The following is a 71,882-nucleotide window of genomic DNA, read 5'->3' as shown; positions in this document are numbered from 1 at the left end:
CTGAAACTGAAAACATTAAAAAAGATACATCATTGTTCTTACACATAAGACAAAACATCACTGCAGATGCATATCAGTTGGAATTAAGTTATTTCAACATCAAACAACTCATTTTTTTCCTTCTTTTCACATCCCTGCCTTGAAATGTATTTGATGTCTCATGTTGCCTCTTTGGTGTAGGGGTGTATGTGGATGTATGCCTGTGTGTATATTTCTTTCACATTTGCAGGCTAAAGTACAATCTTTGCAAGGACCTGTAACCTCAGAGTCTCTTACGCCCTGAGAGCCGCTGATCCATCACTCTTAATGGAGGAGGATAAGTTTCAGCCAGTGAAAGAGAGAACAGACAAAGGCGGGACGATTTATGGCAGACGTAGAAGTGGAACTCCTGGCTGTGGGCCTTGATCTGAGCTGGGCTGTGGCTAGGCTAGGCTAGGCTATGCTCCAGGCCAGGGTCATTCACACACGCACAAGCACACACACACACACACACACACACACACACACATACACACACACACACACACACACACACACACACACAAACAAATGTACACAAATGCACACACATTACTCCTCAACCAGAGAGCTCCAGTCTCCAAACCACATCCCAAAACCTTTTTTATCAAGCTTTTGAAGTTCCCCTCGCCCCCTTTCTTCTGGACTAACTTTTGCATGTCTATCCTTTCCAGTGAGTGGTGAGCTCAGGGTGGTGAAATATGGAGTGGAGACCTGTTACATGTTAGCTTAGGAGATAGCCAAGGTGTAAATTATGTGGAAGTCTATGGCCAGCCTTATTTATGAGAGACCTGTCAGGTGTTTAGGTGGTGGAGTGAGATGTGCAGCTTAAACCGTTTACTTCGCTGTAAATCAGGTCATACAGGCCACGTCTGTTTGGACGATGTGTGTTTACATGTTCGAGTCTGTGTTTGAGGCCTTGTTTTTACTGGGAGACTATGCAAGGCCGGGTTTTGTTAATGTCAAGGCATAGGTGTTAATGTTTTGTTGTGAATGTGAGGGCGCATGCATGTGTTTGTTGGTCTGTTTTGTCTGGAGGCCATCATGGCCGATACAGATGGTTTGAAACACTAGCTACAGCTATTATGTTGTCTGACTAACAAAGATGCTTTTTATAGATCCCCTCAATACCAACACATGCTGTCACCATTGTACATTATGAGCAAACATGAAACCTACTCAAGACTTTTCCCATTTCTTTTGTGATGTCCCTGTCTGTCTTTATCCCAGACATATCATGTGGTGGTGGATGGCTGTTAACGTAGCCCATCGGAGGACATCAGGTATCACTCAGCAGGTAGTTAGACTTGTCACTGGATGATGGATACTGGCTCTCAGACAGAGGAACTGCAGCAAACAGGTTGCATAGTCCCTGTATTTGTTACCATTATTTCCCCACAAGGTGCCGCCTATAGAGTGAACCATGTCTCCCTTTCTGTTCACCCTATTGTCCGTCCTCAGCCTTGTCTAGGCACAACAATACCATTGGACTCCATGGGAGCGTTTTGTTCCCTCTAAGTGGGAAAGCGTCAGTCCTTAAAGTGAGACCAAAAAGCAAAAGGGAGTGGAGTAGAGAGATGAACTGAGTTAAGGTTGAAAGGGGTTAAGAACATGAGACAGAAAACTCTAGAGAGAGATCGAAAGGATAAAATGAAGGGGCGGAGAGGAGAAGGAGGATGAGGAAGAGGGACAGAGGATGATGTGCTGGAGGCAGGTACATCTGCATTCTCTCCAAACACAGCATAGGCCTGTCTTGGGTGTCTCTATCCAGCAGCACTCACTGGCAGATTTATGGCCTCCCTTTGTGCATGTGTGTCTATGCGTGTGTGTGTATGTGTGTAGGAGCAGGAAGGATAAATTGAGAGCGAGAGACACAAGGTACAGGAGAAAGAGAGTATGTGAGTGGAGGCGAAGGACGGCAAGCAAATAGCAGCCATGTTGCATTCCATCGATATCACAATCCCCCTCCTCCCAGTCTCTGCCATATTTCATCTTTCCTCTCTCCCTTTATCCTTTCCTCTCCTCTCTCCCCCTCTCTTTCTCTCTCTCTGTCTCATCATCCTGTTCTTCACTTGGTGCTCTTGGCCCTTCCACTGCTCTGCTGGGTCCCAGGCTGTAAAGCCCTCTCAGGAGGAAGGGTGTAAATCTGTCTCCCCTTCTCAGGAGATTTCCTGGAGCTCAGCAGACTCAACAAAGCCTAGCTGGGGTGGAGGACCAAATGTTTCATACGCACGCACAGGATTGTATAGACCCAGAAAAAAAGAATACATACATATAGAAAAAATCAGCATGTGTGCATACATCTACTCACACATGCTTGATGCTTGGCCTTGTTCAGAAGCTCCTGCAAAAACAAACAGGTATGCCTCTTCCTGTTCTACCAGACTGTATGGGAAACCAATGTTTGTGTGTTTGTGTGTGTGTGTGTGTGTGTGTGTGTGTGTGTGTGTGTGTGTGTCAACAGGAGACCCTGCCCCCAAACCTTTTGTCCAGAGGGGCTGTCCAGACAAGCTTGTTGTCTTTCTTTATTTTCTCTTTTTCCCCCCTTCTTTTCTCTCCACTTCCCTCTCTGCTTTATTGCACTTGATTCTAAGCGCGTCCATTCCTGAGATGGCTCAGATAGCAGCTGAAGCTAAATTGCCCGTCATAAAGCATCTGCAATAGCAATGGAGCTCTCAGGGTGGGACTGCTGCTAGGGGGTACGAGGTGGTTAGGGCTCACTATGAAAATACAAGGTCCTCTTTTTAATCTTTAAATGTGGAATATGAACTCTGTTTCAGCATCCACAAATCATATAGCCCTTCCTTAAACATTAAACGATTCTGTTGCATGATCGATTTCCTGAGTGCCTCCTAAATCAGTTTTATGCATATAATTTTCAGTAACATTTGGCTATTTGAGTGTGTGGGTTTTGGAGAAAAGTGACTGAAAATCAAAAGTAAAATGATCTAATGGTATTTCAGGACACTGAAATGCTTCTGCATGATACTACTAATTACTCACACAAGACAGGCTAGTTAGAGTGAGATGCTGTGATTTATGTGGGAGTCATATATTTGGCTGTGCTATGTTCCTGTCAAATGGTTGACAGATAGATGACTGCTGGGCTGTAATTGGCCTTCCTGTTTGTATCTTTTCTCATGTACCAACAAAGGCAACAAAGACTGTGCCAGTATGACAACAGCAGATTCTATACAGGAAGAAGAAACAAAGGAGAGAGGAAGTAATGGTTCGGTGGGAAAGACACAAGAGAGGTTACTGGAGTGCAAGACGGGTAAGGCAAACTCACAGGGAGAGTGAGGGAAAGCAGGTCAGATCAGTTATGTTCTTGCAGGGCTCTGTATTGACTCATCTCTGAACAGATGTGTGTGGCATTTGTAGCAAGAAATATCTTATCATCTAGCCAAAATAATCCCCTGAGCTGCCAAATTAATCTCAACAAAGATTCGGTGCAGTCAACACAACACCCTCGCCAAAAGATGGAGAGATAGAGACACAGTGCTGTAGTGTCTTCAAGTGGGAAAATCCCTCGCTGCTTCATATGGCTGTCTACAGTGTATTCTATCAAAGCTGTAATATTATTGCTCTGGCTGACTGTGAGGGAGAAGAATTCCAAGGGACCACAGGAGCAAGACAGGGCCAGCAGCCTGCTTGGCAGGAGCCCTGGTGTGATCATCATCTATGGAAGGAGTGACGCCCCTCACTCCTGCCTCCCAGCTAGCCTTGCCCCATGACAGATGAGCCCAATGACAGCAGGACGCAACAACCTGCAATTGAACATTCCCCTGCGATCTGTCAATGTCTGTAGTAGCGTTTCACTCTCAGGAAAATACACAGGGACACACGCACCTTCACACACACCTTCACATTAAGTCATTCCCCAAGTATTGGAAGAATCAGGGCCTGAAACGCCCTCCCATAGTTGTGAAATACCTCAGATACCTGTTGCAGGTGTCTTTTGAGGTCAGCGGGGTGGTGCGTGTGCTTTGCTCTCGTTCTGTGTGGGGCTAATTTTCTAAAGTTCAATATCACGGGCTAGCTCCCTAGTGGGAACAAATTGAAGTGTACAGTATGTCAGCTGATGCCCCCATTTGTGTGAGCAGCATTTAAGCTGGTGGCGCTGTTCTACACTTCAGCCACAAGGTGTCACCTTGCTCACAAAGACCATATGGCTTCAAGCCTGACAGGGGCTTTATTTTCCGCTTTGGTGGCAGTGCTGTGGTGTATCACGGCAAAATGAAATAGGAAAAATGAAAATTGGACATAAATGTGTTTGCCGCATACAGAGCTTAATGAAGTCAGCCTTGCCAGTACATTAGGAACAAAGGCAGCAGAGAGAAAGGCATTGAAGGACAACTCACAAACACTTCCAAAATAAAAAGGGAGATAAAGTATGAATGGTGAGCTTCCTCAATGAAAAGCAGTTCACCGGTTGTCAAAGTGGAGATTTATTTTCTGAGCAACTGGCTTTTTATGGTCAAGCTCTTCCACACTGGCGAACAGCAGTGCGTTGTAATATGGCATGTAAAGAATGGGATTCAATAGAAGCAGTCCTCAATTTGTCATATTTAAGGGGGTAGAATAATGACCATTGGCTGCCTTGTGCTTGAATCGCTTAAGTTGGCTTATTTTTGTGTGCAAAAGGAGGATGAAGACGGATGGACTTCATATATGACTTTGCACAGTCCAAGCTATCATATCATGTCATAACTTAAACCAATAGCCGGTAGCTCATCATTACCCTAAGCCTGGAGCAGTAGCTAACTCTTTGATATGTTTCAATAGAAATTATAAAACAATCCAGCTGTTCTTACTTGCTTGTTGCAAACTAATGATTGCTTGGCTTCTCAGCCATAAAAGCATGGTGCAAAATTAATTGTTTCAATCAATCAATTGGTCAATTTCATAGCCATCAAGCTTTGCTCAAGATCATGTGTATTCTCTACCCTTCTCCTTCAGGATGGGCCTCGAGAATGCCAGATGATTTATGGCCCCAGTGTGTGCAGCATGCATATACAAATGCTATACACACATGCTGACAAGCATATACACTCAAGAGGCAAATACACAGACACTGACACAGCCACAAACACACACAAGAACACACACTCATGCCAATAAAAATGCACGTTAGCACATACATGTACACATTCCAAGTGGATGACACACAGCAAGGAGTGGATCACGTGAGGAAGCAGGATGAGGACAGAGAGAGCTCCAAAATGTATGCTAAGCATGCTGATGACACATGCAGCTAAACATAGCACATGAAACACTACTAGCAGTGATAGACTCACACCATTCTCTGCGACTCATGTATTATATGTGGCTCACGTGTGTAGGAACAAACATACAAACCATCTCCCGAATCAAGTTAAACAGTCATGCACACCACCTCCTCCTTATACATACATGCAAGTGTGAAAATGTAAGTTCTCGCTTGCACATATACATTCACATACTCATGCACACACACATGCATGCTCGCGTATGCACATACATACATACACTGAGAGCCAAGTGCAGAGGCTTGTTGTTAGCGTGTTGTTCCTGTGCTGTGGCTTGTGGGCCTGTCTGCAGGGCTGATCGATGGTCTTTTACTGCTTCCCCAGGATTATCGGTCGAGTTCACCGGGAGGGGAAGGCAATTCATCAGAGCACAGCGGAGAGAGAGAGAGAGAGGGAGAGGAGAGGGGACAGAGAGAAAGGGAGAGAGGGATAGAGGGAGAGAGGGGCGTGGGGGGCGTCAGTATGAAAATGGAAGGAAAGATAGGAGAAGGCAGAGGTAAAGGTGGGAGGAAAACAGAAGGAGAGGGGAGAGGGAATGAGAGTGAGAGAATAAGGAGAACAAGATGGAGACAGGGGAAAAGGAGGGGATGTACAGATGTGCACATGATACTGCATCACCTAGAAATGTATGGAAAAGATAGAGGAGCAGACATAGATGAATATCCCAAGATAAGACGATGGAGTATTGGGGCAACCTCAGATTGAACCCTCCTTAAACTGTATATTAACCATCACACAAATATATGACAGTACATTGTCTGTAGCTATAAGAAGCAATACCACAAGTAGGAATGATAGGAACAGTATTGTTTTTATTGCAGTAGGATGCTGTGTTTTGCATTTAGATTTATTCATTCGTCAGTTGAAACCACACTCTTACAGATGACACCGTAGCATCTTAAGAATTATTGCTCTCATAAAGCTTGACATTAGAGATTGTTGAAATCCTTAACACTCTAATCCAATATAATACCAATCAGATTCAATATTTCCAAACAACATCATTACAGTTGAAGAGCTCACATACAAAACATGGTTGGAGCCAACATGGCAAATGTAAAGTCTGACCCAAATATCACACAGATCATCACTCCGTGCAGAATCTGATTTACTTGATCAACATGGTCTGCAACAGGGAATGATCTTACTTTGTATAGAAGCAAGTGTTAGCTCAGCTCCGAGTGGTTTCAACCATGAGTGCCCATGTTGTTACATATCTTACAGGGGCCATAACACACATGTTCCAGCTCATTCAGCTCACAGGATGGAAGGGGGGAACGTGGAGAGGTGATTCAGCATCAACAGCTAAACCCTCAGTGAAAGATGGATGATGACGAACGGAAACAAACAGATGAAGTCTGAAACTGTCACTTTTCAGGGAAGCTTGTAAACAGCTTTCAACGGCAGCACAGATGTGCCAGGTCTGCCAACGAGTACACTTTTCCCATAGATGTACAGCATCACTAATCACATTTCTGACCAATAACGGCCGTAAGGAACAACGATCCAAGCATCAGTTTAGAGTAGAACATATTTTTATGTAAGCCTTGTCATGAGCTTGGGACACACACATGCATGTTCCTATGTGTTGTGCAAAAATATAATTTTATTGTTTCTGTGTCTGAACATGTTTTGTCTGCCACGTGCTGTTTATGCTTGCAAATGATATTTTGCCTCACTTTGTCTCTTTCTCCTCACATCTCTCTCTCTCACTCTTCACAGATACCATTTATCTGTCCCTCCCTCTCCCCATTGATGGATGGACAGACCATGTATATCCAATCTAGCAGTGCTCCTGATGCGGTTAGGGGCTGTGACAAGTCTCCAGGCGGGGGAACCGAGTGAAGCGGAGCGAAGAAACGGGGTGACGAAGAGGACACGACATCTGGAGCACACGCAGAAGAAAAAGAATGCAGCAGTGAGAGGGGACTGCATAAAGTGTCTGCATAGCGCCCTGAGCATGTTTGTGTGTCTGTGTGTGGAAAGCCAACATACACTCTCTGTCCTGCCCTCTGGGCTACTGTGTGGGTCTCTGGTTGACAGTCCTAACTGACTGGCTCCTAAAGTCCACACCAGCCAATGACAATGACAGAGATTAACGAAAATTTTATAGTTATGTCTGATAGTGCTGACATATTGCATGTATCAGATGGAACAGGCAGAGAGTTAGAGCCTCTCCTCCATAGCTACTGTATGGACCACAGAGTGTTACGGATGGAGATTGATTGTATGGGTGGCTGTTGACATTCACTCATACCCATGAGTTTCATGGTGCAGTTGCAAATATTAGCCACTAGGGGGTAATGTTATCCTCACAGTATTTAAAGAAGCCTCTGTGCAACTGTGGGTCTCATCTCAGGGAGTACTGGGTGATTTCCTGGTTCATATTGGCAGCAGGGTTGATGATAATGTATTATCACAGGTTGTAACATTGCAGGTGGTGGTGTGTGTCTGAAGGCGGGGGGGTCATTTCCTCAGCCCCTCCTTCCTGGCTCTGTACTCCCAGTGGATCCTTTTTCTCTTTTGATTGCTCTGTTAAAGATTTTACAAAACCACATGTGAAAGTGAATGCACGCTGAATTGGAATGATATTTGATTATAACTCTTCCACAAACAAGTTTAGGTAAACTCGGCTAAATGAAAGCCACATTTCATTGTTGAGCAGAAAAATGTGGAAGGATGTCAGCAAGTCTTTGCTTTGGGAAATTGCAACTGACAAACACTAATGAACAGCCGCAAATCTTTTAAGGCCCCTAGGTATGAAAGCACACAAGTCTTCAAGGTGAGGAAGTCATGTTCTGAACTAACCTAAGACTGTCTGACCTCACAGAGGCAGAGAGATCAGGGGTCAACTCACTTGACACCCCCTCCTCCCCTCGACCATATCAACCGCTTTGACTACATACAAACACACAGATAACTCCCTTCACACATACCTTTACTCTCCCCAGACGGCTTGTACACAGTCGAGGAGAGAAAACACTTTCACTTGTGACCCTGTGAACACGCATGCACAGAATAAAAAAAAAAAAAAAAAAGTGGAAGTGATTGAACCCCCCCACCCACGCACCCAGCCGTCTCAAACTGCGTGTCTTGTCCCTTACTCGTCAACCCCCCCAGCTCCCACCCATACACACAAACATACACAATAAACAAACTCTAATGCTGAATTAAAATTGGAGAACAAAAAAAGGGTCCATATTCCTCCTCCATTTTAAAGACAAAACAGCAGCCATTTTCTAAAATGTGGAATTGCCACCCATACCCCCACCTCTTGATAGTAATCAAATTTGGTCTCATCTTTTCATTTTCTCATCTCTCCTCCCCATCTGTGTGGTGCAACTCCTCTCTTTCTCATTCTCTCCCTCATCATCCCTCACTGTCACTCGGCAGCTCTAAGCCATTGACCTCCGACCCCCAGGCAGGTTCACCAGCGGGTCAGAAGCCTGGCGGGGGGAGACAGAGAGAGAGGAGGGGTGGGAGGTCTGTTATTGGGGGATGCCAGCTTCCTCCTTTGGCCATGGATACAGCCTTCACTGCTGCTGCCATAGCAACTGGACGAGACGGCAGAGAGAGCAGACTGCAAAGAGCTGCTGGGATGGAGCTCTCTCTTCTGTGATCTGGCTGTAACCTCCATAGGCACTTGCACATGTTCACGCACGCACACACACACACACACAAACACACACACACAAACACACACAAACACACACACACTCTCATACATGCTTACAGAATCTAATCAAATTTCTTATTTGGACTGCCAGGCTGTGCTGGAAAAGACTTTTTCAAGTTACAAGATTGATGGGCATTCCATGTTGGCTGCAATTAATTGCTGCATAATTAGACTTACAAGTTATTTATTGAAGCAATTTGGAGAACACAAGAGCCTGGGGATATATAAAAACCATTTGATCATGAGCTGCATAAACTTTAAAGATGTCCTCTTACAAGCATTATTTGGATATAAATTAGCAATACAATCTCCCCCCAAAATGTTTCCCATGTTAATAAAATCATAAATGATAATAAATCTGCACTGAAGTGAGTGATGTGCTGGAAGTCTCCCGGGGTCAAATAAAGGTGACAGTGAGATACAGATAATAAAAATAATACGATGGAAGAGGAGATAGTATTTTGTGCACATTTTTGGTGCATGCAGGTGTGTGAATCTCTGAACTGGCATGCTTAGCTTTGAGAGCCTCAGGGGCAAGAGCTCAGTCCAGGTGGCGTCCCACTAAAGACAGAGGTGTTAAAAAACTCTGTTGCTGCTTGTTATTAATTATCGCTCATACTACTTTTATTTATTCACCTCCTTTTCAACGCCTCTCTTTATTATTTTAGCTTTTTCCTTCTTTACTGTTCATATTTCTGTTGTTTCATGTATTCCACTCTATTTCATATCTCTATTTTCCTTTCTTTGAACATTAATTTCCTTTACTTTTCCTGGCTTTTACTCTCAGCACTCTCCTCTGTCTCTTGCTCGCTCTTTCTCGTCTTGTCTCACTCTGTCTCGCATTGCTTAAACAAATATGATAAATGAGGCTATTGGTGTCTCTCTCAAGAATGAGCTGTGATCAGAGAGCCTTTGATGTTTGACAGCTTTAATGATGTATCTTGATGAATGGATGTACAGTAATTTTCACTTCATGTGACACACTGTTTTGCTATTGAGCACATTCTTGTTCGGCGCTGTGAATGAAACTGTTATTGAAGGGTGTGTGTGGGTGTATTTTTTCCCCCATTTTTCTTGACTTGCATTCCTACGCCTTGCATGTTTGGTGACAATGTCAGTGCACTTAAGCCAGAAAGCTTATCTCAAGTGTTTCAAGAGGCTCTTATCAGTTTTCTTTGTATTAACGGGATGAACTACTTTTAGTGGCACATACACATTTGCTAACACACAAGCTAGCTGTGAACACAGGCACACACACACATACACACACACACACACACACACACACACACACACACACACACACACACACACACACACACACATTTACTCACCTCCACACACCCTAATGTGCATGTTGTGTAAGCGCATGTCTGCATGTTCACACATGCACACACACATTTACATATATCCAGAAAAACATTAGAAGAATGAAGAAATGTGTACACAAATGTATGCTGTTTGTTTGATAATGCAGCACATGACAAAAAAAACCCAAAAAACATTTTTTTAACATAATTTCCAGTTGTATTATGGAGCCTTGCCCCTGCAGAGATGACCCTGTATTATTAATTCGTTTAGGTGTGAGGTGCAGCCATAGCTTGGCTTGTTAAATATTCTTGGATTTGGTCCAGTGGCTTAATTCCAAACACAGTGTGAGTCAGGGAACTCATATGAAGGTATATTCTGATTTACGTGCTGTTCCCTGACTTCACCAATAGGTGGAGCTATGTACATGAAACAGGCGATGAGGTTGCTATGGCCAAAAGCCCTCAAGCAGCAGGAAGAGCTAATCAAATTGCCAGTGTGTCTGTGTCAATTACAGAGGGTCAACTTCATAAGAGGAATAGGCCCAAATCATATTTGCACCTGTATTCTCCCAGCAGTTCCTGTACCAGAAGCAGAATAGATACAGCGTGGCCAGAAAAGCCACTTAGTATGGCAGTCACACATCCAAGGTTGATAATGATATGGAAATGATGGTTTTCATAAGCACACATTCTTATGAGATATTAGCCCTTTTTAAAATTCTATAGATAAAGGCTCTGTGAGGCTGACTTGAGCGATGAGCTTTGCCATCTGTAGATCTTGGAGAGATGAATAGCGGAGTAAAACTGATACTCTTACAGTGCTGGGCCACTATCTTATCACTTCCTTTTATCGGACTGATAAAGTAAATGACTTTGCTATAGGTGTGCAGCTCTTCAAATTCATTATGAGCCTGCTCAGTCTGGCAACTATTGACACGGCTGGGAGTATGTGATGAATGTCTGCCGAAATGTGTGTTTTGTCCATGATTGTGACACACTCCAATGAGAGACTGATAGGAGATAGAGATGTTTTTGGTGGTGTGAAGTGGAACTGGTGGCTGGATGAACCTTGAGCCTTTTCGAAATTGAATGAAAATGCTAATTTGAATGGCTTGTTTAGGTTAATATAATGCTCAGGGAAGCTGGTAACTTAAACCAGTCATTTACATGTTTTTAATCAAGGGACTAGCAGGGAAACATGCATAAATGAGCAACAGGATTTATTTGTGCAGCATCTCAGGAGGAAGAGCATCACTTGTAGATTAAAGTTACTGGAGGAAAAGATTGGGTGTTTTTTTGTGATTCCGAACTGACTGCTAGAAGAACCATGAGTGTGTTTTACCTGTATCATGGGAGTGGGAACTGTGGTCACTGTTTGGCACAAAAATGCACACTCTAAAAAACACTCTCCAAGAACACACACACACTCACCTCAGCATTGTGTTCAAAGGTAGTTAGATCAGCAACACAAATTAGTCAATGAGGGAGGTTTGGAATCGTCCCAGGAGGAGCATCCATCTTTGTGTTGAGTGGCAGCTTTGTCAATGAGCGCCAGGGCAGTAATGCACTGGTATTTGCAGGACGGGCTGTGGGTGTGTGTGTGTGAGTGTGTGTGTGTGTGTGTGTGTGTGTGTGTGTGTGTGTGTGTGTGTGTGTGTGTGTGTGTGTGCGTTGTCAAGCATCCAGACATTTGGCTCTTCAAACTGAGGGCTGCTGTTATCGATGATGCTGTTAAGTATAGCTGAATGAGACTGTGCTGGACCCCAATCAGAGCCCTGGCTCCTGTATTAACATTATACGGAGCCTGGTCTCATTCCTCTTTCCTGCCCCTCCACTTTGCCTGTTCTGCATGTGGTGGAGAAGGTATCTCTGTCTCTGTCTCCACTTTGCTCATAATGGTGCATAATCCCTACCGAGCCAACCTGGCGGTATTGAAGAACTTACAGTAATAATGAGGACTAATAGAGGCAATATCCATCCATTTGACCACTAAATCAGAAATGTAGCTGAAGTAGGTGATGAATGTAGCGTCCCCCTTCCCCAATTTTCTGAATCATAAATGATGGAGTAAGTCTCTTAGACCCAGATTAAGCTCTACCGAGAGCTCAAAATTCATGTCCATGTGGAATCCCTTTTGAAATACAGTCTTGAGTCATTCAGTTTGCCTCAGTTTTGACATTTTGCTGATACTGTTAAGTAGTGCAACTTTTAAGTGCTAAGATCAGAATAAGCCAATGTCCTCTTTTTTAATATCAATAAAGGATAATGATAGTAATGATAATGATACAAATTTGATCATTGTTATATTGGTAAATTCTCTTTTCACAGGCAGGGCAGAGCGCATTGTCGCACTTTAGCATCCATGCAAATATAAGGATTCAGAGCCCTGCTCAAAGACACATGTTCTCATGTTCATTGACAAAAGGCAAATTATCAGTGAATGTGCTCATAATTTTCTCCATATATTCTCAATTTGGTTGATAAAATATCAGAAAATGGTAAAAACAAATGTCCATTTGTGGGGGGTTTAAGTCCAAGATGATGTATTCAAAGTTCTTGTTTTGTCAGACTAAGAGACCAAAACCAAAAGTTAAAAAAGTTTTTTAAAATGTTTACAATGATACAAACCAGAAAAAAGTAAATATTTTCCTGTGACTTAAACAATTAACTGATTATTGAAATAGTTGATCATATTTTTTTCTGATGAACTAATCAGGCAAAACTATCTTTGTGCAATTTTGAGTTGTTTGAAATATAAATACCATATTATGCTACTTTATAACCCTACATTTTTTCGAAAGCTAGTTGAAGACTTTAGACTTTACTCATGTAAGCATCTTATTAAATATGATGCAATATTACAGAATACTTTATCGGAAATCACTTAAAAGTGTTAGAGTGAGCTCCACCTCAACCAGCTACAACATTAAAATGCTGCTTACATGTTGATCCGTCATGAATATTATACCTAATATAATAATATAACACTGTGAAAAGGGCCATTCACTGTCATGACATACTTAAGCTTACTTTTAGCTGAGTAGAACTTTGAATGCAGGACTATTAGTTTTAATGGAGCATTGCTTTACACTGTGGTGATTTGTACTTTAGGAAAAGGATCTGAATACATCCTTCAAGTTTATGCCTACTCGTGTTCTTTCCACTCATTACTTCACCTTAATGCCCAAGACAGGGGCCAACAAGTCCGGCATGGTTCAGATGGAACTTGTACTCGGGTAAACATCTCTAATGTGTGTATAGGGGACTTCAGTAAAACTCTGCAGGAAAGTCTGTCTTGCTGATTATTGTCTTGGCCAGCACTCAGACAGCAGAAGCCCTCTGCCTACAGGAGAAATGCCCTGCAGAGAGGAAGTCCCAGCCAGCCTCTTGCATTAGTGATGCCCCTCTGCCCTGCATCTCCACCCTGGGAGAGGGTGGAGACGTATGGCCCTGGCTTCTTCACGGCTGTCTGCAGGCCGCAGCCACATGGTCGCACTGTAGACGCCGATACTTCCCAATGAGTGAGTGAGTAGGAGACATTAGTGTACAGGCAGACACATAAATGGCACCAAGATGAGATCAATTAGGCTGAGAGGAAGGTCGTTAGGACCCCTGTATGGCTAGTGGTCAAAGTGTGATGCCTGTACGCTGTGTCGTGTCAGCTGACAGTGTAAGTGCTTGTGTATATGTGTGTGTGGGTCTGTCTCTGAGTCTTTGTGTCCATATGCTTAAATTGATACTACTGTGATTGTATGAGTATATGTGCATTCAAATACCACAGAAAGCAGCATTTCCTGAGGTGAGTATAAGCTAGGCAGGGTCAAACCTGCAACAATACCTTGCTGTGTTTGAGCCCACCGGGTTGTCACACAGGGTGGTGAGTAATCGTGGTGTCTGTGCATGCATTGCCATTGATTTTGTCTCAGCTCCTAGCTCCCCCAATTACCTCCTACTCCAGGCTGCCAGTCCCTTTGCTGTCAGGGGGAGGCAGGAGACTGGGGCCTCAGCGAGCTGTTTGTTTACACTGCTAATTGCTCCTGTTGTTTCCTTTCATTAGCCCAGGCTGAGCTATTGGGCTGCCTCACACAACTAAGTGCTCTTAGCCTTCTGGTCCCCTAGCCTATAGTAAATATTGGCGATGTATACAGTGCGGCCTAACATATGGCTGCAGACTGAAAATGATAGGCTCTGCTGGTGCAGAAGAGTGTTTTATACAGAGCCCAATGGAGCACTGTGCTGCTCTGGTTGTGTCTGAGTTACAATATGTTCCAACTGGAGTAGCCTACCATGCAGAGTTGTCTTCATTGATACAAAGAGAAAAGGAAATCCTGCTCAGCTGCACTCTGGCTGACCCTAACACAAATTCAACTAGTCTATTTGAAGTTGCACCACAGTAAATTATGTGAAGTCCACATGTGTGTGTTGTGTGCATACATATAAACCCATGCCGCATGTGTTTTTGCAAATGTGTATGTGTGCCTGGCTGTATAATGATGTGCTTTCATGTTTGCTTGGCCTGTGAGTTATGAATCAAAGGGTTGCATGCCAGAGTGAGTCCCTGTGTCTGCAGTGCCCCCTCCCCACACACGCACACACACTTGCAAACTCACACACGCAGCCGTGGCTCCTTAATGACTGCCATCCCTCTCTGTGCCATGTTATTAATTAGCTCAATGATCCTTGCCGATGGGACCTGCACCGCGGATTAGAGCCCTCAGCACCCGCACCCCTGGCTGCCGTTGCTGCAGCCTGGCCAAGATAGGTGAAGCAGGGCTTGGGTCGGGGTGGGGAGGTGTGTATGCACATGTGTGTGTTGTATAGTATGTGAATATAAAATATTGTTGCTCACTTCTTTTTTAGAATATGTGTGTGTGCACCACACATGGTTGCCTGTAGTTGTCCCTCTGTTATTGTTGCATGTCTGTGTGCGTGAATATAAGAGGTCAGGAAAGGGACTATCATGTGACCAGGGAAGAGGGGTGGGTGCAACCTGGCCCAGCGCAGTATGCAGCATGTTCAGCTCCCTGGTGCACCACAACTCCCAGCAGCACCATACTCAGCAACATCACAAGAGTCATGGACTAGTGCAGGTTCCCAGTGTCACCAATCCTGGCTACACTCCGAGCTACCATGAGGATTGTAATCTATCTAAAAATAGTAGACACCATCGCACTTCTCAGCCTTCTTGCCATGTATAATTGCAGAGGTGTTTTTCCTCTGTGCACGTTCCCAAAATCCAACTGTTCATCAAGGGCTTAGTCAGTGTGGCATGCAAATCTGCATTAATATTTTTTTGTCAGGAGACAAAAAAGGAAAGAGGTGAGGGGAGGGAGGGAAAAAAGGGAAACAGCCTCTCCAGATGCCTCACAATTGCACAGAGCAAATGAACATAAATGTCACTGTCAAACTGAAATGAAGAAAAAATGTGTCACGGAAGCAAACTGTGTTGGAGTCGGAGGACAGCAGGACATGTTTTGCATATGAAGAGGTGAATGCCCAAGGAGAGAGAGGGAGAGGCTGCACCTGTAACAAATGACTGTAGCCCTCCCTCCTCTCCAAAACCTTCCCCTTCAACACAAGTGGTGAAAGCAAAGTGTAAATATGATGTTGTGTCTGACAGACTTACTGTGTTGAAAGAATGCACAATTCTGGAGTCATGTGGTAAATCTTTTTGACATTGCAAGACTGGAATAATCCAAATCAGTTTAATGGACTAGAGTCTTCTGAGTCCACGTTCACATATTTGCATCACTACTGGAGCAGCATCAATACTTCCTCTGCTATGCAGGCTTCCTGTGGTGCGGCTCTAACTCTGCCCATAGCTTCTGAGACCTTAACAAATGTGCATGGCGATGGGTACTAAACAGTAAAGTCAATGAGGAGCTCGGGCATGCGTGAGGATAGATATGCAGGGCATGCAGTCGCTCCAAGGTGACAGTGAGGTGTGTTGTGATTATTGACTATGTGACCTCCCAATGACCCCGGCTGTAAGGGAGTAAAGGGCAGGGAGTTAGTGTGTGCCGCACAGCCTGTCAGGCCCGTCAATACACTGATGAATGGAGCTGGCGGTTATTAAAGCAGAATTAGAGCAGGGAGGGGGGGAGCGGGATAAATGATGGCGCAAATGGTTGTGCAGTGGAGACTGTGGAGCCGGATGGCACAGCATCAGTGTCATCAGTCTTTATTACCCTCCAGGGAACAGAGGGGGAGAGACAGGGAGCGGTCAGCGCCACACACTTCTCCACCCTCTGCCTCCACTAACACCTAAGTTGCACCTCCACATCCCCCTACTGTCCAGACACCCAACTAATCCTGACACATTATAATTGGATACTTACTGTACTTACTGTCTAATATCTTCATTCCTAACATGAACACATTTTACTTAAACGTTCTACTGTATACATACCAATAGATGAAGACACAGGCGTGTTAGTATGTACACACATACTACCTCTATTTCATTTTGCCCATCATAGGCTCTCTCTCTCCAGGCTTCTCTGTTTTTCCCATTCCCCTTGCTCTCCCTCTCTCCTGTTTTCCCTCCTCCATTTTCTCTCTCACCAAGGGAGTGGAGGACCCCCACCACAATCAATCATGGTGAAGTCACAGAGCACAGCGGCACACTCAGGGCACTGTGCAGAGAAGAAGAGGAGAGGAGAGGAGAGGAGAGGAGAGGAGAGGAGAGGAGAGGAGAGGAGAGGAAAGGAGAGGAGAGGAGAGCAGAGAAGAGAAGAGAAGAGAAGAGAAGAGAAGAGAAGAGAAGAGAAGAGAAGAGAAGAAGGTGGAGAACAGGGAGTTACACTTGGACAGAGTCTTGGAGGGAGGGGGAGGGTGCGCTGGGTTCACTGCATAGTCAAAGAGTGGGCACACTCTCCGCCAGGGCGGGTCAGGACTGGATGCGTAAACCAATGCCATTGGTGAAGCCCCCGTGAGGCCCAGCCCCTCACCAGAGAGCTGTGCCTGCATACAGATTTGAGCATGCCATTGATATTCTCCCCCTGTGCCGCTGCTCTTGCTCCGCTGCGCTTCTTTTTTCCTAATTAGAGGTTTATTTATTGATACCCCAGTTAATGTCTCTCCTAATCTTGCAATAGTTCTGTCTCCATTACCCAGGAGATTCATTTGCCGCAGTGTTCGGAGCAGTGCCTTCACTAGTTTGTGGGCACCTCCCAGCTCACCTTCCTCCTAAATCTGGACCTTTGGGTCCACCTCCTGAGTTAGTTCAGTACCTGCCAGGGATGAAATTGGTGGCCTGAGGTTGCAACAGAACCATAAAAGCAAGAAGCTAAAGTCTAAGGTTACTTTTTTAAGTCAAATTTTCAAACATTAGTTAAAATTGGAGTATTGATATTTGAAAGTGTTGCTTGAATTCTGCTTTGCCTTTTAGCACCTGAAAGATTTCTATGCGACTTCTGTCAGGGTTTGCGTTCCAAAGCAAACCCTCAGGGAGCTCAAAATCAAATTAGCACAGCTTTTAATAAAGCATCACACTAAACAAATTGTTACAGAAAGTGTTTTGGTCCAGCGTTTCAAAACCTCCCAGTTCCGTTCACTCAAGCAAATATTGATAAATGGGGTCCAGAACAAGGGGTAGATGACAGTTATGCTTTTGAAGACACGCTGAGTAATGCGTTTAAGTACACCCAACATTTTATCAAATAAGTTTATTGTATTACTTTCCCAGAGTCAGACAAACTCATCTGTAATAATCCCATCTCTTTGCCTTCTGTTGAAAAATAGCTGTGGCAATGCTGCTAACGCTCAAGCATATTAAGAGGGGAGCTACACTAAGAGCAACTAGCATCTCTGTAGTGAGGAAATAGTCCTTCCAGTAACTTCAAGGTTGGTTGGTCAGTCATTAATTTGTATTACACAGCCTTACATGTTATGCATAAATTATGAAGTCATTATTTTTGCTGGGAGGATTCCATGGTCTCACTGTTGTTGCTGTTTGGCTTTGTTGTGTAGTTTTGTTAATAATACACTGATGAAAAGATATCTTGTAGCTTGATAGCAGAACGTTCCAGCGTATGTTTATTACTAGAATAAAATATATCTTTTTCCGCCTCTTCTTGGGAGGGAACTTTTTTCAGAGGTCACTGCTGTGGATTTGCTGTATGACTCCATAGTTTAAAATCTCTGGGGACTAGTCCAAGTTAATGAATAATGATATGACTCGTCTTTAAAAACTTTAGTTAGAGAAATGATAGTTTGGAACAATAAAATGTTGGGTTTGTAATGCAAGGCACTGTGAAAAATGATGAACAAAGTCATAAGACAATATGTGAATGAGTAAAAGTGAAATGTCCAAGTATAGTCCTTTTCAGTTTATTGAAAACAGCACATTTACAGTTTATTTTATCATGGAAATTAGCTGAAAGTTCATGTGTTTTAAAGTCATAGTAAAATGAAAATGATGAACCAATGTGGTTCTGGAAAGCTTAGCCATGATGAAGTGACACAGAGGTCACATTCAATAGCTCTATTGTGCTCATTTAGTGATCACCAGTGAAAGATGATGATCCCAAAAACAAATACATATTAAACTGACTTAAAAATTTCACAATGTGACAATTCAATTGCTCTATCTCATATTGGGGCTGCAACTGGCCTGACAAAATGTGTGCAGAGTATACGCCTATATTACAACCAAACACACCAACTGCACGCCACAGAATATGTCAATATAAGCTGATTGGATCATCCCTCTCATTTTGAACCCACTCTGTGTCACCCTGCCCATCTCTCCCAGCTGCTGCTCCAAGCCCAGGTGCTGCTGCACTGACTAACACATGGATCACAATCAGCCCCCTCGTTCAACCCAGCAACATCCCTGTCAGTCTCTTCTGTCTCCCCAGGGCTCAGTCTGATCCCATTCCAGCCATCTTACTGACTACAGCTGCCCCTGGCGCCACACTGGAATTGGATGGTCTGATGACTAGTGCAAATGGTCGATAACTGTCCCTGCAATGTTCACAAGACAATGAAACTTACATCCCTGGACATAATTCTGTGGTAGCAGTGTACCATTTAGCATTTACCTGTTTTGCAAATGTGTCAATAAATTAAGAAAAGATGCTAACAAGATACAAAAGCAGTTCATTTCCGAGTCACTTCAACATAATACTCTAATGCCCTTCAACTAGGGAGGATGAGCTTTTGTGCACCAGGCATCGACACCAATGGGTTAACTAATGATGGAATTAGTGTGTGTGGGGGAGTGTGAATGAGTGCCTATGTGCGCATGTGCCTCTGTGCGTTAGTGTCTGTGTGCTATCATTTGTGTGTATATGTGCGTATGTGCCTTTCACAGGTGATCAGTCAAGGCTATCCACTCAGCCCTTCTCTTGCAGCCCCCTCATTACAGCCCACTATCTCCTCTAAACACCTGCAGCCCCACAGCCCACCTTCAGCTCCCAGGCCCACACGCTGCCTCTTTTTGTCCCAGTGTGGAAAGAGCTTGCCCATCACATCAATCTACTGCACTGTTTATATTTATGTACAGGAGAGAGGCTAAAAAAGGCCCCTCTTACTGTGGGCTTTATTGACTAAGCATTAAGCGGACATTATCAGGCGATAGCCTAGTTATTTATGAGGCGGTGATAAAGGCTGCAGGACTGAGTTATGTGAGAACCAGGAGCAGGATGAAAGCTGCTCATACAGCAGCACTGATACCCGACACTTGCCTCTCTCTGTCTGGGTAGAGAGGCACGGCAAATGCGCCAAACGGAGCTGAAACACTCAAGGATTTATGGGTGGTAAATTTATGCTCTCCATAGGTCAAACGAGAGGCTGTTTATCTGGGTTTCATTGTCACTGTCCTCGTGGCACTGCACCGCAGGTACTGAGATTTTCATATTTGCCTTGGGCATGTAGCCAAAGGCGCAGGGGGAGGGGGGATCTCTAGGTGAGGTATGCCATTGACCTTCTGAACTTAGTTTTGAATTTTCAGAGCAACACAGCGCCCCTGCTTTTGAGATGTTGACATAAATTATGCATGAAATAACATAACCCTCCTTAAGTTTGTATGCAATGAACTTGCACATTGGGTTTGTGGCTGTCTTTGACCTCATGTGGGAGGGTTGTATCTCAGTGTCTTTATGGTTACATACCATAACTACATATGTACTCTGTTTTAAGATATGGATATGACACTCTCTGTCACTTGTATCTCTCCTATCTGTGTACACACAGTTATGGCACACATCTTCTTGCTCACACCTTTATAGCTAACATGGATTTCAAACACACACTGTCACCAAAATTTTGAACATACATACATCCTCACCTCTGTATACTGTACATAGCACCATCTTACCCAGCCAAAGCCATCTTTCTCCGCAATAAACCAGGTCAACAAACAAAAAGCAATTATGTTGGGCAGCTGCCGCCTGGGAGTGGGTAATTACAGTGCGGTGTGGACAGCTTCATTCTAAACAGGTACTAAAAGCATCATTAATCATCCTCCCTCTGACGCCTTGCCCTGGTCATGTGACACAGGCTGCTGATGAGCTAGGGAGGGGGGATCCGCCTTAGGGGGGAAGGAGCAAGACCTGATTGGCTCCTTCCAGAAGTCCTTTTAGAGGTCAGCCAGTCAGCAGAGATGACCTGCCAATGACCTTGTATCACTTGACCCCTGAGGGCCTGAGGGTCACTCTCTCATATCAGTTGGAGAGCAGGCAGTGGAGAGGCAGGAGGGAAGACGAATGACACAGAGAGAGGGAAGAGGAGGAGAAGAATGGTGTGAGGGTAGAGGGAAGGCACACAGAAGGTTTGTGCAGGGAAGCTCTGGGAGGGGTGAAGATGAAAAATAAAACAGTAGGCGTGAGGTTTGATTGAGCACCTGGTCTTTCTCTTTTGCATAAAATGGTTGATGAAAAAAATGTGTTTTTATAACAGCAAGGCCAATCCTGATGGCTGCTTCGCTTCACACACACACACACACACACACACACATACACACACACACCTCCCCTTTCCTCACACGCTCCCTTTTCCTCTCTCCCTTTCTCTCTTCCTCCCTTGTCCATTGTGAAGCTATCCTCAGGTTGGCTGAAAGGTTGATTACATCATCTGAATCCAATTAGCAATAAGCAAAAACATCTGTATGTTTGTATTTCTAATGTTGATTAGTCATTAGTGTAACAATAAAATGGCCAGAGATTGCAAAATGTGAGCACAGCCTTCCAAATCAATTTAATAATACACATTTCAAATGAATTATTTTCCCATGGCGCCCCTGCACTGCACATATTGTGTTGTTTGGGCTGTGAAGACGGCATGAGAATCAATCCTTTCCCCCTTGAAATACAGCCAAGATGGCGTCTGACACAGACTTGATTGAGAAAAGTTCATGAACTGTTCCCTTACTGAGCACAGACTGACACGGATGGCTGATTGACGGATGAAACACGAAAGACACATCTGAAAGACGGAGCACCAACGTCCTCAAACGGGTGCCCATCCCTTTCTCCTCTGTTCCCCCTCCACCTCACTCAAACAGCCCCACCCCTTCAACCCAGCTCCCCTTCTCCTCTCTCTCCATATGTCTACGAATCTGTCACTATGGCAACCTCACCCCAGGGGCAGGGGAGGAGGGGGTTGCCTTCGTTCAGACAAATAAGCATCGCAGGGCTCATTTATGATGGTTTGTTTAGGGATTATAATACACTGATGAGAGGTCAAAATGTGTGTACTTGCACACATGTCTGGACATCAGAGTGTGTGACTATGTTTGAGCCTGTTTACATGAGACATCTTGTGCTCTCTTGACAAGCATATGTGGTAAAGCTGCACTGTAAACATTTTGGGAGGGAAAAAAGACACAGAAAAACAAGCAAGTGTTCATTAAGCCTTTTAAAAAATGACATACTTTTGTAAGATTTATGTAAAATCTTGTTAGTCATCTTTTTGAGTAATGTTGCTATTTTCTTTCAGATACATATCGAAATGAGGACATAGGCAGCATAACACCACAACACTAGAGCCATTAAATCTGTGGATTATATCAATGGCATCATTAGCATAGCTGGTTCTATGTTATAGCTGATGTCTCAGATGCAGTATCAGCAAACTCTCTAAAGGCTCATTTCACTGTTTTCTCTTTTTCCCCCTTTACTTTATGCTTGTCTGCAACTTTCGAAAGGGCAACTAGAGAGCAGACAGAGCTGCACAGGAAAGGTGAGGCAGACCCGACACAATCAAATATGTAGCCGGGCCACCTTGGTTGATTTTATTGATGTTGCATGATGCCACAGGGAGATACTGTATGTACTGTACATAACGCTGTCCCACACTGCTCAGACACACAGCACCAGATGTCTCAGGAAACAAGGGGAATATTCCCGCGCAACAGTCTCACAACCTTGACACAGTTTCACCTCTGCGTGCACCCCTTCTCACTATTTTTCCCCCTCGCCTCCCATCCTCATGATACCTTACTTACTCAAAGGCCTCCCCTCCCCCCTCTTTCAAGAGCAAATTTCCCTTTGCAGCCAGAAGTGCTGAGTGCTGCTGTTTGCTTTGTACACAGAAATTCGCTGAGGCTGTAAGCTGTCCTCAAACATCTGCTCCCTGGAGTGGAGCAGGAGAGGAGAGGCTAGGACGGGATTGGTGTGCATGTTGTGTTCAGTGTATCTCCGTCAGAATTTATGTATGGATTTGTGTGTGTGTGTGTGTGTGTGTGTGTGTGCGCGCGCGTGTGTGTATGTATGTGTGCCAGTGTGCATGTGTGTGTGTTTGAGTGAGTGGACAATTATTCAAATAGGTGCTTTGTGTCTATTTGAGTGCTTTATAAGTAGCACCTAGGAAACAAAACATATATTTGTGTAATTGTACACAAGACATCCAAACATACATAGACCCATACATTCACACACAAACAGGTGCTCTTCATGTCAACTTTCTTGATGCACTGATTGTTTGGTAGTCAAATATGTGAATCAGACCGCTCTAAGAGACTAATAGTGCATGAAAGTCTTTGCAAATAAAGAAAAACAGTAAAATCAGACGAGCAGAAAAACTAAAAGGGAGGAGAGCATTCAAATGTTCTGCAATTACAACAACAACAGAGCGATCTGTAAGAGCTTACATAAAGTTGAAAAGAAAGAGCTGAACTTGATCAATTGATTTCAGTCTCCAGAGCACCAGTGAGGATATTACATGCATATTATGTATTAAGTTAATTTTAGGCCAACTTAGTATTAATTACAATAAGCTCAGAAGGAACCCACTTCTATGTGTTCATTTAAAATGCAATGTAAGATATTGTATAAGTCGCATATGTTCTCTCATTCTTCACACCACGCAGTGCTTCTCAGGAGAATTGTAACAGCTGCCCACATCAGCTAACTTACAATAGAAGACATAGCTGAAGAAAACAGTGACTGTCAATAGCCTCATTCATCATCAAGTAACACATCCCTGGCATTATTTTGGTATCTCAATTGGAGTAAAGTAAATGCAGCAAGTAACTTCACTTTTTACAATAGTTCAAACTAATGTTTGTGCTGTTGTACTTCATGATGAACATGTTTCCTATTGATTCAAATTAATGTGTTAAATAAAATGGTATGAATTACATTATGAGAAATTATTGCTATAAAGGCAGGCGGAAAAAAAAAATTCAAGACTATTACTACCTGTGGCAGTGATACAATTTAAATTGAGTTATTTTGGTTTTATTTTCCCTCCATTTACTTTGTGTCTGCTTGTGTATAAGCGAAGCACAGCTGTCAGTCTCCTCAGCCAACCGTACATCTTCAGGAAGGAATTACAGAAGAGCACAAATTCATCAGAGGAGAGTCACACTCAAACGCTTTCAAACTAAATGTCAGGTCTGAACAAACAATGAGGTTCGCCTTTCATCAATTGAGAGGCAAATGCTGAGGCTGCCACAGAATGAAATTAAAGTGATAGTTCACCCAAAATAAATCAACTCTTCTTTTCATCTCTACCTCATCCTTATAATTCACATTAAGTTTTTTTTCTCTCCACACGTTTTCTATACCTTGCTTGTGTTTTAAATTGCTGTGTATTTCTAAGTGAATCTATTATTCAGTGGAAACTCTGTGATGAAGTGAGTTTAGATTTTTTTTTAAGAGTGCACACCTGCTGCAAATATATTCTGCACATTACAACCTGAAACATGAAGGCCTGTGGCAAAGAGAACGTAATTTTTAAGTTCAGCCTAATACACTTCTTTATAGGAACAGTGGACACGTGACCATTTCCATATTCACTGGCTTTATCATCACATTGTTTCATCATCATTGTCCTTATCATCATCTTCATCATAACTTTTACAAGTGAACAGATATCTGCTTAAAAAAAATATGAACACATTAGATGATTTCCGCTTTGTGCTATTTGGTTTAGTGAAAGGCAGTCACATTTTTACCATTGTATGCAATTTATTCTTATCTTAGTTACATATACAACTTTTAAGTCTTTGTGCCGTCAGAAGCTACTCTGTGAACCTTTAAGTCTGAACTTTTATTCCTTTCTTGCTTTCAGTTAATATTAATGAGATGAACATTATAAGAAGGGGATTAATGTCTGGATTTTTTTTTAATTATTCAAGCAGATATGCATAGAATATATAAGCAGTGGGCATGAAATGAATAGTTGTTCTAAATTTTGTTTATACTGTCTCTGACATGGAATCATATTAAGTATTCAGTATTATCAAGTAACTTTAATTCGTCAACTTTACTATTAAAAGTAGGACTGTAGTTTATAACCAAAAACCTATTGGGCGAAAAAGACTCTTTCATCCAGTTTATAAAGTGAGCCTCTAGCATATTTTTCAGCTTATTAAAATAAGAGACAGGGCAAAAATTAGGTTAACTGTAGGTGTAGAAAAAATGCATTGTCTGGTATAGAATTATAATATGAACAATTATCATATGGCCTGGTCGCCCCTCTGTTCAGCTGGATTAAATATTATTGGGGAAGAAATAATTAAATAGAAATAAAACAGAAAGAAAGAATGAAAGAAAGAGCTCAGACTTCGAGGTCGCCCAAATGAATGGTGCATCTTTCTTTGCCTGAGCCGCTGACCGGGTCATCGTTGTCCCGAGGCAAGACAAAGGTCAAAAGGTGAGGGGTGAATTCTGGTTTAACTGCATATATTAGCTTGGCCTTGCAGCCTTCATGTCCACTTTTGCCCCCTGTAGAGGTGCAATTGTCTAATTATTATGATTATGATTCTTTTTATTTTGTTTACACGCCCAGCTCCATGAAGGACACCTGTTAAAGGTTTAAACAGACCTAATAAATATATTTTAATTCGAACCTTTCATTGGCTGCTTCAAGTATAATTCCTTTGTTATCGTTTATCAATTTTTGGACACAGTTATCCTCACATCACAGTGCAAACATCGCTAATCGAAAGCTAAACAAAAATATTTCCTTATGCAGTGTGAATGAGGTTGATGGCCCATATCCTGATATTAAAATAGGCATTAACGTGATAGAAATGCGCCGTATTCATCGCGCACATAACGGTGTTTAAGGGCTGAGTTTACAATCACTTACTTTGTACGAGATGAGATATGAATCTGGAAGGAATATTTAGTTGCCGGAGCTTCTTGGGCCACAGAATGTATTGGTTGATTCGCAAAATAGCACAGACAGCGTTTTATTGTCTGCTCTCCCGCATGAGTGTTCAAGCTAAATTATCATTTTTTTCTGATGCATGTGTAGAGGTAATAAAAGACAACTCCTGATCGTGATGTTTCTACATTCCATTAACATGCAGTTACAGATGCATGCAAAATGCTCCCTGATTTACGCCTTAAATAGATGGATCACCACGGATCAATATTCTTAATAAGTTCGGTCAATAAGTCTATCCGTCAATTATGGCATTTTAATCCTTCTGTGGACGGAGGATAATGAAAACATTAAAACAGAACTAAACATACAGTATTTAAAACAATGCGGAGGGGAAGGGGGGGGGTGTCTATTAAATTATCAGATAATTATTTACTTACATAACATGCTAAAGATGCTCTGTCTGCGGCAGGTGCATCTTGACTTTTTTTTTTTTTTTTTTTGTTAACATTAGGAGACTCTCGGAAATAGAAATCTCCATAACGCTAGAACTTAAATTTGATAAGTAAAGAAGCTTTTGTAAAACTTACAAAATACATTTCTTTCTCTCTGTGCCAAGAAATAAATATAGTCAAATGTAGAGCTTAAATAAATAAAAATAATTAATTTGTGTTACCTTAGACAAAACTAGGAAGCACGTGCTCTGTTAAATAAATATATTCAAGTAAAACCAGTTCCTCAATAAATTGTACAAAGCAAATAAACAAATAGTCTGCCACAGTTTCTATGCACAATTAATATAATTTTGTATCTTCGTTTACATTGTGTAGATAGGAGCGCAATGCGATGAGTTGAATTTTAATATTCAAATCAGAGCGCCAGTCTGAAGCCGGGGAGGATGACAAATTGTTCTGACCCGTTCTTGCGTGAAGAAACTTGCCATTGCGCTTCTCGCGAAAAGCATCCATCGTGGTAAGCAAATAAAGGTGAAGCCTGATTGAAACCGATGCAAACGGACAAACATCTGCAGGCTGGCGCCCTATAGCTGGCTGACACGTGATGCGGATCCAGCGGCTCAGGAGTTCAGACAGGTGTTTTTCTTCAGTCCACGAGAGGGTCAGGTGTCCAAAGTGTTGGCGTGTGAGTGAGCAGCCGCGGGCCCCGGGTCTGAGAGCAGCCCGTCCCTCTGTAATTTCTTCTGCTTCATGCGTCTGTTCTGAAACCAAACTTTCACCTGCGTCTCGCTGAGCTGCAGGGCGCTGGCGACCTCCACCCGCCTGGCCCGCGTCAAGTACTTGTTGAAGTGGAACTCCTTCTCCAGTTCGGTCAGCTGTTTGGTGCTGAAGCTGGTCCTCGGGGCCCCGTTCACTGTGGGATGGACATCCGCGCAGATGCTGCCGCTTCCAGCCTCCGCAGCACCGAGGCCCGCGCCAACAATACTGAACCCACAGGTCATGTGCATCCTGGCTGGGAACAGAGGACATGAAAACAGTCGTCAGCAAGATCAATGAGGTTAATCACAATAGAAGCACAAAACCCTTCTGACTAAAATTTTCCACGCCCATATCCAGGAAATAAGATGAAAAATTATTCCAGAGCACATTTTTGAAATAATAAAGTTTGATCAGTGTCATTCATATGTAGTTAATCTTCAAATCTGTAAAAATCCACAGAAATTAAATAGTAAGCTATCTATTATGTGATGGCCTGTTGAGTTGAGTGTTAATGATGAATATAAATGAATACACATTCAAGGTTTGTTTCATACTAAAGAAATAAGTTTAACAAATATTTAAGCCTTCAATAAAATAATTTCCAGAGTCCAGAGTCAGTTTCATGATTTAAAGTTTTCAGCCTGTGAGCCATTTTTCTGTCTGTGTAACAAAGATGTATTTCAACCAGCTATCAAATTTAGCAATTGTCTATAGGCACATTGCAAAAATCTTCTGGTGCTGTAAAACATCTGTGCAACACAATGCAGATCCCAAGCACAAGCACAGTCTGAAAAAACGGACAGAGACGTGGGTCGACAACTCAGACTCCGGAAGAGCCTCACATTTGTTGCACGGCTGGGCTGGACAGCAGAGGTGTTGTTGTGTCCTGCAAGTTCACTAAATTGTGGAAAAACAGAACGTGCTGCTGTGCATTGCAGATATGTAGAAAAAGTAGGACTGTTTGGCTATTCAAAACAACTTTGTAGCGTTTACAGTCCATTAACTATATTCATCAGAATCATTAATAATTTGCCTTTAGGCCTCTCTGTGTCAATGACAGTTTAACAGTTTACAGATCCTTTCAAACACTACGTTAATGACAAATGTCTCCTTTTTTCCTCTGAGGTTTCTGGGTTACACATTAAAGTATAATCTGTGCTACTTATGTGCAATGAATGACAGGAACTGCAGCTATACTTTGATTTTTCATTGCTGACATTGTGGCAGTCGTCAGTGTGTCTTTGCCTCTGAGAAAATGTGCTGCTGCTGCTGTTGTTCAATGAAGTCAGAGTGCCAGCTGTAGTGCAATGTCTCACACCACAACTCACGGAGAGGAAGGTTAACAGTCCTCTAGCCACTTGGAAAAGCATAGCAGATGGAAAGGTCAGTTATAGGATAAATGTAGACATCTGTGTTTTAAGAAAATTAATGTCAAGGTAACTGAGCCTGAGAATTAGAGGGCAGCGCACATGAACAGCCAATACAGAGGAACTGTACGTAATTAAGAACTCCAGCTATCAGGAGTGCAAATCACATGCACATTCTGATTAATGGCTCCAAAGATAATAGAATTGATGCCGACCAGAAGGCATAAAAGAATCAAACTAAATATTTGAGAAATGACTTGCATGCTTAAAAATAGCCAGCCATAGCAAAGGCAATGGAAGGGCCTTCCAAGCCAAGGAGAGGGAAGAAGAAAAGGGATAGATCGATACACATTGCCTCAGTCATCTGGGCATCCAGCCCACAGTAATTCAGGTGCTGTCAAAGCATAATTGAAGAATGACGCACTGGGAGTATATACACTAAGCCAGGAGATCAGGTTACAGCAGGTCTGCGGAGGCCTTTCAACATGGAAGAATACGGGGACTCTGTTTCGTGCCAAAACCAATACAAGCTCCAGAGGAAAGCTTACTTTCACTAATGACTCTTTTACAAGTTACACAGTAGCACTAATGAGTTACTCCTACATATGATCCCCTTCAGAGAGATACAGAAAGAGGTTACAAAGACACTAACAGTACTGAAGAGATGTCTGTGTGTGTGTCTGTGTCTGTGTGTGTGTGTGTGTGTGTGTGTGTGTGTGTGTGTGTGTGTGTGTGTGTGTGTGTGTGTGTGTGTGTGTGTGTGTGTGTGTGGGTGGCTACGAGCAAAATGGCTTTCTGAAGTGCACAGATTTGGATCCAATGAGTGAATAATGTGCTTTTTGAATGTTATGACAAATCAAAGGTGTTTGTGTCAGCTTATACTTCCTTCATCAGAGGAATGTTCATCCAGGTGTGTGAATGTACATCATTAACCACTAATCACAATTTTGAAGTTTTTTTTTGTCAGTTTGTGCTTGTTGTGTCATGTCAAATTTTAATATTTGTGACTCCATGTCAATTCAAATGTGTTGTCCCTCTCTCACACTTATATAGAACAGATCAGAAACGATGTTTCACAAGATGTTTGAATGTGCACAAATTGTATCCACCAATGTGAATTTTGAACATGCAACTAGGCAATAAAGAGCTAGCAATTGCAGTTTTGTTGCATCCAGCAAATCAAATCTGTTCATTCCACCTTTAGTGTGGGCTGGCTACGTCATGTTACTCACTAATCTGACTTTTGCATCAGTTTTGTGTTTGTTGCATCCCTTACAGAAACACTCAGGCCTTTTATCACAAACACTCAGTGATTATGACCAGCCTGCAGCTTTGGTCACTGAGCATTTGGGTCAGCAGCTCACTTACAGCAGACAGAGATTGTGCTGTGAAAAAAAAGAAGACTGGACCACCATTGCTGTAAATCTTCCTCCATGTAAAATTTATGAAACCCAGCCCAAGTGCAGTGGTCAGTCAGTCAACTGAAATTATTGATCAAATGAGGGATCTATACAAGATACTATAACTCACATAAATTTGAAGATTGATAGGCATTTTTCACATTAGTAGGCTATTGGTATTTTTTTAAAGCCTGGGATATGTATTCTTCTGTGGGCTCTCTGCCCAGGACTCATCAGTCAGAGAAATGATGATCTGTGACAGCAATTATGTTAAAAAGGTGGACACATGTAAAGGTGCTGCAAACTGAAATCAATACACAAGGGCTTTCATTACAAACAGACAACTAATCAATACTCAGGGAGCTCTCCGGCTTACAAGAGTAAGTTTTACTCAACTTCCTGTGAGTCTCGACAGGCAGTGGTCTGATGCATTATTCAAAGACTGCTGGTTAGTAAGGGCAAGGGTAAATAATTGATCATTTTCGGGGTTGAATATACACTAAGGCTAAGCAGGCCTTTTACTGTACTCCACCCTCCCTCTGTGTCGTCTGAATCCTGCTGGACACAGTAGGTGGAGCAAAAAATGTGAAATAACAGTCTGACATTAACATGGAACCGCTAAGGAAATACTAGCCGGATCCTCATGTGCATATTCAAATCTGGCGTCGAGGAAACAGCCTTTGCTTCCTCTAAAACGTTTTCATCTGCATTTAAAAAAGTAGGAAAATAAATTCACAACTTGCATGTTTGTTGGTGACGGAGGAAACTGTGCACGGTGACGCACAAACACGTCAGCTATTTTTCTGTCTTTTTTCCTCAGCTTGTCGAGAAAACTTAGACCAAACTTTTCCCAACAATGAATGAAAGTTATCTAAAGACCACATTTAATCATACACATGTCTATAATTTGTCCTAAAATGACTATCGCTCATCTCGAGCTCAAACTTACCCGCCCGATGCTGACTCCTCTTCACTTTCATCCACTCAAAAGTTTTACTCCTTTCATCCATTTCTGAGTTCGAGCTCTGAATCTCGGCGCCACCGTGAGAAAAGATCTGAATTTGCTCTGCAAGTGACCCAAAACTAGAGTGTCTCGCCTCGCTGTTATTTGACTCACAGTATCCGCGTCCTGGAGAGCCCTGCCCCTGCGCCCTGCACCGCCAGGGGACACGGGACGAGTGGGGGCAGGCCGCTGTTGAGAAGCCCTCGAGAGTCTCACACAGTGGTGGTGGAGGAGGAGGAGGAGGAGGAGGAGGGCTGTCCGAAGAGGTGCACAGAGTCAAACTGTTGGAGACAGTTAAATATCGGGGATGCGGAGAATTAAATCCTGAGGCAACTTCCACCTTCAGTTCCCCCTCCTCATCACGACTGCTGAGTTCAGGATGAGTCCTGTCGTCCAGGTCTCGGTTTATGACCTCTTTTGCTCGGCAGCAGCCCGTGAACAGAGGGCTACTCTCCCCTTCGGCCGTTAACTCTTGATAGGAAGTCATTATCACCTCTCCCCTGCATAATCATTGGACGGGGTCTCACTTCATGCCCGGCCTCTCATGCATCCAGTAACGCATGGTCAGGCGGCTGGACGACCGTGGGGACATGCCTCAGAGGAGAAAGAGCAGTCCCTGATTGATGGAGATGACGTGCCCTCCTGGTCTCGGCCAATAGCTGGACATCTCTGTCATCAGGGAGGACAACACTGATTAAGCCGAGCAAGCAAGTTGTGAAGCTCACCACAGGTCAACATTAAGATGGTGACCGGAGCAGGCCATAGCAGTATTCATCCTAAAAAAACAGCAAGGGAGTTTACTGGGGCCTTCATGGGCCTCTCACCTTCTCAGACAGGTAGGCTATGACGTCATACGTCTTTGCCGCATCCACTTTAAAGTCTACACAGATTTCTAAGCTTTAGGGGAAAGTTTTCTTTCGGTCAAATTCAGATTATTTTTCATGGCAACAATGAAATTAACATAATATAGGCCTACATTGATGCAGCTAATGGATTATGCAAATTGTGTGAAGGCTTCTTGAAAAACCCGAGGCCCTCTTTAGCAAAGGGCTTAGGTCATGTGAAAGGCACACTTAATGGGTTCAGAGGTCATGACAGATGGTATAGAAGTTCAGTGGCAGCAGATTTGTAATTAGCCTCGAACAAATACACAAAAAACGACTCTGAGCGGAGATCAAGAAGTTGTAAGTGACAGAGAGGACATGTGCATCCAGGTTAAACGAGCTCCTCAGCTGGATGAGCTGGCCCCTCCGTCCAAAAAAGATAGCTAGCTAAAAAGAGCCTGAAAAAAGATGTGTTTCATGATTTCCAACATACAGTATCTCTGTGTTTGATGAGGTATGAATCATCGTGTGATTCTTCTTTTGCATGTGCAAATAACTCCACATGCTACTATTTAAACAAGCAGTAGTGACAGAATTGTCCAAATAAGCACAGATGGGCTGAAAATAACAAGTCCTGGACTGCTGGGCCTGCAAACAATCCAACTGGCCTGTGTTTCGGTGCAGCCGTAGATCTGCAGGAAATGCAGCCAGCAGCCCAGTATTTTCACCTCCAGTATAACAGAAATGAAAATGTCAAGAAGCTGCACAGTGCTGCGAGAGTTTTGTTGTGTCTGGTGACCTACTTTTCAGATCCACACATTACTGCGAGACGCTCAGCCTGCTGGCATACATGTAAAATAACAGGAATTAATAAAGCTGATCATATCCCGTTCTGCAATGTAAATGTCTAATATATAAACTGCTCTCAGTTTCTTATATTTCTAAGAAATGAAATACAAAATCATCTTAAAAATGTGTCAGCTTTATTTGAAGCTCTTTAAGCTCAGCTTTTCCATATCATCAGCATAGTTGATAAAAAATTATCAGAGATTTTAATTTAATTATTTAGCATTTTAAATGTAATTGAATGTATTGTTCCTTATTTTTTCCTCTATGCTTAGATCAATTAATACATATTTATTAATTCATCCAATAATTGATACATTCAATATATTTATTAAAAGCGATACCACGCAGACATCATCGTCATCATTATAATAATGATAATAATAATGATGATAATAATAATAATGATGATGATAATAATAATAATAATTATTATTATTATTATTATTATTGTTATTATTATTATTGTTGTTATTATAATTATTATATTTCAGACTCAGATAACAGAACGAAACAACCTTTCCTAACATTTCTTGTCGTTTGATTTTAATGATATTCCCTATGTCTTTTAGACCTGCAGTAATTACAAAATAATCCACCGTAATGAACAACTTCTAACTGCATTCTTACAGCACAGAAATATGATCCCAGCTGTGGGAGTTAATGGGATTCTACAGGCAGCGATGTGCTGAATGACTGAGTGCAATATATCCCTTCTCTCCATGCATTTGCATGGTGCACTGATCCATCTTCATGTCAGCTCGGAGGTTACTCAGGGTTCACGCGCTAGCTTGTTTCTCTCCTCCACACTCAATAAATAAATCTCTGCAGCTTTCTGTTTACCGCCTGAATATAAATTTGTTTGCAGTCGATCGAAGACCTGTGCGGAGGTATTAGAAATTGTATTTCTGTAATGGCTTTCAGCAGAGGGGTGGGGGTGGGGGGATGGGGAGGTGTTGGGTGGTGGGGGGCGGATGAGGAAGAGAAAAAAACAGGTGTGAGCAATCTCTGCTTTCCCGTATGCAAACGAATAAAAAAATGCAGAAGCTCAAGCCAATTACAGCCCCATGGACGCATTCAAATTACATTTAAAACCAAGTAACCTTTTTATCTTGTAGGACAAGAACAGCAATCCTGTGTTTGTTCCTAGACGTGCCATATGTTTGATTAGCATATTTGAAGTGTTGTTCCACGTCACTGCCTGGCACCTTTATGCAACAGAAGTTATATTAGCACATTTAGCACAAAACACAAGTTCTTCCAGACAGCTTGCATCCCCTAAACCATGGTTTTTACATGAGATGTCTGCAGAAAAAAGAAAGAGAAAATTAAATGGATCCCACAAATACAATTCTGAATTTGATTTCCCTCAAACCCAACTCTGCATCACATTTACATTGTCCCCAGCCCCCCAAAACTGTGTGCAGGCATTCTCCATCATGTTCACCACTGTCTCTATTGTTTTGACTTGGAGGTGAGGTAAACATAGCAGCACTTGGGTGGCTGTGTAGGGAGAAAGGAGGAGGGACGGAATATTGACTGATGCTAATTTGTTTTGCATCCATGCTCTGATGTGTGTCAATAGGCAGTCGAGGCCCTGGGATCAGTCGCATCCGTGCTTGGATTACCTTTGTGGTTTGAATTGAACCCTCATCCTGCTGCAGCCGCTGCTGCTGACATGATGCTACGGCCGCTGTTGACACCAGACCCTCGTTTGGCCCTCCAATGTTGTCAAGCCTCATTATATGTCAGCTCTTGACCCTCACAAGACTAAGAATTAACCAGCGCTGACAGACGACTGTCACCACCAGCCAGAGAGGTCACTGCTGTTAATGCAGTTCCAGGAGGGGAAGATGACAGCCATCTATGCATGTTTATGGAGTACAGGCTCATCAATGAGACATCACAATACAGCTGTAGAGAGACAATGAAAAATAAGAAAGAGAAAATGGCATAAATAGAGAGAAATGGTCTGAGCAAGGCTGAGGCACAACCAGACACAGATATTCAAGTGTGGTGCATTGACCGCCTGAAAGATGGCTATCCATGTGATTGATGGAGCATGTCAGTGTTTTTCAAATATTGACATTTTTGAAAAATAGTGAAGTCAGAAGGAAGGTTTAGCGTAGTGTATATCCAGCCCACACACAATCCAAGGACTACCACTTGAACACAAACAAACAAACAAAAAAACCCATCCACACACACTTTGAAATTCAAATAATTACCATTGCTTCATTGTTGAATTGTATGAAATCTGTCACAGTAGATGAACCATAATCATAAATCCAATGCAACTACTGTGTAAATGATGGGCATTACAGATAAATGCATTCTACACAGGCTCAACAATGTGACAATGAAGCAATACCTTGCTAATACCAGGACTTTTCAACAATAGCCCGTAGTATGTACTGCAGCGCTTCACAGCTTCAGTGAGCCAAGAGGCTTAGATTCGGCAGAATCCCAAACATCATGACAACAAGCCATCAGTCATCTTCCCCCCAAGCTGCTGTGCACACTTGTGTGTTTCCGGAGTTCTTACTGTGGGAAATGAGCAGGGTTAAACATGAAACAGGAGGAAATGTTCATCATTGCAGCACATTCTGTAATATTCTCACTCACACAGCATTGTTTTTGCTGCAGGGAAAGAGAAGGAGTCTTTTTTTCTGTCTTGCTTAAACATCCCTTAAACATCTGCTCCATCAATTGGAAATATTCTTGATGTCTCGTGCATCATTTTATACAGATTCCCCCAAAATTCAACTCTTGATTTATTTGCTATCTATGGAAACTTTGGGATCTTCCCTAGAATATGAAATAAATTTCTATGTGTTTGAGTAATGTTTGGCTACACTGCATGAGTTTAATGACTGCCCCCCCCCCCCCCCCCCCAGAAAATACAAACAGAGTGAAACTGTATTTATATTACTGTTTCAGAAATCTTTCGTTTATCAAATGAGGATCAGCAAGGCTTGTAGATAATAAAAGAAAAAAGGTCAATGTTGTGTCACATATTACAGTTTTAACTCCTCTGTTTTGTTAAGAGTGGCTTTACTTTCTCATTCTTTGATATTAAATAATAATATTTGCAAAACCAGCCATTTCAAAAATTTTGATTTTCTTTGGATTTGCCTCTAAATGTTTAAACCCAATTGCCAGAACTGAGCTTTTACATTTGATGAACATGACAAAATATAGAAATGGCCAGTTACACCAGAAAAGGACATTTTCCTTGTTTTCTATGTTATATAGACTATGAATAGATTATATTCTTTTGGTTTCTTTCTCTTTCTCTTTGAATTCCTGTAAACAATGTATAGTACATTACAGTATGTACTGTATTCATTGTATTTACATATTGATTTGTCTTAAATTTGGGGTCATTTATAACTCAGAGAGGTCTCACTCTCTGTGTGACTTATGAACAAACTGCAAACTGCTTGACTGCAACAATTATTTTCATTATTGATTAAGCTGCTGATTTTTTTTATCAATCATCATGTAGTCCATAAAATGTTAAATTGTAATAAAAAATGAAAATAAAAATATGGCATTCACAATTTTCTTGTTTTGTCTTACTATCAGTCCAAATCATAAAGATTTGAATTTTCCTGTCACATATGACAAAGTCTTCACATCTTAGAAACTGAAACCAGATCAGATAATATTGGCCTTTTGGTTTGATAAATTGCATAAACAATGATGTGATTACCAACATAGTTGCAATTAATTTTCTATCGTTGCCTAGTCGATTAATCAACTAATCACTGCAGCTCCACTAAAAAAGTGCAGTCAACACCAATCACAAATAGAGAGCATATGGAAATTCATTGTAGTTTACAGTTGAGTCTCTGAGACCCCAAACACAAGTGATATCAGTTCTAAATTCATGTACAGGAGCAATTCTGATAAAAGTAGAAATCATGAAGGATCAGATAAAACATTGTTAGGTATTTTGATATGAACAATATAGAGCCAGAGTTTGACATTTATATACACTGGATATTTTTCATCCTGCAGATGTCATCATGTCTTTATGTCCTTTCTTGTCTGTGACATTTTTTCCACAAAGCCTTTTTATGCAAGAAGCAACCAAAATATAGTGCACATGGGTTACAGTGAGTTATCTGTGTGATGAAGCCATTGGGTGTTGTATATTCGATACTGGTCAACATGTGACATTTAGCAGGGTGACTGCTGTGATTACAAGTTCATTCATTTAACCGGCACTCCTCAGAGGAAAAAGTGAGCTCCAGTCAGTGACTCACTCACTGTGCACAGCACTGCTCACCACAGCTGAGACAGTTTCATCACCAACTTACCTTTTTATTGTCACAGATCATCCTTAACTGGGAAGCATTTAAAATGTCATTGATCTTGATAATGCCGCACCGTAATATGACAGTAACAGTTGTATGAGATTCAGGAAGTCAAATTTCCCAGATTGATGAGTCGTAGCAGTTGAGTTATAATCCATCTACCTGAGTGATGCCCGGGCTCCGTTCCACATGAAGGAACAGACAAATAAATAAAACCCATAAAGGTGACACAGGAAATTGATACTTAACAATCATCTTGAGCAACAAGCACCTGGAGAGACTGCTGGGCAGCAGTTACTACTGCGGGGGAAAAGGCTGAGAAGGTTAATAGGTCATAAAAAGAACAAATCCTCCTAAAGGCCGAGCATAAAAGTTCAAGATTTTGCTCAACAATGGACTAAAGTGCTGCAAAGAGCAGTCACTGTTGAGCCAGTATTTACCGGTATGTTTTTTATTATACAAATCATTATATCCTCATTATGTCCTTTAAAAAGAGAATTGACAATTGGCCCAAAACTCATCATAACCTTTAATATTACACAACTGTGTGTGGTGCAGCATATGTATATCCACAGCAGTCTCAGCTGTTTTCATGAACTTCAGGTCAGGACCTCTGTGGGAGGACATGAAGTGCTTTCATTTGGTCTCATGTTAACAACAGCTTGATTGTGTTTTCTCGTCTTCGTACATGTTTTTCATTGACATGTTTTCTACACAAAACATTATCAAATCAGTTTTTTGCATTTGATATAATTTTGCAAGTATTTATATTGTTTCATGAGAAAATAAAATATAACCTTAAGTAAGTAAGTAAAGTTTATTTGTACAGCCCCTTTCACAGATACTAAATGTCAAAGTGATTTTTATAATGAAAAATACAACAAACAGGTCAGGACTGACGAGTTGAAATCACAGAGACACAAAAATGACAAAACACAGATGAAGAAAAAAACAACTCAACAAGAACATTGTTGTGTAGCATCCATTCAGGCTGTTGAAATACATGCTCTCAAAGTTGTTTTCCTCATCTTTCTTTGGTGTGTGTTGGGGCTTCATCAGGAAGATATTAGATTATGATTTGAGCTCATAGATGCATAGGTAATGCCTTAAACAGGTTTACATGTTGTAAACAGAAAGCGTCCAGTAAGCTGCTTTGTTGTGGTTTCAGAAGTTCAGATTTGTCATGATGAAAGATATCTCTTGTATATGCTGTAATAGTTCATTGCAAGTTATTATCTCTTCCACACACCTGGGGATGATTTCTTAATCATCATTATAAAGGAGGATTACCACTTTGTTGTGCTCTGATGATACTTGTTTGTCAGAAAACATCATCATTATAAATATAATGGTAAACTGAGGTCATAGTATTGAGAGATTTTGAAGTGCTGCAATCTCAGTTTGTAAACATAAGTAAGTCATTGGCACTGGTGAACATGGCATGTACAAGATATCAAAACAAACCACAGCAAACAAAAACTGGAGAGAGAAATGTGTCCTGTGTGGGGCCCGGATGATTTTCTGAACCTCTGATGGTTTAGGAGCCTCTAAAGGTTAGAGGCGGTTAAAGTCTAACCAATCAGCAATAACAGTAGGGTCTGTCACATAGACATTTGTTATCATCATTGTCATTTATTTTCTCTGATATTGATCCCCATATAATGAGTGGAGTTACCACCTCATAACATAAGTCTCCGGTCGACATCAGCAGCCTACTGTGACGGTAATATGACGAGCTTCAGTCAGTGCGTTTGTTGAACGCAGGGGCAAATGCTTTGTGAGATACTTAGAACAGCACGCCTTTGTTAAGCACACAGCAGTTTTGTCTTCACGGTGGCTTAAGGAAAGTCTTGATGCACAGAGAATTTTCTAAGACTAACCCCAAAATCATTTTCACAACAGCTGCAAATGGGACAGTGGAACATCAGTCACTGTAAAGGACATAATGCAAAAATGTTCAAATTAATGATGGACCGTAACCAAAGCTGGTTTCATGGCACCAGGGCTGGCATCATTTATCACTTCAAAGATCCACTTAATGCATCGCTCCAGTCTGATCAAAGCCCAGAATTTTAGAAAAACATGTAGGGATTTTTGGGATTTGCAAAACAGAAGTCACTAAATGGGGTGCCAAGTGAGTAAAAAGGAAGTAATGACTTTAGTTGGGAGCAACCCAATGTCAGAACAACTGTTCAACTTAATGCTGAAATGGAAGTAGACTATTCTCCCTTGCAGTGGGGCCCTTGGTGGGGGGGCTTTCCTTGACCCCGGGGGGATCCCCCTTGACCCCATCCACAGAATTACTGCACTCCAGTGTGTGGATCCTCCTGGCTTTTAGTGTCTGGAAGGAGAATGTTTTGAGGAACTAGAGGTAAAGTCCTATTGAGCCTCGGCACCATTAACACCATAAATCACCCGGCATATGCAAGAATCTTAGGAATCCAACACTGTCTGCTTCTTCCTCACAATCCCCCCTCTTTCTGTCTCTTTGTAAGTGAACATATTTGCAGGGGAGAACTTCTCCTTGCTCAGTCTCTTTCTCTCTCTTGCCCTTTATTACTTTTCCCTTAAATTACCCAGCTGTCACACAACACACTCTCATCCCAAGGCTGTGTCACCACCTCTTTGATACAGATGTGGTGTAGACCCTACTTTATTTTATTCAGAATTTCCAGTTATAGCATCTATATGGGTCCCCTGACACCTTCTGAGACCTGCTGCAAATGATGTCAAATATTTACCAAATGACAGCTGATCCAGGGACTGATTAGGTAATGAATTAGAAGCAGGAAGTCATTCTATTCAGGACCGCTAGGGGATCAACTTCCTCATTACCTTCCTCGTCTCATAGCTGTCAGTGGGCCTCTGTGACAGCTCATTTATAGTAAGGCCACTGATATAAAAATGTCAGCATGTCCAAAAACTGTGTGCAGTTTTGTTTATTAGAATATTGATGCTCGGGCTCACATTATCAAGTGTAAAAGAGAGGTTCGCTCCTTCATCATGGCTGTGAAAGCTGCTGTCTCTCTTGACATGTAAAACTTAGACCCAAGAGAAAATGTGACCCACTTCTGTCAAATAAATGCATAATTCCCTGCATGCGTAATTTAGCTCTGTGAAGGTTGAAATTTTTGAAATAAAAAAAATAGCAAGACATAGTTATGAAAGCAGAGTAGAAGCAAGAGTAATTGCCCGCTAGTAAATAAGAATTAAACAAAGTATCCTCATTGTTCCTTAGAATAATATGTTGTCATTAGTGATTGAACCTCGCTGGAAGGGCTTCCAAGCTACACAACTAACATGCCCCCTGAGAAGGAGGCCAGCCCTGACTTGCAACACTACAATTTGACTATTGAAAAGGAAAGGGTTGGGAAGGAGGAGGCAAGAGATCTTGTCATGGTGCCCAGTGGGTTCAGAGCTTGTGGTTGGAGTGCTGGAAAGACTGCCTTGTCTCTGTGATTAATGGTGGGGAACTCAGAGGCAGAAGCAAGGGAGAGGTTTATGTGGCAAGATTGTGCAACTTGAATGCACAATACTGTAGAGTTTTCTATGAATTTTAAACCGTGCCTTAATTTGATTACAGAACCTCTCTCGTTTTTTCCACTTGGGATCTAATCCAGGAATCCTTAATCATGAAATACTGCTGGAGACAAAAAGTGTAGTTCTAATCAGCGATGAATAGGGTAAACATTGCACAAGAGCTACAGTTTTCCCAAATACATTTATTAAGCATGTACAGTATATGACATCTCAATTAATCAAGAACAGTATCAAAGACTCGCTGTATCCTTTTAATGGCTTTAAAAAATATATAACATCATTCAATATGAACATTATTCTGCCCATTTCACATTAAAACGTTTTACACAAATGACCTGCTATTTACAGTACGTAATGAAAAAGAGGCCTAATGTGACACTTACAAAATATGACAACCACTTAGCTTTTATATGACAACCAAGGGAAATAGAAAACTCACTCATAGTTTGATTCCCACATGCATAAAACATGCAACAACAGTACAAATGTAACAGCCACAGAGTTACAGTGAAAAAACATGTAATTATTAATGCTCAAATGTTCTGTACATGCTGTGTGCAGCAGCATGTTTGAAGGCCTACAGTCTCCAGTCACCACAAGTGATATCACTGTAGCTCTCCTTTAATTGAGATATGTTCGTATAGTTTAATTAAAATGTTTCATGAATGGTGAAAGAGTGTGCTGAGGGGATTTCAACCCGGGGATACTAATCAGACATCCAGTCTTTCATAAGTAAGTGAAAGCAGACGTATCACTGAGATTTTGATGAGCAAAGGAGGGATAACCATTATGGGACTCTAGGGCCAGTTTGAAAAGCCAGCATGGTGATGACTGTCTGTGCCCATACAGGAGGGTGGTGGACCATTTGCAACAGATGGAAGTATGCAGTTCAGATGGGGCAGGTCTGCAGGGTGAATACACTGACTATTGCTGGCCTCGCAATAAGAACCAAAAGGAGAGGAAGACCTAGGAGCATAGTCCATGAAGTGCACATCAGTGGAGGAGGTTCTGACAACAAAAGCACTTGGGAGCCTCTGGTGGTCTACACATGAGCTTGAGCTGGAGGAGGGGTTGCAAGGAGACCACCGGGATGGACTCACCACCTTTTCATGCTTGTGCTCTTTCTTGTACTTCATCCTGCGGTTTTGAAACCAGATCTTGACCTGGCGATCGGTGAGCTGCAGCCCTGCTGCCATCTCCAGCCTCCGAGGGCGGCACAGGTAAGGGCTAAAGTGGAACTCCTTCTCCAGCTCCAGCAGCTGGCTGTTGGTGAAGGCTGTTCTCTCTCTTCTGACACCACGCCTGCCTCCACCTCTGCCTGGGAGACCGGCCCGCACATCACCGCTGACTGATGCAGGAAGAAGCACATAAAGATGAAAAGGCACTAAAAGCAAGTGTCACATATCTAACAAGTCTTTTGTGAAATGTACAACCTCCAAATGGAGCACTTCAAGTGCCAGTAAAGCCCATGTTAATCCTCAGCCAATCAACCTGAGACAAAGTAGAGCCCTCAGCTCTTCCTGTGTATTCAGTCATGCTTGAAACACTATACAAGACTGGCTGTCTACTGTGTCATGTGTTCAGGGGAAAGTTACCTCCCGAAGAAACAGTCTGGGGGAAACATCTGACGCCACTACGGCTGCCTGACAGGCCACATTAATCACAGCTACACACGGAAGCAGACCTGTCAAATCCCCATCTCAGTCACTTAAAAGGTACCTTGGGACCACCACTGAAAATAACCACATTAGAGATTCCATTTGACATGTATATGAGGGAAACCAGGGCCCTGTTGATAACAATATAACAAGCAGGGGTTAATGGACACTTAATAAGGCCTACAGTGACCTTAGAGAGAGAACCACACATCTTAACAACACTCCACCAGACTGGAGGGAGACTGCAGCGTCCTCACTATATTGTAGCTTGTTTTGTATCGCTGGGCAATATTAATCATTACAAGAGATCTATTAGAGCAGGAATGATGGATTTCATGAAACAATAAATTGATAAAAAAGAAGATATTTTCTGATGAAGTTTAAAAAATCCATATATAAAGATTCTTAGTGGCAACAGTGCTGTTTCAGAGCTGTTTTCATACAGCTCATAATGCAGTTTCTCTGTTTTGAATATGACTTGATGTAAAGAGCTAGAAGAACAAACAGCCCCATGCCTGACACTGACAGTTGGTTAACTGTGCTACAACATTCACACTCATCCATCCAACCTAATAGAAGATAATGAGCCTGTACATCTGATGAGGGTACTTTTAGCCTATGCAGGATAAATAATATACATGACAGATGGACTTTGGATATGATCAAGCATGAACAACGTAGGGGTGCATTTTTATAGCACATGCATTCAGTGTCTTCATGCAACAAAAAGCAATTAATTATGTGCTACACAGCATTAAGGTCAGACATCAGTGTTTGAATTAAACATTCATTCAAAACTGGATTCATGGATTAACCCATGAGAGCACCTAAAAAAAGATTGAGTCGACAATATTTTGGATACTCAGTTACAACTTTAAAAAGTTAAAGTTATTTAGTTTATGACAAAAGAAGAACCAACATTACCAGATTGTTCTGAGTCAGTTGTCCGTGGATTCATCCAGGGAAAAATTACTCCTGAACGGCAGATGGTGAGTAGACTGCAGCTCCTGCTCTTGATGTCCAGCTTGCCCTTGGCACGGAGGTGAACCAGAGGCTCCAGTGGGCACTGAAACTGTTCATCTGGGCTCAACCTGGAACTGACATGAGCAGAGGAGGTCATGTTTTGCTGATTAAGTTCTGTTTCTTGGCCTCCTCCACCACCTCCTCCTCCTCCTCCTCCTTCATTGTATCCCGCGCTTAGTTTTGGCACTTGTCCAGAGCTCATAGCAAAAGTGTTGCCATGCAGCTGCAGTGGGAGGGCAGACTGTTGGGGGTCCATGGACCCAGCTCATCAAACTGTCTCAAATAAAACCAGGAATCCCTCAACAGTAGTAAAGACTAAAGGACTTTTGTCTATCTAATATCCGATCACAATTAACCTGAATGTATAAAGGCATGCAGGGAAGCACACTTGGAGTAACCATGTGGAACATTTGAATAATATTTACCAGAAGGGTGCCTTGGTCACGTGTGGCTGTCCTCCAATGACCGAGCTCTGGAGTTGTAAAGTAATCCGCTGGCAACTTGGGGCTCCCGAAGAAGCTTCTGCGGTATTTCTTCAGACAAATTTCCTATCAGCAGTCCGCTTTTCTTTACCTATAGGAATAAAAAACAGAGATATAACGGAATATGAATAGACGCCAACAACTGAATGATGAGTGTGAGAGAGAAAGATTGAGGTTTTATATGGAGAGAGAAAGAATGGCAGTGTGGACAGAGATTTTACATGTGTGTGTTTCCGAGAAATATGTTTCAATAGAACCTGATTGCTTGTAATGTTGTAAATCTTTTGACAGGACGCTATTATTAGATGGAGCCGCCGCTTGCAGCTGCACAACCTGAACTTTTGGTGGTAGGTTTTTTGTTTTTTTAAATCGAATGCAACGCTTTACGTCCTATACAGGCTACGTCTATGAGCTGGAGCATCATATTGGATAATAACGAGTTATCGACCACAATTCATTAGTTCTGCTGAAGCTTTTCTTGATGTAAAATGCCAGAAAATAAATTGTGTTCCGGGATATTCTCATCCAATTAAATTTAATGATACAAATTATTATTTATTACCGTATTTTCATGTTATTAGCTGCTCTGTCTATTGTCAGGCTGCTCTAAATTTGCTTTTTGCCTGCAAAAGAAATCAATCCGATTATTTTTGGATAACTCAGTTTGCAGCTAATTCAAGTGGCCATTATAAATCGGCGGGCTTTCCTTTAAATAACAACATATGTTTATAACTGTCGGACTGGAAGTGTAGCTTTGGCTTAATAGGATTCACTGGGAGTGGTCAAACAAAGGCTTGACAGTCATTGCCACACAAAGACAAAGGAGGCAATCATTAGAGGTTTTTTTTTTCTTCCTATAGGATATTCAACGCATTTGCATTAATCAGGCATCACTGTACAGTATCAAGTGTCCCTCTCTGTGGCTCTGGGAGGCAACAGTCAAACAGTATGGACATTTTGATGGGAATCCTCCCGCTTGCTGCACGGCTGCATGGACAAAGAATATAGAGGTTCAGTGGAGCCCTATGTGCGCCTGTTTTACAGTGTAGAGCAAAGCAAAACACCAGGAACTTGGAAATATGGCTCATTATTCTGCAATACATTTAAATAAAATATGAATTTTGTAAATTCATTTTCAATGCCCCATAATACATTTTTGGAGTGGAAATTAATTGTGCTAAAAGCAACATCAAGTTTGGCCTAACTCGGTCAAACTGGGGGTGTGTGTGAGGGGGGAGGGGGGGGGGGGGGTGTAAAATGCCACAATACACACATGAATGCATATTGCATAAATAAGCAGATTAATGAAGCAATCGCCAAAATTTAAATAGTGCACCCAAAAGCATCTCTCAAAACCAGAGAGCAGGCTATGATGTCAACATATTCTGCGCCAGTATTAATCTCAGTTCTTAGGCTTTACATATAAGTTCCTTCTGGTGTTTCACAACAAAGCTGAGCCGAGAGAAGCCTCTTTAGATGTCTCTCAGCTGTGATGGATTATGCACTCAGGGTTGCAGAGCTTGGAAGAGGAGCCTTCCCCCTTTTCCGTTTCACCCCTGCTACCACCAGCACCGAGGTTTCACCTGAACCTCCAGGTCCTTGGATTTTCTATTCATAATTTATTTCATGAATACAATATTTTAGTTTTGAACAGTTCCAATCAAGCACATAAGACAGCTACAATCACCCCATACAATACGGCTTATTAGTAACTATAATCAACAGTAAACGAAAGTCTTGATTTTATTGTTTTTTAAATTAATATTTAATTTTAAACTTTATGCTAAAATATTAGTACATGAAGACCTGATTTGAATTTGAAAATGAAAGCTATGTAATGATGATTGTGATCAGGTTTGCAAATTAAAATGATAATTAAGTGTTGAATGTATGCCAACAGAGCAAATTATTATAAATGTATGTTTAGACCAAAATGAAATAATAATAATAATTATTATTATTTTTATCATTATTATTAACAATAATAATAATCGTAGTATTACTATCATCAACAACAACAGGTGAATAGGCAGGATACATCAGCACTGGGTGAAATGGGGGAAAGTAATTAAATTCGTTTTGTTTTCCTTACCTCACACCCTTGAACACACTCTCTGAATTGGAGATAGAATCTATGATATACTAGCTCAGCAAGACCATAATTTAGCTCCTCCGCGCCTCCACCACAATTCTCCGTGAACTCTGTTTGAACCGCCTCAACGGCAATAAATCATTTTTCTCTCTCACATAAAAGCGCGCCGGTCGCTCTGGGTGTCAACCCTTTTCCAATTCCTCCTTACCTTCTGCGCTCTCTCGCCTGCTGACACAAACAACCAAGGAAATCGTCGATAAACTTTTTATTTTTCATATCAATAACTTACAGAGAAAAACGGGACTAGGGAAACATCTGCAAGATGCGCGCAGTGTGGGGGGGATCCACACAAAAAAACACAACTCATATATTTTTTTCCTTTTTCTGCAAATTATATATTCGTTAAACTTCACTGGTTTACTGAAGCTTAACGAATGCACGGATCAGTTAATGTATTTCCAGGGGACACGAGCTGGGCAGATAAGGGGAGACTGAGAGAGAGAGCTGGGGAGAAGACTTTAATGGGCAGAGGATGCTGTCGGTTAAAACGGTGCATACAAATGGCGCTGTCTTGGCAGAGCAAGGGGAAGATTTATGGGCCCGGTGCTCTATGTTGCTGTAAACAATGCAGAGTGAAATGAAAGGACTAGAGTTTGCAGACTGCACTTCATAAGTGAGGAAAAGACACACATTGTCAATTTCCCAAACAAGTCCTGACTTTTGCATAAGCATGTGCATTAACATAGAGAATTAATTTGGGCCTGCTCTACCCACAGCTCACTGTAAATCCTGGCCTGTCTGTGCAGAGTGCAAACATAAATCCTGCAGCTCTGAGCCAATGAAATGCCACCCCAAAGGATACAATTTGGAGATCACTTTAAGTGTATTTTTAATCAAAAGAAATATGTCTTTGCATAACATATATAGCATTAAATGAAATAATTATGCAGCATAAAACAAACATGGTTTTTATATCCTTTTCTATAAACTGATTTACATGATTTACTACAGGTGCTGACTGCTCCATATATATTAAAGCCTCACATTTGTTTGTTTTTCGTTTTACTGCTTTTATGACTGTTGTAAAATCTTTAACATCACCATTAAATATTAATATCAAGATGTGTAGCTATAATTGTATTAAAATGACTGTCAATCAGTTTGAGAGAGAGCGCCAGTGTTTAAACGCTGGAACGTTTTCCCTTTTTTCCCTTTTGATTTCCACGGTGACTTAAATATTCAATAATCTGTTCTGCATCTGTGTGGAACAATATGTTGCGACGAGTGAAAATGTGCTCTCAGAGTGCTAAAAGTACAAGATGACTGCGATGAAAAAGCAACTGGTGGCCTCACAAATACACCGGAGAATCATTTTCCGAGAACAAATCAAATAAAAAGCGCATTTTCACTTAACCTATACATAATGGTGGCTCTATAGTCTCGGGATTCCATATTCAGATCACTTTTGCTAATGAAAAGTGAATAAGATAATCATAACTCAATCTAGTGGCTGTCTGGGCCCCTGGTGACACACTGAATGGAGGAAAATGACTGTAATTTCTAAGGTCCTCAACGATGCAGCAAATAGGCTGATGAAATATTTCTCAGCGAGGCGTTATGATGACATAAAGTATTGCGGGCAAGTTTACCCAGGCCATCATTTCTTGTGTGATGTGATGTTGAAGTCTGCAGTGGGATATCAGGGTGTGGATCCAAGCTGCTCCAAATGTTTGCCAGCTCTGACAGTTAATCATTTTAACATGTCTGATGGAGTTTTAAAATCTAGTTTTATGTAAATTCATTAAACTCCGCCTCTCTCTATCTCACTCACTCACACACACACACAAACACACACACACACACACACACACACACACACACACACAAAGAAAAGACATGGTGCATCTGCTCCCTAGAGTGAACGGATGGGAGAGAGATTTACGGATTTATGACACACCCACCCCTGGTCAATGCGAGAGAGCCTCTCTGTCTCTGGAAAATAGCAGCGTGACCCCTGTTTCAACTCTCAGCCTTTATGCAGCTGCCATGGCTGCCGTTTAAACACACTACACCATAACAATGCTCCGACCTTTCATTACAAACCGAAGTGGTTGAAGAAGACACTCACCTGAGACGAGTAGGGAAAAAATGTTTAAGCCGGTAAGCAATAAAAAAAACCCTAAAAAGAAACAGGCAATAAACTAACGTCAACGTCAGAACAGCTGATGATTTTTTGTTTTGTGTTTTCTCTTGTTCAAACATTCAGATGGCTGTTTGTGCAAAGTTTTTATATCTTCCAAGAGAGTCCCTCGCCTGAGGGGCTCATAAATCACAGGGAGCCCGCAGCCGTGCAATGTGAGCTGAAGATCATGTGTGATTCAACAGTCGCAAGTCAGAAAAGAAACCAGTTAGGAGCTGAGTAAGTGCTGAGGAATTTAAACAACTGAACTTCAAACACATAAAATACAACATATTCCTGCAAGGTGGTGAGGTTAAGAATAACTGCCGCCTCTCAAAGTGACTCTACAGCTGAAAGCAAAGGGCTTCCCTGAACATTCAAATCAAGACAGTTTATTCTGAACTTTAAGGATTGGCACTCATTCATAAAGGATGACGCCATTAGTCACCAAAGTTGCTTTTTTTAAACATTTATTTTGATCTTCTGACAGGTAATACTATATGACTTTGAAGTTAATGTATTTAATGAACTACTGGCCTGTTTATAAGAGCACAGGAAAGTAAACGTGTTAAGAACACGACCTGCACTTTTTTTTTATCCTTAAATATTATGATGATAAATATCAGTGTAAATATTAAGGAAAGTTTCCGATGTGAAAAATCTGTGCACACGAGTTAAATAACAAAACACGTGACACGCCTGATATATTACTGGTTAACTGTATGGACTCTTTAAACAATAGTTTCAACAATGTTTTTTATTCCCATAATAAATCCAGTAAGGCCTTATATGGGCATATTAGTTAAATCCCTGACAAAGCAAAGTGAACAAGTCAAGGAAATCTCTGCTAGTTATAACTCGTGTTCTACTTTACATAAACACTCAGTTACAACAGCTCAAACAAAAAGGGACATCCAGTCATTGTTAGCTGTAACTGGAGCTGCTGCACCTGTAGCCTCGGATATGTGAGGAGGGAACTGAGTTATCAACCACAAATAACACTGAGATTATTTGTTTGCCTTTCAGTGTCAGCTGTGAAGACATGCTGTCAAATATATTTCCAAAACCAAACCAAAGCAAACTTACTGCAAAGTGGTCAAAATAATGAATTTAAGCTTGCTTGCAATAATATATAGAAGATTTACAATTTAATTAAATAAATATCTAAAGGCTTGTAACATCTGTAGTAGCTCTCATTATAAACACAACCTTAATGATTTCTAGAGCATTTCGCAGCAAGAATCAATTTGTCATCAATACACTGAGTTAAATTGTGTCACATATAAGGAGTCATTTGTGTGTGTGGCAAATTAAAGTTTTAGGGAAGTCTCTTTTCTGACTACAAACTTTGAGGTTCCTGTCCATAAAGTAATCAGCGTCCAAGCTGTCCCAGTACTGTCAGAAACACCTACTGTATAACTGGCAGCTTCCTTTTGAATGGAAGTCATGACCTGAGGCCAGTTGCTCTCTTCCGCAGAAGTCATGTGACCCCACCAACTATTTTTACAGCCGTCTGTTATTTATTTGGAGACTATAAGGAATGCAACTGGTCCCTGGAAAATGTGACATTTTTATACCTTGGCTCTAATTTTAAGAATCATTTAATTTTAAGAGTTGAAAGAGTTGTGTCCTTAATAAACTTTTGAACTGAATTTAATTTAATATAAAACCCAGAAATGCCTGAACAATATAGGCCTATATATAAAATATTTCTTGTTTTCCTAGACAACCTTGGAAAATCAAATCAACACAGAGAATCAGAATAATGCTTCATAATCTGTCCGAATATTACAATTTATGTTAGTGTTTAACGGTAACTGTCTTTGTTAACTGAAAGTTGACACGAATCTTTGCCAGCTCAGTTTGGACAAGATATTACATCAACATGCTCTAAAGAAGACCCATGTTTGCAAGTCCTGCAAGACTTCAACACTGTCCTGGGTCACTGTGATAAACAAAGGGAGCAGCACATTCAGTGATGCCCCGCCGCAGGCCTCTCTATAGGCACACCGCAGAAAAATCCACAAAGAAAGGCGAGGCCAAGGAGGGACCAGCGAGGGCGCACACAGAAGGTACACGCATAGAGAGGGAGTCAGGTCACAGGGTTGGAGAGGTCGGCCATCCAGACTGAAATGAGCCTAATGGGACAGAAAATGTGTCCTCGAGGTGAACTCGGCCTTCTCCCACTTCGCCCCCAAACTTCAATAAAGTACCTTTTCAACCTCGCGACATGGAGGCGACAGGGCCGAGAAAGGGACTGGAGGGATGCTGCGACTGTGGCGAGCACATTAATTTCTCCAATCTGTCCGACAACATAAAGGCTTCTGGATTCATTTTTCAGCGCCGTCTCAATACTATTCTAGTGCCTTTATAAAGCCACGTCCAAAAGCAAATTTTAACCGCTTTGGTTCAGTTTAAGTGGTACACTTAAGTCCACTTAAACTCTCCCATTTCAGAAGAATGGTACAGGATATGACCTGGTACAGAATATTTGGAGCGATCAAAACTGGCTGTTGTCATGCACTGAGCTGTTATCCAGAACATAACACAAACATAACACAAAGCTCTGTAGTGAGAGATTGATGATGGAGAATACCTCTTCCTTTTGTGCTCTCTTGCCCCCCACCAGGCAAGGCATTTTATAAGGCCTATTCATGTCACAATTTCAATAATCGATCAAATTCTTGCGAGTCGTTGGGTTTAAGTCATGTTTCAACTTCTGCACAGATATGTCCAGAAAACAAAAAACAAAACAAAACAAAAAAAGACTTTAAAAAAAATAAATGCATCTTGGATCTGGAGACAATTCAGTTGAGATGTGCAGTTTAAGTATAGGTAATATTTGGTATCATTTTGCTGCAGCAGTCCAGCAGGTCTACAGTGGTAAACAGTCCTTCAGTGTGTGGCTCCTCTTGCCAGATGAAAAGCAGGAGCGATGACGTTGCAAGTGAGACGAGTTTAGCGCCGTCTTTTGAAATTGTAGGTTTTTGTATTCTCGCGAGCTGCTGCTGCTACTGCTACTGCACACTCTAAAGATAAAGCTGCCCGGTGGGGAAACAGTAGGTCAATGTTGCAAAGTGTTGAACACAACCACAAAAAAAAAGTCAAATAGTGAATGAACACATAAGAAAACATCAACATCCCCCCTTTAAAGGCCAGGCTGCTGATAACAAAGGTCACCATCCTCACTGGGAGATTTAACGAAAAGCACATGACGCATTATAATGAATCTATCTGCAATTCACGACTTTATTTCTTTTTTTTTTTTGTTGGCTATTTTTTTGTTTATTTTTTTTACATTTGAAAACTCAGTCGCATGGCGCAGTGTACTATAGAAAAAGCAGGGCAATTACTTCGTTTACAAAATGAATAAGAATATTTTCACAACAATCTATAATCTCTAACACATTGCAAATGTCCTCTAAATTAATCGCATGCAGCTTTGTTTTTTTTTCCAAGTCAGAGCGAAGAAAGTGGCAGAGGCAGTGCAGTGTGTTGTGGAGGGGAGAGGAGAGGAGAGTAGAAGAGGAGAGTAGAAGAGGAGAGGAGAGAGGAGAGGAGAGAGGAGAGGAGGGCCTTAGTGGCTTGTCTCTAGCATTAATTGAATGCCCTTCAGACTGATGAGGTTGCACACAATGCACAGCGCAAACAAATTCATTTTTCAGATTTTTCTTTTTTTTTTTGTTTAGAAATAAGTCCAGTCCATTATGAGGGCGGCTTTAACACTCACAACATTCACACACAGGACTATCTGATTTTTTTTTTTTTATCAAGATATGTACACATTGCTAAAATGAAAGACGCATGATGAGCTTTGAAGACACAGTGATTCTTGTTTGCCCTCATGAAATGTTCAAATATTCACACATCTATACACTTTTGAAGTTCATCTCTCCAAACAGCCAAAACAAAAGCAAACCTCATCTTGCCTAAAAATGAAGTTCGACCAAACGTATATAAAACTAGTAGACACTCACTGTTTTATTGACCAATATGATTACAAGTACACTAAACTCCGTTTATTGTATTACACAATAATCTGCTTTTTAACGGTCTAAACACAACATCAACACCACAAAACTAAAATCGTAAATCAAAAGTCCTTTTTCTGAAATAGCACGAGGTAATTCACACATTATTATCCTAAACGTACAAGTTCAAGATCAATGGTGTGTTCCAGCTTTTTATACCAAAAATAAGTATTATTATATTGATTTCCTTCCAGTGTTGTTTGAAATAAATAGATTGTGCATTTCACCTTGGGCAGCAGGGCAAAAGAATGGCCCACAATAACACTTTGATAAAATGTATATTTTTTTCTACTTTTTTCTCCTTCATTCAAAACATTTTTAATAAAAAACATTTTAATAGAGCTTCAAATAAATTAAACCCTGTGTCACGTAAAAATAATTCATCGGTATTCGCAGTAATCCATGCTATATAACATGCATTTTATATAACTTTGGACTTAAAGGAAACCGCACAAGATAGCTACGAAAACAAAATATATAATTGTTCTATAAATAACCAGTTCTTTTTCTACCCCCGATCTTGGTTCGTGGTTTATAACCTGGTAATATCCTCTCCATGTTGCGCTCCGGTGAGTTCGTCGGAGGCACCAGTGTTAGTGGCCGAGGCAGCGGCAACAGCGCCGGCTGCTGAGCTTGTGTTGGACCCGGAGGAGGAGGAGGAAGAGGAGGATCTCACTTTGGTGTTCGGGAGCCTGTGATCCTTTTTCCATTTCATCCTGCGGTTTTGAAACCAGATTTTAATCTGTCGCTCAGAGAGAACCAGGGTATGGGCAATCTCGATGCGCCTCCGCCGAGTTAAATACCGGTTATAGTGGAATTCCTTCTCCAATTCTAAGACTTGCTGCCGGGTGTATGCTGTCCTAGACCGCTTGGGCTCCGTCCCATTGTAACCCTGGTTCACTGGAAAAAAAGGGAGAAGTGGAGAGAAAGGGAGACAGAGAAGGGAGGAAAGGAGGGGTAAACAAGAATGGCCTCAACTGAGATATGGCTACAAAGATTTATTGGATATGAATGTTTAGCTGTTTGAGAAATTTAAATGGGAAGTTAAGAACTTCTCAGCGTAATGAGAGGACACTCACATCCAACTATGAGCTAAATTATTAATGCAAGATTACAAAGCTCAATTTTTTTTCTTATTCATTTCTCCCCCTCTCTCTATCGCGCAATACATAACAGCAGAAGCCACATGGTGATACGGCTGCCCTGAGTATACCTCGGCTATAAAATTTATGGTGGGTGTAATTACCAATGCCGAGTCGTAAATCCGCCTCAATTGTGCCATTTCAAAGGCTTCCCTGCTATCGGAGCAGGGGCTGGCAACGAGATGGGAGTCAGAGGGACTGATAAAGGGAGGGAAAGGGAGAGGGGAGCATGAGGAGTGCAGGGAACATAAACACACAAGTTGCCTACCAGTGCTGACGTGAATTTTCTTCATCCACGGGTACACCACGGGCTGCTTGGAGGAGGCTGTGCTGTTTGGATGCTCCGGGGTAGCTTGGTTGCAGGCGGAGGCTGCGGCCGGTGGGGTGGCGGGGGACATGGACAACTGTGGGGTTTCACATGAAGCAGGTTGCCCCTTCCCTATCAGCAGGTGCGCAGAATGGGGTATTCCATGTCCCCTTGGCGTGTCAGGTTCAGGGATGCTTGCACAGTTATACTGGCGCTCTTGGTAGCTCGCCCGCGGAGGATATAACTCCTGATGGTGATGCTGGTAGCCAGACTCCCTTGCGCGGCTGTAATATTCTGGACTATGTTCAGGGATGTAGTTATTTTGCGAATATTCCTCGCATGGAGGAAATTTCGGATCAATGTAGTTAGACTCCATCAAATACGAGCTCATGATCATTAATTTCTGGAGTGGAAAATAATTTTTCTAGCTTTGTCGTTTTTCTGCTCCATAAAGCCCTCCTACTTGCGAGCAGCCCTGTAAAGTTACTTTTACCACGTGACCCAGTGGCCCAATCGCAGAGTAAGAGGTAGTTCCCGGATAAGGAACCAGCGGTATTTAGCATACCTACAGTCGCCATTGTGGGCACAAATCTCTCTCTCTCACTCTCTCTGTCTTTCTCTCTCTCTCTCTCTCCCTCTCTCTCTCCCTCTCTCTCTCTCTCTCTCTCTCTGGTTGTGTTACCAAGGCAATTGATCTTGGGGACAAAACTAGTAGCTAGTTGCTGACCAAGGAGAAAATAAAACAGGCAAAATCCACTGGTCTCAATTATTCAAAGGGACAATAGGTGATTCACCAAGAATAAGGTACAACAATAGCAAACCAATCATTTTGTTAGCCTGTAAGCCTCATATAAAGGCTGTCTGCTAATTAATGAAGGCAACAGTACTTCACCTGTCAAACAGATTACAGTCCATTGATACACTTGAGAGTTAGAGCTGCAGCAGTTTTGCAATGTGTGTTTCGGCACTAATATTTAAAAGGTGTATTGTGAATCTATATATGTGTGTGTGTGTGTGTGTGTGTGTGGTGGGGGGGGGGGGGGGGGGGGGGTTGTGAGATGCTCTGCAGGTATGTTGTGATTTTTGAAAATAGGCTATAATGATCATTTGTAATGTTAAAGAAATATGAAGAAGAAGAGTCAAGCTAAATAAGATGTTTGCCTACTTTAAAACGATATCCCCTTTGTTCCTTAAAAAGTTCTGCTGCACCTTTTAATTTATTTCTTACAATGGAAAACATTAGAAATACGACTGATTCTAGTAGCCTAAAGCTGTCAGGCTTTGGGAAGCTGACTGCAATACAGAAGCAGCAAAAATCTGGAACCAAAGTTGTCTGTATAATAATAAAATCATATTCCAGAAAAGTCATGGTTGTCCTTGTATTTTGTGCAAAAAGGTTAAAGTCCATAAAATGTTCAGCAAGTGTTTAATCTTTAATAATGAAGTTAAAACTTAAAAATACAACAATTACACATCAGCCTTCTACATCTTCCAATTTCATTATGAGTACTGTGATATCACCAAACACACAGCAGCGAACAAGCGGAGAACTGTTATAATCCAGAAAACTGTGAAACACTACAATCATGATGTCACACACACACACACACACACACACACACACACACACACACACACACACACACACACACACACACCAGAAAACAGAGGACCAGCCAACACAAGAGACCTACAAAATACTACCAATGTCACATCACAGGCCAGCCAACATATAACAGGATCCTGTGTCATAAACCACAACATCATTATGATGTTAAAGAGCAGTCAGCAGTAAAACTACACCATCATGATGTCACAACAGAGCCAAAAGCAGCAGGGACCAGTGAGCAGCAGAAACACTTGATCTGCTGACTCAGCTGCAGTGGATGAGTATTTTACCAGTTAGATTTGGTTATTGCAACTAGAAAGTAAGAACATTTAGAAGCAAGTGTACAGCCTCACATCTAGCTGGAAGTTAGTCCTGCTTAGAGATTCCTTGTTTGTAGATTTACTAACAACAATAACAAAAACAAAAAAACTAAACAAAACGTAAAACCAGATTAACAACAATCTTCAGATTTTCAAGTTCAGCACTATTAGTGGATTCTGACAAAAAAAGTATCACTCTTAATTCCTCATCACACTCTCTCTTTCATCACAGTTTGTATTGTCTTTGGAAAGTCATTGTTGTGTACATGCAAGACATGTTATGACCTTTTTTATGACTTCAACAAAAAGCCATTACTATGTAAATCAGATGAAGAACATCTGCACAAAGCAACACTTTTTTTTAAAATGGAGTACATAAATAAATGAAACTGATTTGTACTCAAACTTGTTTATAACAACATCCATAGCCTATGGCTGCAAAATACAGTCCAAGTTATCCAAAAATAATAATAACTAAATTTTACAATAGCATTTCAGTTTAGGTGCCATTTGGAAAACTAAGCTTGACCATCAGCCACATTATTGGGCGCCTGCTGTTATCTGATACTGCCTTGCTGTATAAACTTGTCATATGCATTAGACTTTCCACTCTTATCTCACAGCCAGCTGGAGTCAGAGAGAGTGAATGAGTGAGAGAGAGAGAGAGAGAGAGAGAGAGAGAGAGAGAGAGAGAGAGAGAGAGAGAGAGAGAGAGAGAGAGAGAGAGAGAGAGAGAGAGAGAGAGAGAGAGAGAGAGAGAGAGGTTAACTCATAATAATCTCCCAATATCCAGATCCCGTTTTTGTTTTGTTTTTTTAAATCATTTCCAGTTTATTTTTACGGTTACGTTAGCTGTGGGGGCACCAACAGCCAATTATAATAATAATAACAATAATAATAATAATAATAATAATAATAATAATAATAATAATAATCACAATAATAATATACAGATGCACACAAGTCAATATACTGGTCAACAGCACCAAACTGCAAGTTAACGGATGCATCTATTTTCACAGCAATAATGACATAACACGGTTTAAAACGACGCGAAATGGCATATTTCTGGCTGTCCTGTTTGTACAGAATGCGCACGACATTTCTATTACCCCTAGCGAGGATGTTAGAGGCGTTTTATAGCGCAATAAAAGCCGTAAATCAGTCACTTTGAAACGACCCCTGGTTCCTAACGTGTTTTACAGGGGCAGACACAGTAGTAGCCACACACTGCACACATGGCTTTACTCTCTGTGGCCTACCTACACAATCTACGGCTGTCTGGACTATGAATACACATTGTGACAATATTGGGCTATTTCACCGCTGTTGCCTGGATGTGGCCTGTGTATGCATTATCAAGAGGGGGGAGAAAGCCTGAGAGATGTGCAGAGAGGCAGAAGCAGAATAATCCATTGGCCGGCGTGGTATTTCAGTTGCCCATGTATTCCTGTAGAGACGTATTTGCGATTGTTTGTACTCCACACAAATTCGGTTCTACAGGGTACATATAGACAACTAATATGCTTTAGGTTAGAAGCTGCAAAGGTGATCTCTCAGGCACACACATATGCAGGTTATCATGTCTGAAATTGGACAAACATGCATTTGGAGGAGTATACCACATTACCACGTATTAAAGCTGCAATAGAGTAGACATACTGCACAAAGCCCACGCCAAAGCGGATGCTGCTTGTCAGGGTTACTAGAGCCACACACACACAAATCAAATCTGCTCTTAATATATTTACAAATGACAGAAAATATTACTTTTCTCCCCCCAAAAAATATTCGCAAATATACCTGCACACACTCACACACAAACACTTGGTGTGCAGAAGGGTAAAGAGGGTCTCTTTTCTCAACATTCAACCTCTGTCTTTGAGGTAGCTCCTACATGAATATTCAGTCACAAACACGGAGGATACAAAGGGACGGCGTGACAGCACAGATGAAAAATAAGTTTCTATTGTTCCCAACCATTTCTTCTGCTTGCTATTACCATACTGACCGCTCGGTAACCTTTCTTCCTGACACCCTGGAAGCTAATGAGAAAAGCCTCGGATGAAAAATGCAATATCAGACATGTGACCTGTTTCGGGGGGTTATTAAAAACAGCAAACATGCTCAGATTGTGAATCAATGGAATTGATTACAGTGGAAATGCACAGGGGACTTCAAACACTGTCAAAAAACATCTCAATCTACATATTTCTCCGGTTCGCAATCTCTTCTGTGTATCAATTTCATAGATTTTTTTTTTCTAGTGAAAGAACAAAGCATTCTTAGCCAACAACAATGAAGCAACGAGAAAATAGTAACAACAATCTTTACTCGTGTTCATTTGGCTTCTTCTCATCTAAATGTGTGCTGTTTATCGTGCACCCTACCAGTCTGAAAGAGCTGCATGCACACCACACACTCCCCTCTCGCCCCATGCGCTCTGGCTCACGCATTTTAATATTAGTTAGACAGCCTGACCCGCGTTTCACCCCTCGCGTTTGACTGCTTCCAATAGTTCACTGCCAATGATTATTGATGGAGCGACAGCAATGAATTCTTTCTCCCCACAAATGGCTTTCAGATCGTGCACCTAGTTCAATAACTAGTTATAATGTAGAAGTACAAAAAATGAGGCCCTCAGGCAGACTAATTTGATGTTTCATTTGTTCATTTGAGAAATTGTTAAGCTTCTTTCCCCCCTGCAAAATAACAGCTGTACAAGCGTGTTCACACATGTACACATGTAAACAAAATAAATCTGTGCACAACAGAACTGTGGAGACTGTTTGTTCTGTCCATGCTTGGCTGTTTTTTAATTTGGTGGCCCAGCAGCACCTGACCTGGATACAGCAATATTACGCTCCCTGATGAAAACGGTTAAGACGCGCTTTTAATCAAACCCTTAACTTAATAGCCTTTATGCATTTAATCTCTCCAGGTGTAATAACGTTAAGCTGTATCGTCCAGTTAAAATAAAAAGTTTTAATGAAGTGCACACAGGCTGGAGACTAGTTGAATATGAAATCCCTTTAATGCAGCCTCTTATGGAGCAAAGGTTTGCGCACTGGATGCCCCACAGAAACCACTGATTTGTTTGCAGTTCATTATAGCAATGTTATGGTTAATTAGACTCATAGCTCCACTGTTAAATCCAGCTCACCTATGCAACAGGAGTGCACATTTTCTAGCTATTAATTACACACAAGTAATTCACAGAAAGACAGTAATCTGAGTTTAAGTTGTAGTGTTTGTTTGCGCATCTACATTGAGAGAGAAAAAAAAATCATTAATAATTTGGAAGTAAAATCTTTGTGATTGTAGACCGCAGTGCTTCTCTAAACACCAGAATCCCTAACCAAATTCGTTAAGAGTGGAGGCATCAGTGCCCGTGAGGTCAGTGGAGCCAGCTGTTTGCCTACAGCCAAATAAACTCAGTGAAGTGTTAGATCTCTTTACTAAAGCCAGGTGGTTAGACGTGGTGCGATGGGTAACACTTACTGACAACTCCACGGTAGCACTCATGTTGAACTACCTGGAAAATAGAAAGAAAAAGAAAAAATTAGATCAAAGGAGGGACATCATCATTTCATCCAGAAGTTAAAATAAATACTCGTTTTTTTTCTATCCAAAAAGAAAAAAATAAATTCTTGAAAAAATATGCCAAAGTTCTGCAAATTATTATTGTTTTCATGTATTTAAATCTATTAAATACTCCATTGTATTAACAGAGCTGGTATTTGTAAAGGCTCAGACATCATGTGACCTGGAGGAACTGAGCGCATTGTTGTTTTTATCATATTTCGTTCTTGCTGCGTGTAAAATTCCCAACGCATCATTAAAAAGTCAATCTAATAAATGAAAATGAAGCAGATGAAAACAGGAGAAACACATGCCATAAAAAACCATCGAAAAGCCACACGTGTTTATTTCACTCTAAATAATTTGGACAAGTTTTTGTACAGATGATTTCTCAGTTTTCAAATACAGAAACGAACCGTTCTGATATGATCCTTCAGTCTCTCTGCTCTCCTCTGTTATCTAGCCTAATTGAAGTGAGACTGTCCTAGAAAAGCTCTGACATGTGTGGACTCCTGCAGAACTGGGACCGAGGACAGACATTTAGGACGGGTCATTTTCAGACAGTAAAACTAAATTTACAAGCATTTTGGTATTTCCTTGGGCAAGTGTCCTATGAATAGAAATCCCTGGACTTCAGCACGGCTGAATTATGGTGAGCAGTCAATAAAAAAATCACGACTTTGTCCTCACATTGTAAATAAATTCTGACTGTGTTCGCAAACGATGTAATGAGACTTTATGGTTCTTATTTGGACTCAGACAAAGGGAAGTCTGTGCTCACCCGGAAATGACCTCTGTGGATTGAATGATGACAGTGTCAGCTCCACAGGTCAAAGAAAGGAATACAAGCATGGCAGTGAAAACGGATGTTTAGACTGCTTCACTTTTACTGTAGCAGCATCAGCATCAGAGTGTTTTGAACTGAATTGTCTTTGTTGCATGATAAGACAACACCTTTAATTCAAACTTCCTTCTAAGATACAATGACTGAAAGGCATGAAAATGAAATAATTTCGATTATAATAAGGGTCTTGCCAGCTGTAAGCTTCCGTATCACTTTGAGTTTGTGTTTATAATATTTTGGAAAAGACTAAATATTCCATTTTTGGAGGAAAACATCTCGGATTTAGGATTTCTTTAAATGTTTAGTTTGGGGGTCAATATGATCATTTTCTCCCTCTAGTAATGGTTAATATGACAGTACAGCTGTTCAAAATTAGGACAAAATAAAATATAATCTTAAAATGAAAAAAAGAGTACTGATCCATGCCTTAGTTTGGGCATATTGCCCCCACAGTGTATAACCCACACAGGAGCGTGTTACACAGCGCCCCCTATTGGAAGTGTAGAATTGATCATCCTGCACACCTGAAAGCAAACCTGTACAGCAAAAGAGCTTCTCATAAAATGTTTAGAAGCCAACGAGGCCAATACAACAGCGACAGAGTGATAGACATAAATGTGCATTAATGAAATTCATGTTCACAAGAGTGTTGTGAAATCTGAATCTGAAGCTGAAGTCTGGAGAGAATCTGAACTTTTCTGTCACATTTCATTCCTACAGCAGCTACTGGTGCTGTGCCACAGTCAGCACACCTGCTTCATCACACTGCTATACTGACTCAAACATAACTTTACATCAAAATTAACCATTTGCAATTCCACACATTGATTAAGAACAACATATCCAAACTGAACTACTTTCTAAGATATATGGGCAATTAAATGATGTGCACTACAGAGCAACAGAAAATTATCGAGCTTTGAAGATGCACAGTACCTCATTAGTCTCCAAACTGATCAATTCGGTAATGTGGACAGCAAGTTAGAAGGCATATTAATGTGACAAAAACAATATTTCCCCTATTTTCCAAAGAAAGGTGCATTTTCTGCACTTCACATTCACGCTGTTGTTCAGTGTTTGAGTTTGAACGATGTCATAATGACTTTGAATCAAAGCTGTCCCGTGGCCCAGACATGACCCTAAAACATCAGGAGCTGCAGCTCACGAGCACAGACACTAACCTTATGTCAAGGTGAGACAGCGAGATGAAGCATTTTAATGAGGACGTGTTTGTATTTTATAGCTCATGTATGAATGCACAGAATAGTTCAACCTATATAACAACATGTTAGCCTGATAGAACAAACATTACATTTTATTTTCGACACACACCGTTTCAATTTCTCTTCGATCTGAGTCACTGTACCAAACTATATGACTTGACTGAAAATTCAACAAATAATTTCACTTTACAGATTATACATAGAGGTGCTGTAGATGTGCAAACAGAGAGAAACTGAGTGTGTGTCTGAGAGAGAGAGAGGGAGGGAGAGAGAGGGGCGGGGGGGAGGGAGGGGGGGGTCGTGAGGCAGCAAGCCAGATGATTTTTTCATACTTATGGTTAACTTTTCATTTTCCTCACAGTCACCTTCCCTTTAAAATATAGTTTTTCTCTTCTACAGGTCCAACATGCAAAGCAAGCTGTTGAAACAAACGGGCGGCTACTGTATCTCTAATCTGCTACGAGGAATTAAAAACATGCTGCTTTTTGCATTCCCTAAGATTCAAATGTGGTTGTGCTATAATGATGACACTGCGTAAAAATAAATCTGCTGAAAACCCAATAATCACGATCAACATCTCCGTAGAATCGCTCCTGGCGAACTATTATGCAACACAAAATAGCCTATAAATATTTCAAAATTAGCATTTTTTCGATTGTTTTATAAGCATAATTATCCTTCTAATTATTAAACGCATAAGCAATAGCATTAACATACAGTTTTTTGAAGTAATTCAATTTTGGTAACCATGCATTTAAAGTCACACGTATAGAAAACAAACTATTTTTTTTCAAACGGCTCACGGAGAAATAAAGGCACGGTCGCAGGCCTGTAGACGTAGTTAAAAAGCAACTTACTGCAGCAGCTCCCGTGCAATCCTCCGCACCAACCGACTACAGAGTCCAGAGAAAGGTACTGCATCCTCTCTGCCACAAAGCCCTTTCTTCCTCAGATAAGGGGAAGCCAGCAGCTGCGATTCCGGACAGTTAAGATTATATATGATGTGTATATATCGAAGGTTTGTCAGCTCTTCCAGGCCATAAAACCCACTTAAATGACACCACGTGCTTCCTATGCACCATTCACAGGCCCTGCTTGGGGCAATTGGCATATGTAACCTTGTAAACTTTAAAATACCCTAAAAGAAAGACACACAAAAAGGGATTCAATACATTGTCCACATATAGGTTAGGCCTAAGAGCGCGCAGAGCAAGTGGACGCTGCTCTGAGCGGTTCTAAGCGTGAAGGAAGTTTTATCTGAAGCTATTAGTTTGAGAGGTGAGTTGATTTTTTATTTACTTTAAGTAGTGATGTAGAGAAATTACCTCATAACCTTGAGCAATTGTGCGTCATAGTGATACTTCTACTAACGCGTCTAGTGAATACAGGACACCCAGCAACTGGCATGATTTCATGTCAGGTAGATATTGTTGTTTTAACTAGAGTATAATGATGCCAGGTAGAAAAAGCAGAGCGATATCATAAAGTGGCCATATGGCCTCAGCAGTGACGGCGCATCAGTCTGCGGCCACAGGAAACCAAAGTTGCGCATCCATGTTGTGTTATCACAGGCTGGTGTGTCCTTTCCTTCCCTGACAAAACAGGAAACGGAGTGTGTCTGTGGGTGACTGGTGGAAAAGGGGCAATAAAGTTTTATGAGGGCCTTAAACTTCAGAGAGCGTTTGTCTCCTGATGAAATGCTGCGGATACCGAGTCGGACTAAAAATGTGATCAGGACAAAATGTGTCACACTTTCGAAATTGTTTAATTCAGTTTTTATATTAGACAGCTGTGTGATTCTACAATCCACTCCTCATATCAGGGGACAAATAACAGAAATGCGCATATTGACAATGGGAAATTCCCTTACTTTTAATGATGAGACTTTATTGGTTACAACAAATAAACCACCTATCAGTTATTCTAGGCCTTGTGTAAACCAGGTTTACAAAGGGGAGGAGAATGGCTTCATTGCACATTACAATATTATCACATACAGTCGTGAATTATACACAATGATTTAGATTCACAAGGATAAGAGAGACAACATGGATGGTGTCTTCAAAGAAATCCACTCACAAAGACATTGCTCACTGTACACATCACACATCCTATTGTGATTGCACTGCAACATATTAGGGAGTAAATTTAACAGAAAGGGAAAGTAGTTTCTCCCAGTGGGGACCTATTTAATTGATGCTTATAGGACAGGTCGTAATCATTATGATTTCCAAAGCAGTTGCCTTTATTGGATTTGTTGACCTAACTGTTTTATTATATGATGATGACAAAGAGCTTGAAATGAAGCAGGCTATCGCCCTGCCTCCACTACTGTTATCCTAATTAAAAACATAGATTATTAGTAGCATTGTGCAGCCTTTCAGTGTACTGCGGGCCAAATACTTGCAGTTTGAAAGACCCTGCTCCCCTCAACCTCTTGTCCCCTTCAAGCAGCAAAGTGAGGTTATCATCGCATGGGCAGCAAATTAATTTAGAAATGTAAACCGATTGATCAAAGTGAATGATATTCAATACATTAGGTCCCAAACTGCAGCAAGTGACACATAATTGGTGATGAAGAGCACAGAGCGGTGTCATGATGTCATTGCTCCTAGCAGTTCATCCGGAGGTCAGGCGGCACTCCAGCACTGTGAAGTGAGGGGCTGAAAACGTGCTGCGCCCCTATCAGTGCACTTTTATTCCTTCACTTTGATCTTTGAGTCCTTCTTCCACTTCATTCGTCTGTTCTGGAACCAGATTTTGATCTGCCTCTCATTTAGACACAGGGTGTGGGCGATCTCTATGCGCCTGCGGCGGCTCAGGTACCGGTTGAAGTGAAACTCTTTCTCCAGCTCCAGAGTCTGGTAGCGGGTGTAACTGGTCCTGGACCGCTTACCCTCCGATTCTGAAGTGGTATTAAAATCAGTTAGCTTTCAGCAGTATTGTAATAGTAAATAAATATAATATAATATAAATCTAATAATAATAATATGAAATTTTAAAAAACGTGGTTATCCATAATACATATCCATAAAAAGTAAGCATTACAAGCAAAAATCTAATCTATTAATTTATGTCCCTTTCAACCCTTATTTAAAATATCAAATATCTTTATATAACCCCATTTAACCTGATATTACTTACCGGGGATTTGTGTAATAAAAATTTATGTCACACTGATGAGGATGGTTAAACTATATTCAATAAATAAAGTCACTTTAAATGGGGAGGCTGCTCACACTAAAACATAAAAAATACACGACTGTCACGTAAAGAAATCCTTTTGTAAAACGTAAAATGACATAAGAGACAATGTGTTGCCCTTCCTGTAAACACTGGCCTCGGCCTGTGCACATGAGCTTAATGTCGTGGGAGGAAAACAAACAACGCACAATTTAAAATAAAGTGGGATTAGAAAATGGAAGCTGCTGTTTTCTAGATATATATTTTCTATTTAAAGTCTTGCTCGTGCTCTGGCGTGCTAAGTAAAGCAACAGGCCTGTCCTATTGGACGTAATATATTTAACATCCTGCCGTGTGCTTCTGGATGTTTGCATATGGACGAGCACAAAACAGAAGAAGCTTCTATCTGCAGCAAAATGTGCTCAGTGGGTCCAAGGCATGGAAAAGGAGCACGCCTATTCAAATCTTTTAGAGGTGAAAAGTTCATGATTGGGTCAGGGCACTGGTGTTTCCCAGAGTTCAGTTTAAGGCTAAAGATGTCTCTCTCTCTCTCTCTCTCTCTCTCTCTCCCCCTCTCTCTCTCTTTCACACACACACACACACACACACACACACATACACACACACAAGCACAGTGATAATGTAAAACATGTAGCTTGACTAAGAATATAAAGGAAGCAAAGCAAAAACTAATACTTGGAAGTGAATTCGTAATATTATTTCACAGTTTTATCACAGTTTTGTTCTCTTATCCAATTATACATCCATAAATCACCCCACAGATCACCTCTTCACCATAACAGAGCAGGTTTACGAGCAATGGATGCCTTTGTCATAAAATTTATGACCGCGAGTTTTTATTATTTCCTGCGTTTGGCCTATAAAACTCAAGAGGGAAACTGGAACGGGCGAAAAGAAGTGTAGCAGCGTAAAGAGTGAAGAAGGGAAAGCATCTTTAGTCGCACTTTAGAAAATAGACAAACTTTACCGTGGCTCATGTGCAGTTTTGTCATCCATGGATAAATCTGTGGCTGCTGCTCACTGTCCTGACGCTGGCTCGCGTTTGTGTTTCGTTTCATGGCTTGCGTGTTCTCTGCGTTTCTGTCGCTCTCATGGTTCTTGTTGCCGCCGGATTTTGCGCTCCTCTCCGGGTCTCTGTCAGCCCCTCGCCCCAGCAGCGCTCCGCTGCCGTAGTTAAGCCCGCTTGCGTCCACCGACGAGCTACTGGAGACCATGGTTATCTGTGGTCCCGGCGGGAGAGGAGTATCCGTGTTGCCACGCAGGCTAGTTTTCATCTCCTCCCGTTCAACAGAGGTCGTGGGGACGGGACAAGTGAATATCCCGTTCACATTAACACCCTTATAACGACTGGACCCGTGCCCAGATAGATCGAAACTAAACATAGTGTTTGGAGAAGTTGTCTCGCTTGTTTGCCTGAGATTGGAGCTGTCAACATAAGAACTCATTTTTAACTATTTCCGATACTTTCGTTTTAAACTAGAGTGGGCTGCGGGATGTAGCCTATGTTGCGGTTATTTCCTTGTTTTTGTTGATCATTGCTTTTCTTTGTAGCCGCTTTTGGAAAATTCAGAGCTGTCTGCCCTAAAAAAATAATCCAGGATTTATAGGTGGAGTAGGCTTTGGTATCTTTTTTTTAATTCTTGATCCGTCGTGCGCTGCCCAAATATGGGGTATTTGTATGGGATCACGTGCACATGTTGGCCAGTCATAAATTGGCTTTGATACTCAATGGGGATATTGATGAATAGGAGAAACGTGTCCGGTAAACTTTGAGCTGTTGGTTGTTGAGGACCAGGCAAGGCTCTTTAATGAAAAAAAGGGCAGGACAGTAAGACAAGAGCGTCATCTGGTGTCTGGTATGGGGCAAGACGGTCAGGACTGGCCAGAGCTCTCTGCCCCCGAAAAACTGCGAGTCTACCACAAGCCCAATGTAATAATAATAATAATAATTACAATAATAATAATAAAAATAATAATAATAATAATCATAATAATAAAAACAACAACAGCAATAATAATAATAATAATGACGATAAACGCGCCAAGTTGCGTAAAACACAATCACGCATTTGGACTTGAAACTTTAATGTCGCTCCAGTTGTGTTATAGTAATACAGCTACGAGAATGTTATAGTGTTTCATTGGATATAAGACAATGATTCATTCCCGTGCTCTGATACTAATCAGAGAGTTGAAAATTGTATATTAAAAAGGCCAAAATTTGCTCCCAAATCAGAACTGTCTGTTACTTATAAGTTCATGTGTTCCTGACTTGTCTTTACAGCTTTCACAGACCAGAAAGGTCATCATAAAATAAAGAATATATAAAACCAAGCGTGCCACAATTTGGTGAGTTGGTACGTATTGGAAGCACAATTTCTTTATACGTCCATTTGACTCATATAAGGAAGTGCCAAGTTCCCCAAAAACACAAGACGAGAGTGAAAGTTTTACAAATATTTTATTCCATGATACACAATTATGACAAAACACGTAACTCCAAAAACAAAAGTGAAGAATTACTAGTGTACAAATCTATCTCACAAGAAAAGCCTATTGTGTCAAATGGTTAAAAAAAAAGGGGGGTATAAGCGCAATCTTATGTTATGCAGCGTCTATCAAAGCGGCTAAATGCACATAAGTCCACACAGGATTCATAATCATGTATTGTTACTTTTATTATATACAGGCATTTCAGTGTTGTGTGTGTTTGTGTGTGTACACTGTAGCATATTCGTGCAACTTTGAGGTTTATGCGAGACACTTTTTTTGCGGAATATTCAAGTACTAGATTACACTTTGATCAAATTAAAGTGTCCGCCCGGTTCCTTTCCTTCCGTGGAATGTGCATGTACAATACTGAGTTAGGTCTGACCAACACTGTATTTAGTGAGGTGATCAAAGAGTTCACAGTGATGGATGGACTGTGGGGGATAAATACACAGATTTTATTGGCATGGGAAATAACGTAGAAATGAATACTTCTTTTTATTCTCACAATACAAGTGTGACATTGCAATGCAATGCAATGCAAAAAAAAACCTCGGCGCTCCAATGTCATAGGGGGGGCATACTGTGGCTGAAATAATTTGGATTTCTAAGGCTCAACACTCCTGTGGTCAACATGAGATATAAGTGGGAGAGCTGCGGGGTAGCCATCATGCAGTAAAGTCGCTCTCAGGTCCATATAGATTTTTTTAGGTAGTTATGTTGGGTTATCATGGTCATCAAGGTGTTATTTCCCCACTTTTTTATTCTTTCTTCTTGACCTCATCTTTCTCTTCTTCCATTGCGCCACTGCGTTCTTCCTCCGGAGATTCTCCTGTCTGTTCACTTCCAGTCACCGTGGAGGTCAGGTTGCTCTCCTTCTTCCATTTCATGCGTCGGTTCTGAAACCAGATTTTGATCTGCCTCTCTGTTAAACAAAGCGCATTTGCGATTTCGATGCGTCTGCGCCTGGTCAGGTAGCGGTTGAAATGAAACTCCTTCTCCAGCTCAAGTGTTTGGTAACGAGAATATATTTGTCGTCCCCTGCGCCTGTCTGTCCCGTAGCCCACTCCTGCTGGAATACAAAGTAAAGTCAGTACTTTAATCATCTACAAGGCGAAGTCAACATTTGAGATAAAATCATACTTCAGCCTGTGGTCTGATAATACTTTGAAGCAGTTGAACATAAGTTTTGCCTCATTGCTAGAATCATAATTGTAATCTAGATCCATGAAGAAAAATAAACACGTGTAACTGTGAGACTAATCCTATCTCAAAGGGCATCTTTGCTTTAATATCTAAAATAATGAAAGCATCCTAATGTATCCTCTCTGTCTCACGCTCCTGTTTATGACTAGTATATCATTCTTAAAATGAAAGCTGTTTGTTTGCACATGTAAAGGCCCATCTACAAGTCGAGGGGATACAGTAATGTTTTATGGGGCCATAAAAAGTAACTTGCTCTCTTGGTAAGACATATCGTAAAACTGGCCCATTTCCTTAATTTATTTGTCGTAGTAAAACTCACCGCTGTGTGAGTTCATTCGCTGCATCCACGGGTAGATCGGGATGTTGGTTTTCTGATCCTGAGCTCCTGCTCTTCCTTGATCCAAACTGTACTCTTGAGCAATGTGGCTTTGTGTATTGAGTCCCATGTTTGTTTGTCTGCAACTGGGGAGCACGTCCTTGTCTTGAAGAAACACGTTTGATCCATATTCATATTGTGCCCTGCCAGACCCAAAAACGACATTATCTTGAGGAGAGTAGAAAGGTGAATATATCCGATTCTGGGTCACAGCTGCACCGTACGACGAAAAATGTCTGACTGTGTCATAGGTGGTGGAGTTTAGGGGTACGTTAGGCAAAACATCTTGACCACCGGATAAATGGCAGGAGAGCGACGGGTTTGCGAAATAAGAATTCATACCTTGCTTGTAACCCTCTCTCCAACTCTCCCCACTTCTTTATCGGTCTCTTTTCAATCTCCTTCTCAGTAAATCTCCTTCCCGTTTTCTGTCAACCAACCACACCTTTCGGTCTTCTTTTTTTCCCTCGACTTTCTGTTTCTCTATCTGGAAGTGGGCTACTTTGAGGATTCAATATTATTAATTTCCAATCTCCGGTTAAGACGCACAAACCCGAGTGTTATAGCCGAGGCTTGGCTCGGTGAGAGACAATATGACAATGTCAGCTGACCATTCTCCACCAATTGAGAGGCAGGAGTTGAGGAGAAACTGTAGCTTTTAGCTCAGAGCTTGAACATTAGTGCTAAATGCCGATAAACACAACGTTGAGTTGGAGTAGCACACAATACAGCTTGGTTGGATGAGACATTTTTTACTTGAAGTTTCTGAGAATGTGGTGTTTGAGGAGCAAGTTTGATGCAAAACTGGACCAATGCCATTCAGTACAGTGCTCATACTCAAAGGGAGGTGGGATATTTGAATACATACACATGAACTCGCATGCAAAGGTGTCGTAAAGGGTCAAATTCAGAATAAATACTACTTAAATGCATTTACTAATGAAACTCCTTTACCTGTGACACACATTTCTAGTGCTGTGTGCTTTGTGTGTGTGTGTGTGTGTGTGTGTGTGTGTGTGTGTGTGTGTGTGTGTGTGTGTGTGTGTGTGTGTGTGTGTGTCCAAAACTCTCAGTTTTAATTTTACAACATCACTGCGGACATAATACCTGTTGTGATCCCGCAGGACTCTCCGCCTGTCCATAGACACTCTAATAAATATTGCCATTTATTCTTTTATCTCAGTCATATCAACGACCTTCCGACATACTGTTAATGTTTCCATTGTTTATGAATTATCTGGTTTGTGAGCAATTTCCATGCTTTTGTAGTGAAACTGGGGGAGGGTGTAGGTAGTAAGAATGCGTTTATGGTCTCTCTTCTCTGAGGGCAATAAAACAAGTGACGTTCCCCAGCTCACCAACAACTATCTCTGCAGCCAAGCCCCGCAACACGAGCAGGCTCAAAAATGAAAGCACTGCACAGCATGTGGAAGCATAAAGCCAAAGGAAATAACGTGTATAGCTCCGACCGTCAAGTAAAGGACTGCTTCTTTAAATACAGGCTGATTTCTGACAGTCTGAAAAATCCAGTTATGCGACTGTGCAGCTCACGTAAGACAAAACCTTCACAGGCCAACTATATGCCCGGTGCTCACATGGGCTGGCTGCTCTCAGGTACAGTCTCTTCAATTCATAACAATAAAAATCATGCTTGTAATTTTACGCACAGAATATGGAGTTGAATTACAGTGAAAATGCAACGTGTTAAATGCTTATGCAGATGCTCCAGTCTTTTTTCCTGTTCTGATCATACTTCTACATTCCTCTGACACACAGGGAGGAAAGGGAAACCGATAATTATCTCAGCAGCAAATAATGGGTTTGAAAATTACTTAGAGGTGCGCTGCAAAAATCGAGCAAAACTTAAGAGTGTGTCTGTGTGAAATGTACTGCCTTTAAATACGTTCAAATCCACATTAATGATATGACAGATGGCAGCTTCACTCACTCTGATTATTCTAATTAAGATAATTAAAGGACTCTTTGTACAGTTGACGACGGCGCATTTTTTCACCACAACTGTTTTCCTTTTAAAAAGTCCAACGCGTATTAACTGAATAAAACTCAACACTTTGAAATAGATTTCACCTAATTGGCGTTTCGCAACAGAACATAATAGATATCTATAAAATAATCAATAGAGTTATTGAAAATGTCTGTTCAAACACAGTCGCTCTAAGTACAGCAGCCTATAAGTCCACCTCATTGATTTCCTCAATAGGGTGAATACTTGACGCCTAAACGTGCAGCGTTGTTTGGTCTGTTGTTTAGGATCCTGAATGGACCATAAAAGAAAGCAAAACAAAGAGAAGGAAGTAGCTGGTGCAATAAAAGTTTCTCTTCGCCTTATTCGGGGCCATATGTGACATCCGAGCCGCACAAATATGTGGCAAAAAAAGCGCAAAAGTTAGAGGCTGTAATGTGCTGGCCTGAGATTATTACTTCCTCCTCACTTTAATATCAAATCAGTTGATGATTAAAGGAGAATTAAAGAAAAGCGTACAGCAGGATGGCATGTCTCAACGTGCCCAAATTCATTTTAGCCCGCAGAAAATTGAAAACATAATCCTCCAAGGCTTTTAACACCACTACTAATGCAACATTATAATTTAAATTTAAACTGAGACTATATAGATGAATCCTGAAATGAGATTAATTGTGTAAAACATGTTTGGCAGTAAAAGTTGACTTTTTTAATTTGTCATACTCATAAATATCACAGACAGCTTGTGGCAGGATTTGCTTTAGGCTTTCTTTAACGTAACTTAGTCACACTACAGTCGGTATAATTTACGTATTATAAAGTTTTTAAATGTAATTAACACACGTATTTTGGGCTTTATTTCAACTGAAATATATTTAAATATAATTAAATGTGTTTTATTTTTGTTTCAGAACACAGATTGTCCGATTCTCAGCCCCCCAAACTGCGCTGGTCCATAAAGTTTAGGTTGTAAATAAAGAGTGAACAGTAAAGCCAATGTGGACTGGAAAGGCTGGAATGCAGGAGAGGTTGTGCCAGTGTGCAGAATTAGAAAGGTCATTCTTTCCCTCGTGTTTTAGTGTTTTATTGCGGCCCGTGAGGCACATCACATGCACGGCTTTTGATGCTGGAAGGAAAGAAGCCGTTTGGTCCATGTTACCACGATCTTTAAAGGGTTATAATGACCAGCGGTGATCGAAAGAACCAGAGAGGTCCTGGACAAAATTAATGAATATTTAACAATACCCTGCTATCAAGTACTGACCACGGATATTAATATTGGCATTAAATATGAATTAATGGAGAGTATATCCTTTTAGTAGTACGATGAACGCGCAATAGGCATAAAGGAAATAAAGTATGCAACATATTGTTATTATCATACCGTCTTCTTCCGCTTGTTATTATTATTATTATCATCATCATTATTGTCATCATCATTGGTAACATTATTGTTGTTATTATGAATATAATTAGAACTATTATAGATGTGGTTATATAGTAAGTTATTATCACGCAAGATCGCCTTAAAATGTTCGTTTTAATTAGTTGTTTCGCTGAAGGCCCAACTTTACCAGCCTGCTCCTCTGCAGCAGAGCAGGGCCCATCACGTCTCTGGACATACAGCTCTCTCTCTCTTGCATGCCTGCACATATATATCAATATCCAACGCCACAACATTACTCAGTTAGTTGTATGGGACCTGTAAAATCTCTGCATTATCAGCAATGATTAAAAACATAGCCAAGGAGGCAAAAGCCTGGT

At 41.3% G+C, this 71,882-nt stretch overlaps 5 protein-coding genes across 8 annotated transcripts; all 5 read right to left on the bottom strand.

The window, feature by feature from the left end:
• Positions 1-26,967: 26,967 nt before the first annotated feature.
• On the bottom strand, positions 26,968-31,321 carry hoxc1a (homeobox C1a). Its single transcript, XM_053317957.1, has 2 exons — positions 30,781-31,321; positions 26,968-27,317 (listed from the first exon to the last, which is right to left on the bottom strand). The coding sequence occupies exons 1-2, from the start codon at positions 31,319-31,321 to the stop codon at positions 26,968-26,970; spliced, it is 891 nt and encodes a 296-aa protein (XP_053173932.1).
• Positions 31,322-41,162: 9,841 nt separating this feature from the next.
• LOC128356813 (homeobox protein HOX3-like) lies at positions 41,163-43,303 on the bottom strand. Its single transcript, XM_053316951.1, has 2 exons — positions 42,949-43,303; positions 41,163-41,714 (listed from the first exon to the last, which is right to left on the bottom strand). Exons 1-2 carry the CDS (start codon positions 43,301-43,303, stop codon positions 41,164-41,166), a joined length of 906 nt encoding a protein of 301 aa, XP_053172926.1. The 3' UTR covers position 41,163.
• On the bottom strand, positions 42,995-53,683 carry hoxc4a (homeobox C4a). Of its 2 annotated transcripts, XM_053317835.1 has the most exons (4): positions 53,242-53,677; positions 52,371-52,731; positions 43,473-43,620; positions 42,995-43,121 (listed from the first exon to the last, which is right to left on the bottom strand). In XM_053317835.1, exons 1-3 carry the CDS (start codon positions 53,675-53,677, stop codon positions 43,617-43,619), a joined length of 801 nt encoding a protein of 266 aa, XP_053173810.1. In that variant the 3' UTR covers positions 42,995-43,121; positions 43,473-43,616. The 2 variants fall into 2 exon arrangements, with proteins under 2 accessions (XP_053173810.1, XP_053173811.1); XM_053317836.1 differs by lacking the exons at positions 42,995-43,121; positions 43,473-43,620 and having other exon boundaries at positions 52,364-52,731; positions 53,242-53,683.
• A 9,871-nt stretch (positions 53,684-63,554) lies between these two features.
• hoxc5a (homeobox C5a) lies at positions 63,555-65,507 on the bottom strand. Its single transcript, XM_053317375.1, has 2 exons — positions 65,030-65,507; positions 63,555-63,763 (listed from the first exon to the last, which is right to left on the bottom strand). The coding sequence occupies exons 1-2, from the start codon at positions 65,505-65,507 to the stop codon at positions 63,555-63,557; spliced, it is 687 nt and encodes a 228-aa protein (XP_053173350.1).
• A 1,806-nt stretch (positions 65,508-67,313) lies between these two features.
• On the bottom strand, positions 67,314-68,474 carry LOC128357028 (homeobox protein Hox-C6a). Of its 3 annotated transcripts, none has more exons than XM_053317251.1 (2): positions 68,078-68,474; positions 67,314-67,624 (listed from the first exon to the last, which is right to left on the bottom strand). In XM_053317251.1, the coding sequence occupies exons 1-2, from the start codon at positions 68,472-68,474 to the stop codon at positions 67,314-67,316; spliced, it is 708 nt and encodes a 235-aa protein (XP_053173226.1). The 3 variants fall into 3 exon arrangements, with proteins under 3 accessions (XP_053173226.1, XP_053173228.1, XP_053173229.1); XM_053317253.1 differs by having other exon boundaries at positions 67,314-67,621; XM_053317254.1 differs by having other exon boundaries at positions 67,314-67,621; positions 68,081-68,474.
• Between the last annotated feature and the right edge of the window lie 3,408 nt (positions 68,475-71,882).

The sequence above is a fragment of the Scomber japonicus genome, chromosome 4 (genome assembly GCF_027409825.1).
Source record: "Scomber japonicus isolate fScoJap1 chromosome 4, fScoJap1.pri, whole genome shotgun sequence".
Lineage (NCBI taxonomy): Eukaryota > Metazoa > Chordata > Actinopteri > Scombriformes > Scombridae > Scomber > Scomber japonicus.
The sequence above is the reverse complement of the archived record's forward strand: the minus strand, read 5'-3'. Positions and strand labels throughout refer to the sequence as shown.

Bases quoted from the DNA above. Each gene is read 5' to 3' on its own strand.
- hoxc4a (XM_053317836.1), bottom strand. From the start codon at position 53,677: ATGATCATGAGCTCGTATTTGATGGAGTCTAACTACATTGATCCGAAA. The intron at 52,732-53,241 runs GTAGGCAACTTG...CTTTTTTTCCAG, and splicing joins GAAAATTCACGTCAGCACTG to TGAACCAGGGTTACAATGGG.
- LOC128356813 (XM_053316951.1), bottom strand. From the start codon at position 43,303: ATGGACCCCCAACAGTCTGCCCTCCCACTGCAGCTGCATGGCAACACT. The intron at 41,715-42,948 runs GTAATGTTGGTT...TTCCTGCATCAG, and splicing joins AACTGACTCAGAACAATCTG to TCAGCGGTGATGTGCGGGCC.
- LOC128357028 (XM_053317251.1), bottom strand. From the start codon at position 68,474: ATGAATTCTTATTTCGCAAACCCGTCGCTCTCCTGCCATTTATCCGGT. The intron at 67,625-68,077 runs GTGAGTTTTACT...TTTGTATTCCAG, and splicing joins GCGAATGAACTCACACAGCG to CAGGAGTGGGCTACGGGACA.
- hoxc1a (XM_053317957.1), bottom strand. From the start codon at position 31,321: ATGACTTCCTATCAAGAGTTAACGGCCGAAGGGGAGAGTAGCCCTCTG. The intron at 27,318-30,780 runs GTAAGTTTGAGC...CTCTGTTCCCAG, and splicing joins GAGGAGTCAGCATCGGGCGG to CCAGGATGCACATGACCTGT.
- hoxc5a (XM_053317375.1), bottom strand. From the start codon at position 65,507: ATGAGTTCTTATGTTGACAGCTCCAATCTCAGGCAAACAAGCGAGACA. The intron at 63,764-65,029 runs GTAAAGTTTGTC...ATACCACTTCAG, and splicing joins AAAACTGCACATGAGCCACG to AATCGGAGGGTAAGCGGTCC.